The 72,089-nt window shown below is 33.7% G+C and overlaps 3 protein-coding genes across 4 annotated transcripts; 1 reads left to right on the top strand and 2 right to left on the bottom strand.

The window, feature by feature from the left end:
* Positions 1-22,186: 22,186 nt before the first annotated feature.
* LOC115695081 (uncharacterized mitochondrial protein AtMg00310-like) lies at positions 22,187-22,645 on the bottom strand. The gene has a single exon (XM_030622176.1). The coding sequence runs from the start codon at positions 22,643-22,645 to the stop codon at positions 22,187-22,189; it is 459 nt and encodes a 152-aa protein (XP_030478036.1).
* A 17,841-nt stretch (positions 22,646-40,486) lies between these two features.
* Positions 40,487-43,161, top strand: LOC115725737 (grpE protein homolog 2, mitochondrial). 2 transcript variants are annotated; one of them, XM_030655331.2, is made up of 6 exons: positions 40,487-40,893; positions 41,424-41,616; positions 41,701-41,888; positions 42,013-42,180; positions 42,514-42,642; positions 42,796-43,161. In XM_030655331.2, exons 1-6 carry the CDS (start codon positions 40,756-40,758, stop codon positions 42,868-42,870), a joined length of 891 nt encoding a protein of 296 aa, XP_030511191.1. In that variant the 5' UTR covers positions 40,487-40,755; the 3' UTR covers positions 42,871-43,161. The 2 variants fall into 2 exon arrangements, with proteins under 2 accessions (XP_030511191.1, XP_030511190.1); XM_030655330.2 differs by having other exon boundaries at positions 41,424-41,888.
* Positions 43,162-44,732: 1,571 nt separating this feature from the next.
* Positions 44,733-47,751, bottom strand: LOC115695622 (uncharacterized). Its single transcript, XM_030622677.2, has 3 exons — positions 46,859-47,751; positions 45,961-46,122; positions 44,733-45,280 (listed from the first exon to the last, which is right to left on the bottom strand). The coding sequence occupies exons 1-3, from the start codon at positions 47,156-47,158 to the stop codon at positions 45,119-45,121; spliced, it is 624 nt and encodes a 207-aa protein (XP_030478537.1). The 5' UTR covers positions 47,159-47,751; the 3' UTR covers positions 44,733-45,118.
* Positions 47,752-72,089: the final 24,338 nt, after the last annotated feature.

Here is a 72,089-nt window from a genome sequence, read left to right as displayed (position 1 = left end):
CTGCTGCTAGTTGTTGTTGTTGTTTCTATGTTTAAAATGTTGAATTAAATATGTTTAGTTAGGTTGAAATGCATGCTAGTTGTTCTTGCTCAAGTTGGATAATTTTCTTGTTCAAAAACTATGAGTTTTCAAAGTGAAATTGTGAGTTTTGTTGCTGTGTTTGTTGAAGTCGATTTCTTGTGTTTTCAAAGGCTTTTATATGCATGTTTAAGTAGGTTTGATCTGATTTGGATGCATGTTAGTTGGATTTAGCCAAGTTTGAGTTTGAAACTCAAAGCTTGGAGCTCTCATGGCACTTTTTGATTCTGTGAATTCTGGGTGGTTTTGTTGCTTTTGAAATGTTCTATAGGATGTTTAGAAGAGGTCTGGAAGGTTTTGTGTGATTTGGATTTGATTTGAAAGAGTTATGAATTTTTGAGTTCTGCCTGCGAGGAATCGGAATTCTGGTTGTGCATCCAGAATTCCGGATGGGTTTCGAAAATTTCAAGAACTGGAATTCCGGTTGGACAACCGGTCTGCCGGTTGGGTGATTTTCAGAAACCCTAGATTTCCTCGTTTTTATGTTATTTGGGGTATTGCCATGCTTTTTATCGATAGGGAAACTTTTAGTTCCTAGTTTAAGTCCCCGGGAAGTGATTTAGCGTATCACTTATAGTGTTGTGATTTTTATGATTTAGGAGACTGTAATCCGCCGCGCAGATAGTTCCAGTCAGGTTAACCGGCACACCTAACTTCGGAGTTGAGGTAAGATTAGTATAACAGTATGCATATGTAGATTACATGTTTAGCGTGCATGTTAGGAAGCCTGTAAGATTACATTAGATATGTATGTTGGCTTCGAACCATCCGACTGTGTCACATCGGTACAGGCTAGAGTATGACTAGCAGCTGGAGTATGACCAGTTCAACCGAGTATAGGCTTACACTGTATCACATCGGCACAGGCTAGAGTATGACTAGCAGTTGGAGTATGACCAGTGTGCCGAGTATAGGCTGATACTTAGGTTGGTGGTTCCGTACTATTTGACGTATCACATCGGTACAGGCTAGAGTATGACTAGCAGCTGGAGTATGACCAGTTCGACCGAGTATAGGCTGATACTGTAACACATCGCATGTGCTAGAGTATGACTAGCAGCTGGAGTATGACCAGTTCGACCGAGTATAGGCTGTTACTTGTCAATAGTACCGTCGCTATGAACGTTCAGGACTCAGTATCGTGTTGGACACGGCAGTTAGGGTTATGGTCACGGTATGGGCGTCTGATCATGACCGGGACTTATGTATGTTTATTATTATGCTTTTCTTACTGAGTCTGTCGACTCATAGTGCTATGTTTTATGTGTAGGTAAGGGCAAGGCTAAGGCTGATGGACCGTGAGCTAGCCGGTGAAGATTGTACATGTCGGGGCGGTTAGGCCTGGAGCGTACGATCATCGGGACAGCGAGGCTATTTTTGTAATTAGTCGCTAGGCGACAAGTATTTTGTACATACAGTAAACTTTTGTAAATGGTTTTGTAATCGGGATCCCGAGTATTTTGTATAAATATTTTATAAGTTTAAATAAAAGCAAAAATTTTAATTAATCACGTTTTCCATAAACCTCGTTGATTAGCAATGAGTTGCACAGTACGTTTAAAAATCACGTAATACACCTATGCTAGTTAGGGTGTTACAATTTGGTATCAGAGCCGCCAAGTTTTCTTCCGAAGATCGTCACGACATGTACAATCATCATCAGCAGTTAGCTCGTTCTACGGTTCAGTAAGCTTTTATTGCTTTAGTAGTTTATTTAATTTTTATGAAATAAGAAAAGCCTGATAGGAAGCATGTTATTAGCCTGATAGTAGAATAGGCGCATGTTTCGTTTTTAATTTCCAAATTAAGCGGCATTAGTAAGCTCTCCTTGAACATGACCTGATATGCCAACTCTTGGTTTCGCAGGCGGTTCCGACTAAATGGACGCCAGGCGGACTACCAGGAGCCAGGGCAATTCAGTGGGGTCACTTCAGGGACAGGAAGCTCAGTTTCCCCCGCAAGCTAGGGGCCGAGGTAGAGGTGATGAGAACCCGCCACAGGCTGCCCAGGCTGCCCAAGCTGATCAGGGAGCCCAGAATTGGGAAGTTAGGTTTGCTGAAATGCAAGCCAGAATAGAGGAACAAGACTTAGAGATTCAGAGATTGAGGCAGCAGGTTGCTCCTGCAGTGCTTGTGCCAGAAGTTCCAGTGGCACCCGCCTCTGCTGCTCAGGCCGAATTGGTAGTAGCGGCTAACAGAATGGAACCTTTGTATGAAAGGTTTCGGAAGCAAGCACCTGCGGTTTTTCTGGGAGGTCCAGATGTGATGAAGGTCGAACAGTGGCTAACGGTGATCACCAGAATTCTGAATTTTATGGGTGTCACCGGGAATGACAGAGTGATGTGTGCCACCTTCCAGTTCCAAGAAGATGCTTTGGTCTGGTGGGACATGGTGTCTCAGATCCATGACGTCACTACTATGACCTGGGAAAGGTTCCAGGAACGCTTCAACGCTAAGTATTATAACGAGGCGGTCAGAAGCACCAAGAGGAAAGAGTTCACCCACCTGACCCAGCGGGAGAATATGAGCGTGACAGAGTATACTACTCAGTTCGACCGGTTGGCGAGGTTAGCCTCGGGAATAGTGCCAACCGACTTCAGCAAAAAGGAGAACTATCTGGACGGGTTAAATGTGAAGATCAAACACGACTTGATGATCACCACTGACGACAAGACCACCTATGCTGAGATGGTGGAGAAGGCGCTGCGAGTTGAGGGCGCAGTTGGATGTATGTCGAAGTCTGCTAGTACGCCAGCGAGTGGCGGGGCTCCTACCCCTCCTGCATCAGGCTTTAGCAGGGGGAGCAGTGGTTCGGCCATGGACCAGAAGAGGAGAACATCCACTGCATCCGGTGGCTCGAGTCAGAACAAGAGGTTCTGGGGGAACCAGAGTACAGGTAGTCGTCATAGTGGTGCAGAGACCCGGTTTTCCTATCCTGAGTGCCCCAGTTGCAAAAGGCACCATCAGGGTGAGTGCAAAGGTCAGGGATGCTTTCACTGTGGCATGCCCGGACACTTCAAGAGGGATTGTCCCTAGCTCCGATCAGAGGTACCGAGAGCTCCGTCGAGACCCACTCCAGCTAGGGTGTTCGCCATCACTCAGGCTGATGCAGATGCCAGCCCTTCAGTTGTAACAGGTCAGCTTTCTGTTAATAACTCGTATTACTCAGTGCTGTTTGATTCTGGGGCCACACATTCTTATGTGGCAGCCAGAATCCTTAGTAAATTGGATAGACCGTATGATAGATATGAATCAGGGTTTGGAACCCTATTACCTGGCGGAGAGTTAGTTATCTCCAAAAGGTGGATTAGGTCTATGCCGATCAGAATAGATGGTAGAGAGTTAAGTGTTGACTTGATAGAGATGAGCCTAGTAGAGTTCGATATTATTTTAGGAATGGATTTCCTATCGAAATATTCAGCTAGTATTGATTGCAAAAGGAAGATGGTGATCTTCCAACCGGAAAGTGAGGAACCATTTGTGTTTGTTGGTTCAGTTCGGGGATCCCGGATCCCGGTGATTTCGGCCTTGTCAGCTAGAGAATTATTGCATGGTGGATGCTTAGGGTTTCTGGCTGTGGTGATGGACACCACTCGGCCAGAACCCATTCGGCCAGAAGATATCAGAGTGGTTTGGGAATTTCTAGATGTTTTTCCCGAAGAACTTCTAGGGTTACCACCTCAGCGGGAGATTGACTTCGTAATAGATTTGGCACCAGGGGTGGAACCGGTTTCCAAAGCCCCGTATAGAATGGCTCCAGCTGAACTTAAGGAATTAAAGATTCAGCTCTAGGGGTTGCTTGACATCGGATTTATTCGGCCTAGTGTGTCAACCTGGGGAGCCCCGGTTTTTTTCGTCAAGAAGAAAGATGGAACTATGAGGATGTGCTTCGATTACAGAGAATTGAACAAGCTAACAGTGAAGAATAAATATCCATTACCTAGGGTCGACGATCTGTTTGATCAGCTTTAGGGGAAGACGGTCTTTTCTAAGATTTATCTCCGCTCGGGTTATCATCAGTTGAAAATCCGAGAGGAGGACATTCTGAAGACGGCTTTCTGTACTAGGTATGGACATTATGAATTCTTGGTTATGTCGTTTTGACTAACCAATGCTCTTGCAGCATTTATGGATTTGATGAATAGAGTATTCAAGGATTTCCTCGATATCTGTGTGATTGTGTTTATCGACGACATCCTTGTGTACTCTCAGTCAGAAGAGGAGCATGAATTACATCTTCAGATGGTATTGCAAAGGCTTCAGGAACACAAGCTTTATGCAAAATTCAAGAAATGTAAATTTTGGCTATCTCAGGTGTCTTTCTTAGAGCACATTGTTAGCAAAGATGGGATCAAGGTGGATCCCGGGAAGATAGAATCTGTCAGGGATTGGCCGAGACCGAAGACAGTGACAGAGATTAGAAGCTTCCTGGGTTTAGCTGGGTATTATCGTAGGTTCGTGGAAGGGTTTTATAAAATTTCAACGCCCTTAACCGAACTTACAAAGAAGAATCAGCGGTTTGTCTGGTCAGACAAGTGCGAAGCTAGTTTTCAGGAGCTGAAGCAGAGGTTGATTACCGCTCCAGTGCTAGCTTTGCCCTCAGACAACGAGAAATTTGTAGTTTATTGTGATGCATCTAGACAGGGTCTGGGGTGTGTGCTAATGCAAGCTGATCGGGTCATCGCTTATGCCTCCCGTCAGTTAAAGGATTACGAACAGCGATACCCGACTCATGATCTAGAGTTAGTCGCGGTGGTTTTTGCTTTGAAGATCTGGCGGCATTACCTTTATGGAGAAAGGTGTGAAATCTATACCGACCATAAAAGTCTCAAGTATTTCTTTACTCAGAAAGATTTGAACATGAGACAGAGGCGTTGGTTGGAATTAGTGAAAGATTACAATTGTGAGATTCTCTATCACCCTGGGAAGGCCAATGTAGTGGCCGATGCTCTGAGCAGGAAGGGTCCCGGGCAGGTAGCTAGCATGGTTCAGATCTCACCTCAGCTAGCAGAGGATATGGTTAGATCCAGCATTGAGTTTGTGGTAGGTCAGCTTCACAACTTAACGCTGCAATCTGATCTGTTGGAAAGAATTAAAGCCGCTCAGATGACCAATCCAGAGTTAGTGAAAATCAGAGATGAGGTTTTGGCTGGTCAAGCCAGGGACTTCTCAGTGTCAGACAACGGGATGCTTCTGTATAAAGCTAGGGTTTGTGTTTCGAGTAGTGTGGAACTCAGGAATGAGATCTTTGAGGAGGCTCATTCTACCCCTTATTCTCTGCATCCCGGCACCACTAAGATGTACCAAAATCTTAAATCGTACTTCTAGTGGAGCGGTATGAAGAAGAATTTGGTAGAATTCGTATCGAGATGCCTCACTTGTCAGCAGATTAAGGCTGAACATCAGAGACCAGCAGGGTTATTGCAGCTTTTAACCCTACCTGAATGGAAGTGGGAAGATATCACGATGGATTTTGTGGTCAGGTTACCTACAACCACGAGTTTGTTTGATTCCATTTGGGTAGTGGTGGATCGATTCACGCAATCTGCTCATTTTCTGCCTGTTAGAACAACATTTACAGTGGATCAGTTGGCAGAATTGTATGTCAGAGAGATTGTAAGACTTCACGGGGTACCGAAGTCTATAGTTTCGGATAGGGATCCGAAGTTCACCACCAAGTTTTGGCAGAGTTTGCAACGAGCAATGGGTACAAAATTGAAATTTAGTACAGCATTCCATCCTCAGACAGATGGTCAGTCCGAAACGACAATTCAGATATTGGAGGATATGTTACGAGCCTGTGTTATGGACTTTGAAGGCTCTTGGAATAAATATCTACCGTTGATAGAATTTTCTTACAACAATAGTTATCAGAGTACGATAGGGATGGCTCCCTATGAACTGTTGTACGGTAGGAAGTGTAGATCTCCCATCCACTGGGATGAGACAGGGGAGAGAAGATACTTAGGTCCGGAATCAGTGCAGCGGACCAATGAGGCAATTGAGAAAATAAAAGCTAGAATGCTTGCCTCACAGAGTAGACAGAAAAGCTACGCAGATCCGAAACGCAGGGATGTTGAGTTCCAAGTAGGGGACCATGTATTTTTGCGAGTCTCTCCAATGAAGGGGATCAAACGTTTCGGGAAAAGAGGCAAGTTATGCCCTACATTTACAGGACCTTTCGAGATTCTCGAGAAGATAGGTCAAGTGGCATACTGGTTAGCATTGCCTCCAGCTTTATCAGCAGTTCACAACGTATTCCAAGTCTCGATGTTGAGAAAGTACGTTTTAGATCCCTCCCATATACTCAGTTATGAGAGCCTAGAACTGCAACCAGATATGTCTTACGAAGAACAGCCAGTGCAGATCCTGGATAGAAAGGATAAAGTCCTTCGGAATAAGACCATAGCATTGGTCAAAGTTCTCTGGAGAAACAGCAAGGTGGAGGAAGCCACCTGGGAGCTAGAGTCAGATATGAGAGCTCAATATCCAGAGTTATTCAGGTTAGATTTCGGGGACGAAATCCTTTTAAAGGGGGAATAGTGTTGGGTTTTATGCCCTAAATAAAACTCTTTACAATCTGATTAGTTATCAATATAAGAAATTTGAAGTGATTGAAGTTTGCATGAATTTTACATGCTAATGGTTTAATATGTTTAAATATGTTTATTACATTTACACACAAAATCATTTAAATCTAGATCATATGTTTATTCACAATTACAGTATCGTCAACACAGTGGAATGTGATTGTGATCATATGAATCAAAAGTATTGGTCCCTGTTTCATCAGTGTTATTGGATTTACACTAATGTGATAATCAGCGATGATGTGTACTTACACTTGGAGTAAGTGTTATGTTCTTTCCAGGACATTAGTAAAGTATACTAGTTTCGAATGTATGGAGTATACATTGGACTGGACCGATATTGCAACTCAGTTAAGATATTACAAACTTACCGTTATACATATCTTTCCAAGTCAATATCAGTAGTTGATCTTAAGATTAAAAGAATCTAAATCCTGATATGCTTAGGCTCAACTCAGGAGTGTTATTCATGTTCTTTGATTTATTAGTTAAGCCTACTTTTGGGTCAGGGTGATACGTATATTTTGGGAACATGATAGTATGATTGAGTGGGAGTGCTGAACATAAATATGGAATCTATAGCTTCTACTGGTGTATAGAAGTCAAGTGATGATTCCCTTCGAGCTTAGCAAATAGAAGTAAATGGATGAGCTCTTGTTTAACTGACTAATTATTAGATCATTAAACACCATTTACAGGTAGCTAAGTGTTTTAAGGGGCAAAATACATTGAGGGGTGAGAACGGTAAAGAAATCCCATCTCGATGTAGATCATCTATATAGAGGATCTTTAAATCACAATAAGATTATAACAATGGTTAAATGAGATAGCATATTGATATCGTGGAACATACAATATGCTCTATATAAGTCTGAGAGTGCAATTCTAAGTTCTAAGAGTGGATTCAACGAAGAATTAATAAGTAGAAATTTACTTGGTAAATTTGGTTCACTTATTGGAAGCTCAGCATATAGATCCATGGTCCCCATTCTAGTTGAGAATATTCTGCTTGTAAGACTCATTAATTGATTCGTGATTGATCAATTATAATTCTAAAGTTAGACTATGTCTAATTTTATGAATTTTCACTAAGCAGGGGTGAAATTGTAAAGAAAAGAGTTTCTAGGTTTATTTATTTATTAATGGACTTTATATGTCTCATTAATAATTAAATTAAATGACAATATTATTTAATAATCTATTTTAGTTATTAAATAATTAGTTTTGGCATTTAAAAGGTTAGAATTGGAAAATTGGCGTTTTTGAGAAAATAGAGATAAAATTTGATAAAACTGCAAAATCAAGTGAGGCCCAATACAACACCATGGCCGGCCACTTAATGTGGGATTTCAAATTAATATTTTCATTATTTTAATGCCAAATAATTCCTAACCTAAACCTAGTAGTTGCCTATAAATAGAAAGTGATGGCTCAGTCACAACACATGCTTTCATTAGTAATGTGACAGAAATTTCTCTCTTCAGAAAAACTGAGTCTTCCCCACTTTCTATACCTGGCCGAAACCCTCTCTCCTCTTTTCTCCTTCATCTATTTCGACCCTAGTGAAAGAGTAAGTGCCCACACACTGCAAGCAGTAACTCAATCATAGATTGGAAGACTGTGAAGGATCAAACTTGAAGAAGAAGGACATTCAGGCTCAGATCTTGATTATACTCTGCTACAGAAAGGATACAAGGGTTAGAGATCTGAGTGGAAGGAGACATTAATTCCGCTGCATCAATGTAAGGTTTTCTTAACTTTATATGTGTTTAAATTTATCGTTTTAGAAAGTTCATATTTAGGGTGTTTAAACAACATACTTGTGAGTAGATCTAAGATCCTGGTAAAATAAATTTCCAAAAATTGGCCTCAGAGCCATGATAATTGATTTACTTACATGAAATTTGGACTTTAAAACGATTGTTTGTTTGTTTTTGGATGGTATCATGTTGTATTGAGTGTTATTTGATGCTTGATTGATGTTTGTAAATTTTTCGTGAAAAATAATTGCGATTCTATTTCTGGAATTATTTTTATTGGATAGTATGGAAAAAATTAAGCAAGTTACTTTTTTACAGAACTCAATTTCGATTTAATTTGAATTAGTTATGATTTTTTGAAGATTCGACAAAATCGGAGTTGTGCTGAAATTTTCCTGCGATCGCGAAAACTGTCCGTACAACTCACAATTTTTTCGGTTTTCTTCGTTTTTTCATACTTTTTCATGGAATTAACTTCCGATTTTTTGTGTAGTTTTGTATTAATAGATTTACTATTCCTAATTCAATTCTAATTATCATTATGAATTAATTTAATATTTTTTAAATTTAATTTAAGATATTAGTGTAATTTGAATTTGAAATTAGTAAATATCTATTTTTTTGCTTAATAATCTATCTTATTTTTAAATTTGATTATATCTTATCTTATTTTTAAATTTAAGGTCAGATTTTAACTATTTTAAAATTAAATCTTTTTTAAATAATTTGACCTTATTTAAATTTAAAATAAGATAACTATAATCATGTAATTTTAAATAGATGTAAGATATTTTGCTAACTTTTAAATTTTGTTATTTTATTTATTCAAATTAAATTTAAAATCTGAAAAAGATTTTTAATTTATCTTTTCTAATTTTTTATTTAATTTTTATTTATAAAATAACATTTAAATTTTAAAAGTAGTTAGCAAATTTTGAAATGATATTTAGGTTGGTTGAAACCTAATTTTTCAAAATTGTAGGTTTAATTTTAAATATTTTTTTTAAATAATTTCAAAATTTAAATTTATATTTTTTTTTAATTTTGAAAATAATATTTATTTTATTTTTTTAATTTTCGAAAAAATTAAATTTTTTTTAATTAAATATTTTTTTATTAAATTATTAATTTCGAAATAAATAAATCCTACTTCCAACAATCCAGCTAACCTTGTTGCAGGAGTATGTGGTTTTAGCTTGTATGTAAGTTTTCAAAACCTATTATTACTTGATTGCAAATAGCCATGGTTACTTTTTGCCAGATCTAATGATCTGATGGCTCCCTTGGTCAAGTTAATAATTTGTAACAGGTAAATTTTACAATCTTCTTTCATCTGTGTATGACCTAGCAACATGATAGGATCCATCCAAAGTGTGCCTGTGTGAGCCTATATGTTTATTTTGTTTTAATATAGATGCATATAGGTTGTTGCTAAATAAAATGTCACACCATGATAGATTTTATTTAGGTCCATAATTAGCAACATAATTAACTTTTAAAATATATGAAAATTTATTTTCATTTTAATATTTTAAAGTTAATTTTAAGAAAAACACTTTTAGTTTAGATATTATTTCTAAACAAACTATTTGTATTTTTCTTGTATTTAATTAAATATAGAATTTTAACTAATTAGATTCATTCTGGAGCTTATTTAATTAAATATTCCTATTTAAGTTATAAATTAGTTATATCAACTGATTTTTCTTATCTAACTTAAATTTGAATATTTGATTTAAATTTTAAATCAAGCTGAGGAATCCTAGGCATTAGTTATTAAAGATTCTTAAGATATTTTCTAAGTTAATATCTTTTCGAATATTAACTTAAAATGGAATATTTTAGATATTTTTTAGGTTAATATCTTTTCGAATATTAACTTAAATAGATATCTCAAATTAAGTGGTTATAACTTAATTTTTGATATTTAATTAAATCTAAATTTGAAATTATTTAAGTTTTAGATTTTTTCTATATAACTTAAATTAGATATTTTTCAAATTTTTGAAAAGATATTTAGTCAAATAAGATATTTTCTAGATAGTAATTTCTAGACTACTTATTATTTCTAATATTTAAATAGAAAAATATTATACTTTGTGAAATTAATTATTTAAATAATTAATTTTGGTACAATTTTATTAAGTATATTTTTCCTAGTATTAAACTAGAAATAAATAATTAAGCCTTCTCTACACTTAATTATTATTTCTTGAATTTAATACATTTAATTAACTTGAAAAATCTAAATATCTAAGTTGATTTTCATCATGATACTTAAATATTTATTGATTTTTCATGACACTTAATTAAATAGAAAATTATTTTTAGGTTGAAATTTAATTTTTCAACTTAAATTTAAATAATTTTCAATATATATATTTTTCTTTATTTTCTTAATCAATTTCGAAAATTACATTTTATTTATGCAATATTTTCGAATTTTTTATTTTGAAAAATAGATTGAGTTGAAAATTAATTATTTATTTTTAATTAATTCTTGGACCAACTACAATCAATGATTTTTTTCATTTAATTGATTAATTTAAAATAAATGAATTTAAAATATATATATTAGAAATTGAATTAATTAGTCAAAAGAAAATCTAGATAGGTGATATTTTTGCTTGAAGTATTCTTTTTCTATTTTTATTATTATTTTCGAAAATTGTATATTTTTAATATATACTTAATTTTCGAAATTCAATAAATATATTCTCAAAGGAAATTTTTAAGTTGCTAATTATTTTATGTCATTTAGAGATTTTCATAAGTTTGCATTTCCGGTGCCCGGTAACATGGAACTCGGTGTTTGGCTCAGTAAAATCACAACTTAGTACGTTAGTAGTGTGGGACGGATTATTAGACATTGGGAATGTCGGGAAAGGCCGGGAATTTAGAATTTCCCAAAATACCCCCTTTAGTGTTGTTTATGTTCTTTTAGCATGGAGGGGCAAAATGGTCATTTTGCCCCATTATTAGTTTGTCCTTTAGTGGACTTTAATTGGTTAATTAAATGTTATTGGATAATATTTGTTGGCTGAAATGAATAAGTGGAACTCTTTACTATCATTTTACAAAGTTTCAAAAAAAAAATAGAAAATTAGAAAAAATTGGAAAACTCTCTCTCTTTTCCTCTCTCTATTCGGCCCTCTTGGAGCAGCAAGAACCAGCCAATTTTCTTGGTGATTCAAGCTCTCCTTAGCAAGATTTAGTGTTCATAAGTTGTTGGTATGTTTCCTCTAGTTTCTATTCCTTTGTTTTCTTGAAAAATGATGAAAAAATGAGTAATGCATGGATGATTTTAATGTTGTTGTTGCTGCTAGTTGTTGTTGTTGTTTCTATGTTTAAAATGTTGAATTAAATATGTTTAGTTAGGTTGAAATGCATGCTAGTTGTTCTTGCTCTAGTTGGATAATTTTCTTGTTCAAAAACTATGAGTTTTCAAAGTGAAATTGTGAGTTTTGTTGCTGTGTTTGTTGAGGTCGATTTCTTGTGTTTTCAAAGGCTTTTATATGCATGTTTAAGTAGGTTTGATCTGATTTGGATGCATGTTAGTTGGATTTAGCCAAGTTTGAGTTTGAAACTCAAAGCTTGGAGCTCTCATGGCACTTTTTTATTCTGTGAATTCTGGGTGGTTTTGTTGCTTTAGAAATGTTCTATAGGATGTTTAGAACAGATCTGGAAGGTTTTGTGTGATTTGGATTTGATTTGAAAGAGTTATGAATTTTTGAATTCTGCCCGCGAGGAACCAGAATTCCGGTTGTGCATCCGGAATTCCGGATGGGTTTTGAAAATTTCCAGAACCGAAATTCCGGTTGGACAACCGGTCTGCCGGTTGGGTGATTTTCAGAAACCCTAGATTTCCTCATTTTTATGTTATTTGGGGTATTGCCATGCTTTTTATCGATAGGGAAACTTTTAGTTCCTAGTTTAAGTCCCCGGGAAATGATTTAGCGTATCACTTATAGTGTTGTGATTTTTATGGTTTAGGAGCTTGTAATTCGCCGCGCAGATAGTTCCAGTCAGGTTGACCGGCACACCTGAATTCGGAGTTGAGGTAAGATTAGTATAACAGTATGCATATGTAGATTACATGTTTAGCGTGCATGTTAGGAAGCCTGTTAGATTACATTAGATATGTATGTTGGCTTCGAACCATCCGACTGTGTCACATCGGTACAGGCTAGAGTATGACTAGCAGCTGGAGTATGACCAGTTTGACCGAGTATAGGCTGACACTGTATCACATCGGCAAAGGCTAGAGTATGACTAGCAGCTGGAGTATGACCAGTGTGCCGAGTATAGGCTGATACTTAGGTTGGTGGTTCCGTACTATTTGACGTATCACATCGGTACAGGCTAGAGTATGACTAGCAGCTGGAGTATGACCAGTTCGACCGAGTATAGGCTGATACTGTAACACATCGGTACAGGCTAGAGTATGACTAGAAGCTGGACTATGACCAGTTCGACAGAGTATAGGTTGTTACTTGTCAATAGTATCGTCCCTATGAACGTTTAGGACTCAGTATCGTGTTGGACACGGCAGTTAGGGTTATGGTCAGGGGTGTGGGCGTCTGATCATGACCGGGATTTATGTATGTTTATTATTATGCTTTTCTTACTGACTCTGTCGACTCACAGTGCTATGTTTATGTGTAGGTAAGGGCAAGGCTAAGGCTGATGGACCGTGAGCGAGCCGGTGAAGATTGTATATGTCGGGGCGGTTAGGCCTGGAGCGTACGATCATCGGGACAGCGAGGCTATTTTTGTAATTAGTCGCTAGGCGACAAGTATTTTGTACAGACAGTAAACTTTTGTAAATAGTTTTGTAATCGGGATCCCGAGTATTTTGTATAAATATTTTATAAGTTTAAATAAAAAGCAAAAATTTTAATTAATCACGTTTTCCATAAACCTCGTTGATTAGCAACGAGCTGCACAGTACGTTGAAAAATCACGTAATACGCCTATGCTAGTTAGGGTATTACAATGGGATTGAGAAATGACAAAATGGTAAAATTGCAAAGTGAGGCCCATTATCCACTAATATTGCCGGCCACTATAGGGTTTACCATTTTATATTTTTCATTATTTTAATCCCATATAATTCTAACCTAAACCTAGATAGCATTCTATAAATAGAAAGTGATGGCTTCGGGAAACTAAGCAATGCATCTTATTCTTTTTCAGAGAAAAACCTGAGCCATAGCCGCCACCCTCTTCTTCTCTTTTCTTCGCTTCAATTTCGAAATACCCTAGTGATAGAGTAGTGCCCACACACATCAAGTGGTATCTCAATCATAGTGTGGAACATTGTGAAGAATCCAATCAATAATAAGGAGAATCAGCATCAAAGAAGGAGAGAAAGAGATCCAAGTTCAGATCTTGATTATGTTCTGCTACATAAAGGAATCAAGGGCTAGAGATTTGAACGGAAGGAGTCATTATATTCCGCTGCACCCAATGTAAGGTTTTCTTGAACCCTTATATGTTTATTTCATTGTTTTAGAATTCATATTAGGATGTTAATGAAACATACATGGTAGTAAATCTAGATCCTGGTAAAATATTTTCAACAACTTGTACCAGAGCCATGGTAATGATTTACTTTCATGAAATATGAATTAAAACGATGTTATGTGTTGATTTGGATGGTTTATGTGTTAGTTGATGAATGTATGTGTTGTACAGAACCTTTTTCCATGAAAAATATATATATTTTTTTTGAAAATATTTATTTTGGATTCCTTGTGAAAAATTAAGAAATTTTCTTTTTTACGGAACTCAATTCCGATAAAAATTAAAAAAGTTATGAATTTTGGAAATTTTGGATGCATGGTTGTCGAGTGGGTGCATCGAGTGCACCAGGCACTCGGACAAGCCAGGCACACGCGCGCGGACATCCTGGGACGCTGCCTGTCTGAAGGTGACACGCCCGTGTCTTCAGACACGGGATGCTGCACCTCGCCCGCACATTCCCCTGCCATCGCCGAGACGAGCCACACATGGGACCCTGCTGTCCCTCACCTCCGCGCGCGCAAATGGAGTTTTGCAGCCTCTGGAGGCTGCACGTGCAGCCTCCTGGGCAGCCAACACTCCAAACCCGATTTTGTGGGATTTTTTTTTCAAAATTCGATTCTTTCCAATTTTAAAACCCTAAATCTCAAATAAAATTATGGTCAGATTTAAAATTTGTTAATTTCTTTAATATTTATATATTATTTAATTATAAGATTAGATATTTTAATATTTAACATATTTTAAATTTAAAAGATAACTTTATCTTTTTTATTTGAAATATTATATTAAAATTATCTTATATGACAAATTAAATAATTAATAAATTTGAATTAACCTAGATATTTTTATAGATATTCCAACCATAATATTTTAAAATTCAAAAATTTGTTATTTTGTTAAATATTTAATTATTTATAAATTATAAGTTTAAAAATGATATTTTACTATTTTATATCATTTTACTTATTAGATATTTATAAATCATATCTTAAATATTTAAATAACTTAGATATTTTTGTAGAAATTTGAATATTGCTTAATTTGAGATATTTTGACATATAATTATAATAATTATTATTTATTTATTATTTTATTCTTAAAATAGTAACTATCTAACCATATCTATTTTAAAATTAGTTTATTTTATTATTTTAATTTTATTAAATTATAAGATTTGAAAGTGATATTGAAGATATTTTTTTTCAAATTGTTGATCTTATTTGATATTTAATTTAATTTGATAAAATAATTCAAATAAACCTAGATATTTTAAAATTGTTTTTCTTTTTTTTTTTTTTGAATTTAAATTTTGAGATTTTTAAGGTTTGTTTTAACAACCCTAAATTTTCTAAATTTATTTGGTTAGTTTAAGAATAATAATTTAATTATATTAATATCTTATTTCACATTTGTTACATGGATAATGTTTGTTTAATTTTATATTGTTTATTCAAAAAAATTTTAACAAACCTATTATTTATTTGGTCTAAATTGCTATGATTAACTTGTTGACAGATCCAATGATCTGATTTTAATCATAGTCCAATTGTCAATAGATCTTATAAATAATTTGTAACAGGTAAATTTTGTACTTCTTTCATCTGTGTAAACCTAGTAACATGACAGGGCTCATCCAAATCATTTGACCTGTGTGAGCCTAAATGCTTGCTATTGGGCTTAGATGCATATAAGAAGCCCATTTAAGTTTTTTACTAAGTAAATGGACTAGGTTGCTAAAATAAAATTTGACATAAGTAATTTTATTTAGGCTCAATTAGATTTGGGCTTATTCAATGAATAACAATTGTTTATTTAAAGGTGAAATTCCTCTCTTTTGGGCCTTGTGTGAGAGTTGGGGGCAAATAGAAGTGGGTACGACATAATAAACCCAGCTCCCCCTCACATGAACTACCCCAATTGTGAAGGCCCATTTGCCTTATTTAAATAATTGTATTAGGTTAATTATATTAGTCTAACCTAATTAAAATTGAATTAGCAACATAATTAACTTTTAAAATATATGAAATTTATTTTTCATTTAATATTTTAAAGTTAATTTTAGAAAAACACTTAGTTAATGATATATATTCTAGATAGTTATTTCTAGTACTAATTATATTTTCTAATATTTAATTAGGAAAATATCATAGATTGTGAAATTAATTGTTTAATAATTAAATTTGATACAATCTAAGTTAAGTATATTTTTCCTAGTATTAAACTAGAATTAATAATTAAGTCTCCTCTATACTTAATTATTTATTTCTTGAATTTAATACATTTAATTAAATTGAAAATTTCAATATCTAAGTTGATTTTCATCATGATACTTAAATATTGTTATTTTCATGATATTTAATTAAATAAAAAATTATTTTAAGTTGGAAATTTTTCTTTAAAATTTCAGAATAACTCAAATTTGAATAATTTTCAAAATATATTTTATTTTATTTTATTAATCTTTTTCCCACAATTTCGAAATTGTATTTCTTAAATGCAGAAATTTCGAATTTTATTTGAAAAATAGATTAAAGTTAAAAATTATTTATTTTAATTTTGGACCAACTTAAATCAATGATTTTTCATTTAATGATTAATTAAAATAAATGAACTAAAATATATTATTATTAGAAAATGAATTAATTAGTCAATGAAAGTCTAGATAGATATTATCTGTTTTGCTTGAAGTATTTTTCTAGTGTATTTAATTAAATAGAAAATTAATATTTAAGTTGATTTACATCATAATACTTAAATATTTGAAGTTTTTCTTAATATTTAATTAAATAGGAAAATTATATTTTTTGTTGAAAATTAATTAATTAATTTTGGGCCAACATAAAATTAGGATAATTTTTCCAAGATTTATTTTTATTTTATTTTAAAGCATTTTTTCGGAAATTGTATTCTTAAATACTTTAATTTTTTGAAATGCAATATATATTTATAGAAAATTAAATTTGAGTTGTAAATTAATTTAAGTTAATTTTGAAACAACTTAAATTATTTATTAAAAAATATTTATTGGAAATTATTACTAAGATGGAAATAATTCATGTTATTTTCATATCCATCTAAGTATAATTCATAAATATTAAATTAAAATTTATATTTAGAATTTTTCATTCTAAATTGGTAATTTTAATTAAATAAATATATATTTAAAATAAATTGATCAAAATAAATATTAGAAGAAAATACACTTTAAATAATGAGCTTTATTATTAGGATATTCGATCTCCATTGTTGGTTTTACATAGCTGTTATTTTAGTGAGTAATCCTCCCTAATGGAGGAACGTTCCTTAGCAAGTTAGCGTCGTTTAATCTCGAAAGATAAGTAATTTTGTAAGTGTTTTATATTAGTATTGATCACCCTAATGGTGGCGACTGTATTTGACTTACAAAAGTATGAAACAATGGTGGAAGCTCATAAGATAGAATAGCATTGACTCTCGCCTAAACGGGACAACGCTGGATTCTGATCTTGATCGAATAAAAGGTTGCTAGAATGTTTATCATTTTAGATGAGCTGACAACTCTATTCAATAGATGGTATCACTAACTCTTGCCTAAACGGGACACTGATATCAGTTTGTTGAAGACCTTGGAAATTATTTAGGTTTGTATGTTTTAGTATTTTCACTTGTCATTCCTACTTCCTATGTCTTTAATAATTTCTGAATTGTGTACGAATTTATATTGAACAATGTTATTTTCTGTTATTAAATTGTAGTTTAATTTTGAATCTTCATTGTTGGTCTAACTTGGTTTGTTGTTCTAATGAGATAAATCCCTAATGGATTGTCAACATTAGACAAACATAATAGTGTTAGATCTCGAAAGATAAATATTGTAAATGCAACATCTAGCTGTTCATCAAATGATGACACCTTAGACTAGTATTTACAATATGAAACAAGAAGATTATATAAATAAGATTACTTTGTCTCTCGCTAATCGAAGCATCGTTGGATTCTTATTTTAAACGAAATTATCCTAATTCCTCTTAGCTTATTCATTTCGAATTAGCTTCAAAACATATCATTGGATGAATGGTCTATAAATCATTTTATGTCATTCTATATTAAATGACGCATATGATTATATTCTTGAAATTCTATCCCAAAATAATATAAATCCTCAATCTTAAAAATCTCTTACTTGTATGGGCAAATCAGAGTAAGAGTTAAATTAGTAGTGGTGGTCCAAGAAAGAATTACTCATTATACAGTTACACTCTCACAAGTGTTTAATAACCATTTTCTATCAATGGATTCAAACTGTATGTTAGTATGGAATATGAGTTTAGTATTCTGTGACCAGAACCCACTTGCACTATTCTAAGAACTCTTTGATGTAACTAAACCTAAGTCATCAAAAGATACAACCACATATTTTATAAATCTATGGCATTTGTATCTTGTTCATAGTGGTTTTGACAAGATCAATCTCTGCAAAGAGTTAATATGCCTATATCCACTGAAAATAAGTTCATCTCATTTGCAGATGGATGTACATTCAGGGGTGGATATGAGTTTTTTGTTATATTCTTAAAACGATCACTCTAGATATTACCTTATGCAAATAAATTTGAAATGTTTGAAAAATTTCATGAATTTCTAGCAATGGTGAAAAACCATTAAGGTGAGTGATTAAAGATCTTGCGAACTGATAGGGGTGGAGAAATAGTTAGTAGATATGCAGTTCAAAAATCATTAAATTGATTTTTGAATTATATCCAAACTTACCTCCACAGAAATTCGATTTGCATATTGATGATTAGTTACTAGTAGTTGCCTAAATCCTTCTATGGTAATACAATTTCAGAATGATGCAATGGTTGGGTACTTAGTGTAAACCATTACTAGATTCATGGATGACCTAATCGAAATCTTAAGAAAAGCTAGAACTGTTAACCATGGTTTGCATGTTTGTTAGCTATTCTAAGTGATTAGGGGTGGAACATCCCATAGTCAATAGATAAGAAAGTGTTTGTTTAAACAAATACTAATTTTCTAAGAAAATGACTAAGTCTGAAAATAAAGTAGCAAATAAAGGAGATATTTTTTTTGATTCCAAAAGTGTTCTATCATCTTATTCTTTACATGATGATCCCACTGCCTCTGTTGTCTTGACACAACCGAAGAGGTTAATACCATTTAGTTTTCTTAGACATAATTCACGGTACCTTGTCGTAGTGGGAAGGTTTCAAGGAACTCACTCTTCTTATGACTTGGAAGACACTAGTGATTAAAATCCATTGCTAGTTTAAACAAATAATGGATTGTCAAAATAAGAAACTTAGAAGAAAAGCCAAGAGAACTATGGTTTAATCCATTTACATGGAGTAACCTAAAGTTTTCTATTACAAGGACAAGAAAGGAAATTTTTGTTTGTAGGTCTATTCTATGGACTTAACAAAACTTCCTGTTCCTAGTATTATAGGTTTGAGTTTATCTAAACCTATGGCTTATGGTATACATGGTTAATTACTTACTCTAGTGCAAGCAGCTTACTTTAGTAAGATGCTGAAGCATTTTCTTTTCTAATGGCAATCTATAGAAGCTTCTCGACTTCTAGGCATAGATTTTTTTTTATCTAAGGAAAAGTCTCAACTATTCTAGAAAAGATAAAGCCATGAAAGAATTCCTTCAATCAACAGTGAGAGGTCTCAGATATGCTTTAATATGCCTTAGACAAGACACCTGCTGTTGAGTGGGAGTAATGAGTAGGTATCAGATTAATCTAGGAAATGAACATTGGAAGACAATCAAGTAAATCTTAAGATTAAGAAAAGGAACTATATGTTAGTCGATAAGGGTGTGTTTAAAACTCTTAGACTACACCACATCATATTTCGAGACTTGCCTTTGTGCTAGAAAGTCTGCTGATAAGATGGTGATTACTCTGGGGGTGGAGTAGTGATTTTGGAGAAGTGTAAAAACCTATCTGAAGTCTCTAGGTCTACCAGAGAGAAACTAAATGTTAAAGATGCAGGAAGGTACTTATTCAGTCTAGGGAAAGTTATGTACATTTGTGGCACCATTCCAACATTTCTTTACTACTAGTGTTACTTCCTGATTAACCAAAAAGTAGTTGCCAAAAGTATAGAATCCAGTATCCCAAGAGAGTAGACATATAGAGAGGAATTTCGCAATATCAAGGATTATGTAATTAAGGAAGAGTAATGGTGGAGAAAAGGTTGTGTTTAATTCAACCTGTCAGATCCTATTATGAGGAGTATACTACTACTACACTTGATTTATTTGAGATTATTTGAAATTATTTGAAATGCACATTTTGTTTTATACTAGTGCAAGTGGGAGTTTGTTGGGTTTTGTGCCCTAAATAAAACCCATTTCAATATAATCAGATTTACTGAATAATAAAGATCAGAAATAACATTTTTATGTTGCATGGTTCACATGATTTATTTCATGATTATATGCATATAATGTATGAATATTTAAGTCCAGAACATATGAATTTGTTAATGATTATAGTGTTGTCAGCACAGTGGAATATAATCTTAATTATATGTTCGAAAGTTTATTCTCTGATTTGTCAGTTCACTGGATTTAGACTGGCATGATATAATTAGCGATAGGTATTCTTACACCTTGGATAAGTGTTATGTCCTTTCCAGGGTATTGGCAAAGTTTACCAGTATCGGATGTATGGAGTATACATCGGAAGGGACCGATATTGAACTTTGATTAGATATATTAAAATTTACCTAATATTTATTCAATTCAATATCACCTGTTGATCCTAGATCAAATGATCTTAATCCAGATATGGTTAGGTTCGATCTCAAGAGTATTATACATGTTCTTTAATTTGTTAGTTAAGCCTACTTTTGAACAGTCAGGGTGATACGTACATTTTGGGAACATGATAGTATAATTGAGTGGGAGCGCTAACATAAATATGGAGTCTATAACTTCTATAGGAATTTAGAAGTGAAACGATGATATCCTTCGAGCTTGGCTAAACAGAGATAAATGATTGAGATCTCATTTCACTTTGCTGAAATATCATTTATACGGAGCTAAGTGTTTTAAGGATAAAATACATTGAAGGTGTAACAGTAATTTAGTTCCTATTCAATGTAGATCATCTATTAGAGGGTCATTGATCAAATTAGGATTATAACAATGGATAATTAATAGCGTATCTATATCGTGAAACACATAGAGCGTTCTATATGACTGAGAGTGCAATTCCAAGTTCTAAGTGTGGATTCAATAAGGAATTAATAAGTTAGGGAATTTACTTGGTAAATTCGGTTCGACTTATTGGAAGCTCGGTTATATAGGCCCATGGTCCCCATACTAGTTGAGACCATACTGCTTGTAAGACTCAGTTAATTGATTTTAATTAATCAATTATAATTCTAAAGTTAGACTATGTCTAGTTTATGAATTTTCACTAAGCAAGGGCAAAATTGTAAAGAAAAGAGATTCTGGGTTTTATTTGTTAATTAAGAGACTTTATATGTCTAATTAATAAATATACTAAATGAAAATATTATTTAATAATTAATTTTTTGTTATTAAATAATTAGAATTGGCATTTAAATGGTTGAATTGGAAAATTGGCATTTTTGAGAAAATGGAATTGAGAAATGACAAAATGGCAAAATTGCAAAGTGAGGCCCATTATCCACTAATATGACCGGCCACTTTGTATAAGGTTTACCATTTTATATTTTTCATTATTTTAATGCCATACAATTCTAACCTAAACCTATATGGCATTCTGTAAATAGAAAGTGATGGCTTCAGGAAACTAAGCAATGCATCTTATTCTTTTTCAGAGAAAAACCTGAGCCATAGCCGCCACCCTCTTCTTCTATTTTCTTCTCTTCAATTTCGAAATACCCTAGTGATAGAGTAGTACCCACACACATCAAGTGGAATCTCAATCATAGTGTGGAAGATTGTAAAGAATCCAATCAACAAGAAGGAGAATCAGCATCAAAGAAGGAGAGAAAGAGATCTAGGTTCAGATCTTGATTATGTTCTGCTACAGAAAGGAATCAAGGGCTAGAGATCTGAACGGAAGGAGTCATTATATTCCGCTGCACCCAATGTAAGGTTTTCTTGAACCCTTATATGTTTATTTCATTGTTTTAGAATTCAGATTAGGATGTTAATGAAACATACATGGTAGTAAATCTAGATCCTGGTAAAATATTTCCAACATCATCATGGTGGAAACAATCTTTAATTAGTTTCTATTCCAGTCTCCATTCTCATCCTTTAGTGTATCCACCGTGGTTCCTTTAGGGACCTTTGCCGGAGTACGCAATGTAAAGGTTAAGGGACGGGGAAGCCATTTGTCTTCATTAATACGAATGTCTTTTCCTGAGAGAACCCTCCATCTTGTTCCTTTTTCTATGATTTTCCTACCCCATAATATGCTTCTCCAAACAAATGATCCGACTCCTCCTATTTTAGCCTCCAAGAAGCTAGAGTTGGTGAAGTAGCAAGCCTTTAACACCCGAGCCAGCATAGAATGGGGATTATGTAAAATTTTCCAACCTTGCTTAGCCAATAAGGATTGGTTAAATTTTTCCAAGTTTTTGAATCCCATGCCTCCTTTCTCCTTAGGCTTGCATAATTTGTGCCATTTCCCCCAATGGATTTTGTGTTTTGAGTCCGAGGAGCCCCACCAAAACCTGGCCATCATTGCGTGAATATCCTTTATTAATTCCTTAGGAAGACGGAAGCAGCTCATGATATAAGTAGGGATTGCTTGGATTATTGCTTTGAGAAGTATTTCCCTTCCCGCTTGAGAGAATAGACTGGCTTTCCATCCTTGTAGTTTGTCTCTAATCTTAGAACGAATGTCTTCAAATACTTCCTTTTTTTTCTTCCAATTGTTGTCGGCATCCCCGAGTACTTTGTGTGACATTCCACAAGTTTGACTCCAATCTCAGCCGCAAGATGCTCACCATCTTCCTTTTTAATCTTGCTGCCCACACATAATTCTGACTTAGTGAAATTAATTTTCTGACCCGAGAGCATGGAATATTCATCAAGGATAGCTTTCAAATTTCTACTCCCCGAAGACGTTGCATTTAGAAATATGAAACTATCATCTGCGAAGAAGAGATGGGATAATTTTATACCCTCTTTTCCAAACTTGAGCCCGTGAATCCTATCAGCCCTCTCCGCTTCTTGGATAAGGCAAGAAAGGCCTTCCGAACAAAGAAGGAAAATGTAAGGCGAGAGTGGGTCTCCTTGACGAATCCCGCAGTTAGGCTGAATTTGGCCGCAGACTTCACCATTAATAAGGACTGAGAAGGAGACCGAAGTGATGCAATTCATAACTTTGTTCACCCAATGTTGGTCATAACCCAAACAAATCATCATTGCTTCAAGGAACCACCAACCCACTCTATCATACGCTTTTGACATATCCAGTTTGAGGGCCATCTTTTTTCCAGTCCCAAATCTACCTTTTTTCATGCACTGGAGACTTTCAAAACCCAAGATAGCATTATCCTGAATTAGATGACCCCGGATAAATGCACTTTGGTTTTCAGATATGACTTCTTTTAGACTGTCCTTCATTCGATTGGCAAGGCACTTCGCAATTATTTTATAACTGACATTGCAAAGGGTTATTGGTCAAAAATCAGCAACTTGTTTTGGGCTCTTTACTTTCAGAATTAGGTAGAGAAGGGTTTTGTTGATGTGCCTGCAGTCGATGTGATTATTAAGAACATTCAAACACATCCTAGTGATATCCTTCCCACCACTTCCCAATGGTTTTCATAAAAAAGTCTAGGCATTCCGTCAATTCCAGGAGCCTTCATGGCATTAATTTGGGACAAAGCACATTGTATATCCGACTCTGTAAATTTAGAAATTAGGAAATCATTTTGACTTCTACTCACTTTAAGGGGAACAAATCGTTCAAGATAGGCAATCATATCTCCCTCATAGTCCTTTGCTGAGAAGAGCTCTTAGAAGTGGTCACAAACGGTCATCTCTATCTCTTCTTTTGTACTTTTCCAATTAAGATCTTTATCAAATATCCCTCAGATTCTATTCTTTTTTCGCCTCGAGGAAGCTTTTTGGTGGAAGTATTTAGTGTTTCTATCTCCATGGGCCAACCATATTGCTCTGCTGCGTTGTTTCCAAAAGATTTCCTCCTTAGCAAGATGCCCGTTAAGATCTCTTTCTTTCTCTTTGAGGCAAGAAAAGCCATGAGGTGTTTGGTCTCGAGATAACTTTTCTATATCTTTTTTCAACTCTTTTATTTTGGCTTGATTGTCCCTTCTCTGCTTATGATTCCATTGTTCCAGTAAGTTGCCACATAGATGAATCCTCTCCCCAAACTCTGTAGCCGACCCACTAGTAGTACCTCTTGGGTTTTATGCCCTAAATAAAACTCATTTCAATATAATCAGATTTACTTATTAATATAGATCAGAAATAACATTTAATGTTGCATGGTTCACATGATTTATTTCATGATTATATGTACATAATGTATAAATTCATCTGAAACCCTTTTCACATACTTGATCCTGTTTATTGTGTTGTCAACACATTGGAAAGTAAACATGACTATGTGAATAAAGTTTCCTAGATTTATCAGACACAAGGTTTTACTGATATGATAATCTACAACAAGAGTTTACTTGTATTTGGAGAAATACTATGTTCTTTCCAGAACATTGGTTAAAGTAAAGCTCAGGTTGGATGCATGGAGTATGCATCGGAAGGGACCGATATTGAACTTTGACTTAGATTTATTAAACTTACCGTAATATCTATTCAAGTCAATATCGCCTAGTTGATCCTAGATCAAATGATCTTAATCCTGATATGATTAGGCTCAATCTCGAGAGGCTATTCGTGTTCTTTGATTTGTTAGTTAAGCCTACTTTTAGGTTAGGGTGATACGTACATTTTGGGAACACGGTAGTGCAATTGAGTGGGAGCGCTATCATAAACATGGAATCCATAGCTTCTATCTGGCGAATAGTAAGCAAAGGATGATCTCCTTCGAGCTTGACCAAACGAAAATAAATGGTGGAGTACTCATTTCACATAAGCTGAAATATCATTTATACGGGGTCAAGTGTTTTAAGGAATAAATACATTGTAGGGTGTAACGGTAATTTAATCCCTTTACAGTGTAGATCATTCATATAGAGGATCATTGATCAAATTAGGATTATAACAATGGATAACTAATGATGTGTCTATATGGTGGAACATATAGAGCATTCTATATACTGAGAGTGCAATTCTAAGCTATATGCGTGGATTCAACGAAGAATTAATAAGTCAGTGAATTTTAGTGCTAAATTCTTGATCTACTTATTGGAAGCTCGGTTATATAGACCCATGGTCCCCCGACTAGTTGAGATAATATTGCTTGTAAGACTCATGTAATTGGTTTTGATTAATCAATTATAATTCTCAAATTAGACTATGTCTATTTGTGAATTCTTCACTAAGTAAGGGCGAAATTGTAAAGAAAGAGTTTTAGGGACATATTTGTTAATTATGATACTTTATATGGTTCAATTAATGAATATGATAAATGATAATATTATTTAATAATTATTTATAGTTATTAAATAGTTAGAATTGGCATTTAAATGGTTGAATTAGGAAATTGGCATTTTTGAGAAAATCAGATACAAAAGGTGGTAAAATTGCAAAATTGCAAAACCCAAGGCCCAATCCACTTATGTATGGCCGGCCACCTATATGTATATTTTAAGTTGATTTTTTCATTATTTTAATGCCATATAATTCAAATCTAACCCTAGTGGAATGCTATAAATAGATAGTGAAGGCTTCAGGAAATTTACACTTTTCTTCAGACTTTCTGATTCAGAAAAACTGAGCCTTCTCTCTCCCTATCTTTAGCTGACCACTCTCTCTCTTCTTCTTCAATATTTCAAAATCCTTAGTGATTAGAGTAGTGCCCACACACATCAAGTGATACCTCAATCATAGTGAGGAAGATCGTGAAGAAAGATCATCAGCAAAGGAGATTCAGCATCAAAGATTCAGAGAAAGAGATCCAGGTTCAGATATTGATAATGCTCTGCTACAGAAAGGAATCAAGGGCTAGATATCTGAACGGAAGGAGTCATTATATTCCGCTGCACCCAATGTAAGGTTTCTTAAACTTTATATGTGTTTAATTTATCGTTTTAGAAAGTTCATATTTAGGATGTTAATAAACATACTTGTGAGTAGATCTAAGATCCTGGTAAAATAATTTCCAATAGTACCTTGTTGCCAATTTTCTTTGATAATTTGGTGACATTCATCCTTATCCGCCCAAGCCTTTTCGTAGTGGAACCTAGATCCCCATCTTTGTTTACTCTCCTCCTCATTCGACATGGAATTAAAGGTGACAATAGCGGACAATGATCAGAACACCATCTACTTAAATGTTTCACTTTGGCTACTGCATATATCTTCCACCAATTGTTATTTACCATCACCCGGTCAAGACGTTTGAAAACCATATTCGCTGTCCTTCCATTGCACCAGGTCAATTTGCTGCCTTCCAATTCTAGTTCTCGAAGAGCACACTTGTCTATGGTGGTATTAAATTTCTTCATTAGGTACCCCGGTTTCCCTCCTCCTCCAAGTTTCTCATGATTGCCTCTAATTTCGTTGAAGTCACCACCACAAAGCCACGACCCAATGTAGTTTCTAGCAAGTCTTTTCATAAGTGTCCAAGAGTGTCTCCTTTGAGAAGGATTAGGATCCCCATAGAATCCTGTAAAACACCAATTAAGATCATCCTCCATATTGATCCAAGCATCAATATGGTAGTCATTGAATGACATTAATTGAACCGAAAAAGGAGCCTTCCAAAGGAGGGCCAACCCCCCACTTTTTCCTTTGGCATCCACACAAAAGCACCCCTCAAATCACAACCGAATACGGATCGACTCCATGTAATGGCATTTCGATCGAGTTTCGGAAAGGAAAACAGTACCAGGATTAAAGTCTTTCACATGAGTGGCTAGAGTAGTCACTGTCCAAGGGTTGCCAAGACCTTGGACATTCCAAATAAGGGAATTCATTGTTCTCGGCGACCCTGCCCCACAGAGTTTGCTACTTCATTAGTCTGCACAGAGGTTGAATCATTTGGCATAGAAACTTCCCCTGTTAGAGCATCAAATCTGGTTCCCCATCCTTTAGTCTCAGTTGCTTGAATCTTTGAACGAATCCTAGATTATGGAACAAATTTTCTTCGCTTTTCCCGCTGCCTTTTCTGTTGAATGTTGTTCCCTGCATCAAAGGTCACGAGGACATCAAAGAGGATTCCATTTGACCCCAAATCCGCAATTTCAATCTCACTAGTTCGGGCTTTGCAAGACATATTCCCGTTTGGACTCTTGGTTGACTCATTCACCATAGCTTCTCACATTCTTTTCTGGATGCCCATTTCATTCTGTTCCTGTCTGTTATTCATGGCTTCTTGGATACAATCCTCATCCCGATTATCATAAGAAGGAATAGAGTTAATGGTTAGATTAGTTCCATCTTTGTGTATAATAGGTTGTTGATAATTATTAATGTAAGGAGTATGAAGGGGGTTACCTTTCATTTGGTTTGCTTGCTGAAGTGAATCCTCTCCCTCTTTGGAAATTTGTTCTATCAACCGAGATGGGGGTAAGTTGTTGATTCCCTGTCTATCGGGTTGATTAATCAGGCATGTCTCTCGTTTGTTATTTGAGTCAATTCTCCCCGTCATATTTACCTTAAGCCACACACCATATGCCGGAGCCACTTCTCCATTTTCTTTAATCACATTAGCCCGAATTTTAGAACATTGGCACAATTCATGCCCAATCTTTCCACAATTGAAGCACATATATGGTAGCCAATCATATTGGAATTGAAGCCATCTACGCCGTCCTTCATGGGGAAACAAGTATCCTGGGAAAAGTTTGGATTGAATGGAGTTCCTTACTGTGAATTTAAAGAATCCGTTAATTGTAATGCGATTGATATCTGGTTCTTGGATGTCTATAACCTCTCCTGCCATACCAGCCGGTCGAAGCATATTTGTTTTCGTAATTGCTTTAATTGGCAGATTCAGTACTCGCCCAGTGATGGTGATGTTGGGTTTTATGCCCTAAATAAAACTCATTTCAATATAATCAGATTTCCTTATTAATATAGATCAGAAATAACATTTAATGTTGCATGGTTCACATGATTTATTTCATGATTATATGTACATAATGTATAAATTCATCTGAAACCCTTTTCACATACTTGATCCTGTTTATTGTGCCGTCAACACATTGGAAAGTAAACATGACTATGTGAATAAAGTTTCCTAGATTTATCAGACATAGGGTTTTACTGATATGATAATCTACAACAGAGTTTACTTGCATTTGGAGAAGTGCTATGTTCTTTCCAGAGCATTGGTTAAAGTAAAGCTCAGGTTGGATGCATGGAGTATGCATCGGAAGGGACCGATATTGAACTTTGACTTAGATTTATTAAACTTACCGTAATATCTATTCAAGTCAATATCGCCTAGTTGATCCTAGATCAAATGTTCTTAATCCTGTTATGATTAGGCTCAATCTTTAAAGGCTATTTGTGTTCTTTGATTTGTTAGTTAAGCCTACTTTTAGGTCAGGGTGATACGTACATTTTGGGAACACGGTAGTGCAATTGAGTGGGAGCGCTAGCATAAACATGGAATCTATAGCTTCTATCTGGCGAATAGTAAGCAAAGGATGATCTCCTTCGAGCTTGACCAAACGAACATAAATGGTGGATTACTCATTTCACATAAGCTGAAATATCATTTATACGGGGTCAAGTGTTTTAAGGAATAAATACATTGTAGGGTGTAACAGTAATCTAATCCCTTTACAGTGTAGATCATTCATATAGAGGATCATTGATCACATTAGGATTATAACAATGGATAACTAATGATGTGTCTATATGGTGGAACATATAGAGCATTCTATATACTGAGAGTGCAATTCTGAGTTCTATTCGTGGATTCAATGAAGAATTAATAAGTTAGTGAATTTTAGTGATAAATTCTTGATCTACTTATTGGAAGCTTGGTTATATAGACCCATGGTCCCCGCACTAGTTGAGATAATATTGCTTGTAAGACTCATGTAATTGGTTTTGATTAATCAATTATAATTCTCAAATTAGACTATGTCTATTTGTGAATTTTTCACTAAGTAAGGGCGAAATTGTAAAGAAAGAGTTTTAGGGGCATATTTGTTAATTATGATACTTTGTATGGTTCAATTAATAAATATGATAAATGACAATATTATTTAATAATTATATATAGTTATTAAATAATTAGAATTGGCATTTAAATGGTTGAATTAGAAAATTGGGGTTTTTGAGAAAATCAGATGCAGAAAAGATAAAACTGCAAAATTGCAAAAAGTGAGGCCCAAATCCACTAAGCATGGCTGGCCACTTTTGTAGGAAATTTAAACTGATATTTTCATTATTTTAATGCCAAATAATTCAAACCTAACCCTAGTGGAATGCTATAAATAGATAGTGAAGGCTTCAGGAAAATTACACTTTTCTTCTGACACTTCTGATCCAGAAAAAACTGATCCTTCTCTCTCCCTATCTCTGGCCGAACCCACTCTCTCTTTCTTCTTCCTTAAATTTCGAAATACTTAGTGTATGAGTAGTGCCCACACACAGCAAGTGATACCTCAATCATAGTGAGGAAGATCGTGAAGAAAGACTTTCAGCAAGAAGGAGTTTCAGCATCAAAGATTCAGAGAAAGAGATCCAGGTTCAGATATTGATAATGCGCTGATACAGAAAGGAATCAAGGGCTAGATATCTGAACGGAAGGAGTCATATTATTCCGCTGCACCCAATGTAAGGTTTCCTAACTTTATATGTGTTTATTTCATCGTTTTAGAAAGTTCATATTTAGGGTGTTAATAAACATACTTGTGAGTAGATCTAAGATCCTGGTAAAATAATTTCCAACAACTGGCCTCAGAGCCATGGGAATTGATTTACTTGCAAGAAATTTGGACTTTAAAACGATTGTTTGTTTGTTTTTGGATGGTATCATGTTGTATTGAGTGTTATTTGATAATTGATTGATGTTTGTGAATTTTTCGTGAAAAATAATTGCGATTCTGTTTTTGGAATTATTTTTATTGGATAGTATGGAAAACATTAAGCAAATTATTTTTTTGCAGAACTCAATTTCGATTTAATTTGAATTAGTTATGATTTTTTTGAAGATTCGAAAAAAACGGAGCTGTGCTGAAATTTTCCTGCGATCGCGAAAACTGTCCGTACATCTCACAATTTTTTCGTTTTTCTTCGATTTTTCATGCTTTTTCATGGAATTAAGTTCTGATTTTTTGTGTAGTTCTTTATTTATACTATTACTATTCCTAATTCAATTCTAATTATCATTTTGAATTAATTTAATATTTTTTAAATTTAATTCAAGATATTAGTGTAATTTGAATTTGAAAATAGTTAGTATCTATCTTTTTGCTTAATTATCTATCTTATTTTTAAATTTGATTATATCTTATCTTATTTTTAAATTTAAGGTCAGATTTTAAATTTTTTAAATTAAATTTTTTTTAAAATAATTTGACCTTATTTAAATTTAAAATAAGATAACTATAATCATGTAATTTTAAATAGATATAAGATATTTTGCTAACTTTTAAATTTGTTATTTTATTTATTTAAAGTACATTTAAAATCTGAAAAAGATATTCATTTATCTTTTCTAATTTTTTATTTAATTTTTATTTATAAAATAACATTTAAATTTTAAAAGTAGTTAGCAAATTTTGAAATGATATTTAGGTTGGTTGAAACCTAATTTTTCAAAATTGTAGGTTTAATTTTAATTTTAAATTTTTTTTAAAAAAAATTCGAAATATTTTTTATTTTATTTTAATTTTTCGAAAATAAATATTTTAATTAATTAATTATTTCGAAATTAATAATTTAATTTAAAATTAAATAAATCCTACATCCAACTATCCAGCTAACCTTGTTGCAGGAGTATGTGTTTTAGCTTGTGTGTAAGTTTTCAAAACCTATTATTACTTGATTGCGAATAGCCATGGTTTCCTTTTGCCAGATCTATTGATCTGATGGCTCCATTGGTCAAGATAATAATTTGTAACAGGTATATTTACAATCTTCTTTCATCTGTGTATGACCTAGCAACATGATAGGACCCATCCAAAGTGTGCCTGTGTGAGCCTATGTGTTTAATTTCATTATAGATGCATATAGGTTGTTGTTGCTAAATAAAATATCATAGTTCTTGATAGATTTTATTTAGGCCCATTTAGTTTTTGGGCCTATTCAATTAATAACAGTTATTCATTTTAAGGTTAAATTCCTCTCTTTTGGGCCTTGTGTGAGAGTTGGAAGTCATAGTAGTGGGTACGACATACTGAACCCAGCACCCCCTCACATGAACCACCCCAATTGTGAAGGCCCATTTGCCTGATTTGAATAACTGTACTAGGTTAATTAAACTAGTTTAACCTAATAAAATTGATTAGCAACATAATTAATTTCATTTATTTTGAAATTAATTTAAGAAAATTATAGTTTAAAGAATTTTTTATTCTAAGCTAAACTATATGTATTTTCTTGTATTTAATTAAATATAGAATTATAATCATCTAGATTCTTTCTGGAGCTTAATTTAAATTTTTCATTAAATATTCCTATTTAAGTTGATATTTAGTTATCTTCAACTAACCAACTTAAATTTGAATATCTTTTGGATTTAAAATTTCAAAATTAAGTTGAGGAATTTTAGGCATTGGTTATTAAGATTCTTTAGATATTTTTTAAGTTAATATCTTTTTGAATATTAACTTAAAATGGAATATTTTAGATATTTTTTAAGTTAATATCTTTTCGAATATTAACTTAAAATGGAATATTTTCAAATTAAGTGGTTACAACTTAAATTTTGATATTTAATTAAATTTAAATTTGAAAAATATTTAGGTTCGAGATTTTTTCTAATACAACCTAAATTAGATATTTTTTTCAAATTTTGTGGAAAAGATACTTAGTCAAATAAGATATTTTCTAGATAGTTATTTCTAGACTACTTGTTATTTCTAATATTTAAAAGGAAAATATTATACATTGTGAAATTAATTAATTATTTATATAATTAATTTTGGTACAATTTATTTTAAGTATATTTTTCCTAGTATTAAACTAGAGATTAATAATTAAGCCTTCTCTACACTTAATTATTTATTTCTTGAATTTAATTAACTTGAAAATTAAATATCTAAGTTGATTCTCATCATCATACTTAAATATTTCTTTTTCATGACACTTAATTAAATAGAAAATTATTTTTAGTTGAAATTTATTTTTACAACTAAATTTAAATGATTTTCAAAATATATTTTTTCTTTATTTTATTAATCAAATTTCGAAATTGCATTTTTTAAATGCTGGAATTTCGAATTTTATTTGAAAAGTAGATTCAAGTTGTAAATTATTTATTTTAATTTTGGACCAACTTAAATCAATAATTTTTTCATTTAATGATTAATTAAAATAAATTGAATTAAAGTATATTATTAGAAATTGAATTAATTAGTCAAAGAAAAATCTAGATAGATGATATTTTTGTTTGAAGTATTTTTCTATTGTATTTAATTAAATAGAAAATTAATATTTAAGTTGATTTTCATCACCATACTTAAATATTTGAAATTTTTCTTATATATTTAATTAAATAGGAAAATTATATTTTTTGTTGTAAATTAATTTTATTAATTAATTTTGGGCCAACATTAAATTAGAATAATTTTTCCAGGATTAATTTTTTATTTTAACTTGCATTTTCGAAAATTGTATCCTTGAATACTTTAATTTTTCGAAATGTAATATATATTTATAGAAAATTAAATTTGAGTTGTAAATTAATTTTGTAACAACTTAAATTGAATATTTTTCTAAATATTTATTGGAAATTATTACTAAGATGGAAATAATTCATGTTATTTTCATATCCATCTAAGTAAAATTTATAAATATTAAATAAAAATTTATATTTAGAATTTTTCATTCTAAATTGGAAATTTTAAATAAATATATATTTAAAATAAATAAATTAAATAAAGAGAATCAAAGAAAATACAACTCACTTTAAATAATGGGCTTGATTATTATTAAGATATTCGATCTTCATTGTTGCTCTTACAAAAGTTAAATGTTTTCAATATAACCTCGAGACGCTAGACTTCGTCCCCCTATGGATGGTTATTCGTTGAACGCATTTAACACCGTAAGATTTCATTTGATAAGTGTTTTGTGAGTTTTCGTCTCTATTTATACTCTCCCCTACGGTGACTACTTAGAGATAAACTCATAAAACATGAAACAATGGTGGAAGCTCATAAAATAAGAATAACCTTGACTCTCGCCTACCGGGACAACGTTGGATTCTTATTTTGATCGAATAAAAGGTTGCTAGAATGGTTTCTATTTTAGATGAGCTGACAACTCTATTCAATAAATGATACTTTGACTCTCGCCTACCGGGACACTATATCAGTTTGTTGAAAACCTTGGAAATTATTTAGGATTGTATGTTTTAGTATTTTCACTAGTCATTCCTACTTGCTATATGTTTATAATTTCTGAATTGTGTATGAATTTATATTGAACCATGTTATTTCTGTTATTAAGTTGTAGTTTAATTTCGAATCTTCATTATTGGTCTAACATGTTTGTTTTTCTAATGAGATAAATCCCTAGTGGATTTTCACCATTAGACATACATAATAGTGTAAGATCTCGAAAGATAAATATTGTATATGCAACATCTAGCTGTTCACCAATTGATGACACATTAGACTAGTATTTTTACAATATGAAACAAGAAGATTACATAAATAAGATTACTTTGTCTTTCGCTAATCGAAGCATCGTTGGATTCTTATTTATAAACGAAATTATCCTAATTCCTCTTAGCTTATTCATTTCGAATTAGCTCAATAATATATCATTGGATGAATGGTCTATAAATCATTTCATGTCATTATATTTTCACTTAAGAAATTAAATGACGCATATGATTAATGATTATAATCCCGAAATTCTATTCCCAATTGATATAAATCCTCAATCTTAGAAATCTCCTACTTGTATGGGCAAATCTGACTTAGAGTTTGTATTAGTAGTGCTGGTCCAAGATAGAATTACTCATTATATTTGGTATAAATTTAAGTCTTTGACTTTAATTTTAGATTCCAAATAGAAATTTTCTTATATTTCTAATTCCAGAATACAATACAGTTACACTTTCTCAAGTGTTTAATATCCATCTTCTATTAATGGATTAAAACTGTATGGAATATGAGTTAGGTATTCTGTGACCAGGATCCACTTGCAGTATTCTAAGAACTCTTTGATGTAACTAAACCTATGTCATCAATAGACACTACCACATTTTTTTTAATCTATGGCATTTGTATCTTGTTCATAGTGGATTTGACAAGATCAATCTCTGCAAAGAGTTAATATGCCTATATCCACTGAAAGTAGCTCATCTCATTCGCAGATGGATGTACATTCAGGGGTGGATATGAGTTTTTCGTTGTATTCTTAAAACGATAACTCTAGATTATACCTTTTAGCAAAGAAATTTGAAATGTTTGAAAAATTTCATTAATTTCTAGCAATGGTTAAAACCATTAAGGTAAATGGTTAAAGATCTTGCGAACTGATAGGGGTGGAGAAATAGTTAGTAGATATGCAGTTCAAAGATCATTAAATTGATTTTTGAATTATATCCAAACTTACCTCCCCAGAAATTTCGAGTTGCATATTGATGATTAGTTACTAGTCGTTGCCTAAATCCTTTTATGGTAATACAATTTCAGAATGATGTAATGGTTGTATACTTCATGGAAATAATTACTAGATTCATGGATGACCTAATCAAAATCTTAAGAAAAGCTAGAACTGTTAATTATGGTTTGTTAGCTATTCTAAGTGATTAGGGGTGGACCATCCCATGGTCAATAGATAAAAAAGTGTTTGTTCAAAAAAATACTACTTTTCTAAGAAAATGACTAAGTCTGAAAATCAAGTAGCAAATAAAGGAGATATTTATTTCTTGATTCCAAAAGTGTTCTATCATCTTATTTGACATATGATGATCTCACTGCCTCTGTTGTCTTGTCACAACCAAAGAGGTTAATACCATTTATTTTCTTAGACATAATTCACGGTACCTTGTCGTAGTGGGAGAGTTTCTTTGAACTCACCTTCTTATGACTTGGGAGACACTAGTGATTAAAATCCATTGTGAGTTTAAACAAGTAATGGATTGTCAAGATAAGAAACTAAGAAGAAAAGCCAATAGAACTATGGTTTAATCCATTCACATGGAATAACCTAAAGTTTTCTATTACAAGGACATAAAAGGAAATTTTAGTTAATAAGTCTATTCTATGGACTTAACAAACTTCCTGTTCCTAGTATTATAGGTTTGAGTTTATCTAAACCTATGGCTTGTGGTATACCTGGTAATTACTTACTCTAATGCAAGCAACTTACTTTAGTAAGATGCTGAAGCATTTCCTTTCTAATGGCAATCTATAGAAGCTTCACAACTTCTTAGACATAGATTTTATTTATCTAAGGAAAAGTCTCAACTATTCCAGAAAAGATAAAGCCATGAAAGAATTTCTTATATCAACAGTGAGAGGTCTTAGATATGCTTTTGTATGCCTTAGACCAGACACCTGCTGTTGAGTGGGAGTAATGAGTAGGTATCAGATTAATCCAGGAGAAGAACATTGGAAGACAATCAAGTAAATCTTAAGATTAAGAAGAGGAACTATATGTTAGTCTATAAGGGTGTGTTTAAAACTCTTAGACTACACCATATCAGATTTTGAAATTTGCCTTTGTGCTAGTAAATCTTTCTGATAAGATGGTGGTTACTCTGGGGGTGGAATAGTGATTTTGGAGAAGTGTAAAAAACTATCTGAAGTCTCTAGGTCTACCAGAGAGGACTGAATGTTAAAGCTACAGGAAAGGTACTTATTCAGTCTAAGGAAAGCTCTATACATTTTTGGCACCATTCCAAATTGCCTAAACTACTAGTGTTAATTTCCTGATTAACCAAAAGTAGTTGCCAAAGGTATAGAATCCAGTATCCCAAGAGAGTAAGACATATAGAGAGGAATTTCACATCATCAATGATTTTGTGATTAAAGGAAGAGTAATGGTGGAGAAAAGGTTGTGTTTAATTCAACCTTTCAGGTCCTATTACAAGGAGTTTACTACTACTACACTTGATTTGTATATCAAGGTGTTGAGATTATTTGAAACGCACTTTTTGTTTTATATTAGTGCAAGTGGGAGTTTGTTGGGTTTTATGCCCTAAATAAAACTCATTTCAATATAATCAGATTTACTTATTAATATAGATCAGAAATAACATTTAATGTTGCATGGTTCACATGATTTATTTCATGATTATATGTACATAATGTATAAATTCATCTGAAACCCTTTTCACATACTTGATCCTATTTATTGTGCCGTCAACACATTGGAAAGTAAACATGACTATGTGAATAAAGTTTCCTAGATTTATCAGACATAGGGTTTTACTGATATGATAATCTACAACAGAGTTTACTTGCATTTGGAGACAGAGTTTACTTGCATTTGGAGAAGTGCTATGTTCTTTCCAGAGCATTGGTTAAAGTAAAGCTCAGGTTGGATGCATGGAGTATGCATCGGAAGGGACCGATATTGAACTTTGACTTAGATTTATTAAACTTACCGTAATATCTATTCAAGTCAATATCGCCTAGTTGATCCTAGATCAAATGTTCTTAATCCTGTTATGATTAGGCTCAATCTTGAAAGGCTATTCCTGTTCTTTGATTTGTTAGTTAAGCCTACTTTTAGGTCAGGGTGATACGTACATTTTGGGAACACGGTAGTGCAATTGAGTGGGAGCGCTAACATAAACATGGAATCTATAGCTTCTATCTGGCGAATAGTAAGCAAAGGATGATCTCCTTCGAGCTTGACCAAACGAACATAAATGGTGGAGTACTCATTTCACATAAGCTGAAATATCATTTATACGGGGTCAAGTGTTTTAAGGAATAAATACATTGTAGGGTGTAGCGGTAATCTAATGCCTTTACAGTGTATATCATTCATATAGAGGATCATTGATCACATTAGGATTATAACAATGGATAACTAATGATGTGTCTATATGGTGGAACATATAGAGCATTCTATATACTGAGAGTGCAATTCTGAGTTCTATGCGTGGATTCAACGAAGAATTAATAAGTTAGTGAATTTTAGTGATAAATTCTTGATCTACTTATTGGAAGCTCGGTTATATAGACCCATGGTCCCCGCACTAGTTGAGATAATATTGCTTGTAAGATTCATGTAATTGGTTTTGATTAATCAATTATAATTCTCAAATTAGACTATGTCTATTTGTGAATTTTTCACTAAGTAAGGGCGAAATTGTAAAGAAAGAGTTTTAGGGGCATATTTGTTAATTATGATACTTTGTATGGTTCAATTAATAAATATGATAAATGACAATATTATTTAATAATTATATATAGTTATTAAATAATTAGAATTGGCATTTAAATGGTTGAATTAGAAAATTGGCGTTTTTGAGAAAATCAGATGCAGAAAAGATAAAACTGCAAAATTGCAAAAAGTGAGGCCCAAATCCACTAAGCATGGCTAGCCACTTTTGTAGGAAATTTAAACTGATATTTTCATTATTTTAATGCCAAATAATTCAAACCTAACCCTAGTGGAATGCTATAAATAGATAGTGAAGGCTTCAAGAAAATTACACTTTTCTTCTGACACTTCTGATCCAGAAAAAACTGATCCTTCTCTCTCCCTATCTCTGGCCGAACCCACTCTCTCTTTCTTCTTCCTTAAATTTTGAAATACTTAGTGTATGAGTAGTGCCCACACACAGCAAGTGATACCTCAATCATAGTGAGGAAGATCGTGAAGAAAGACTTTCAGCAAGAAGGAGTTTCAGCATCAAAGATTCAGAGAAAGAGATCCAGGTTCAGATATTGATAATGCTCTGCTACAGAAAGGAATCAAGGGCTAGATATCTGAATGGAAGGAGTCATATTATTCCGCTGCACCCAATGTAAGGTTTCCTAACTTTATATGTGTTTATTTCATCGTTTTAGAAAGTTCATATTTAGGGTGTTAATAAACATACTTGTGAGTAGATCTAAGATCCTGGTAAAATAATTTCCAACAGGTGAATGAAGTCAAAGTTTCCTCCTAATCCGTGGGTATTCCTCTCATTCTTTCTAAGATAAGAAACCCTGCATTCAATACCCATGGATTTCTTCCCAAAATCCTTTCTAACGTGTTGTTCTCTTTGAAAGAAAGAATCAAGAACAAAGCTTTGTCAGTTATTTTCTTGATTTTCAGGTCCCAATCGAGTTCCCCCAAATTCCATAGTCTGCATTCTTTAGTAAAGAACAGGTAAATGGTTTCAAAGTGCAGAGTCGCCCAATGAGACACGATTTGCCAATGTCCTCAGCCCCATCTTCATTGATTTCCCATCCTTCCTCATCTGTGACTGTTAGTTTTTGTTAATTCCATTTTTGGCATATTTAATTGACAAAAATACTTTATTATTTAATGTATATTTCAGCTGGAGTGTTTAATATGGTTTCCCTATTTGTGTATATCTAAACTTGGAAGGAAAGTTGTCAAGCTTTCCTATTTATGGAAATTGAGGTAAATATGGTAAGTTTTGATTACACATTTATTCTTTTCTAACCAGCTGTTAATCTGATCTTGTGTTGAGTTTCCCATTTTCTTAGATCAGGTTTCTTGAAGAGAAAGCCGGAGCTAAACTTTCCATTTCTATAAAAGGAAAGTTGTAGTTACTGCCCACGATTCTGTAGGTACAGAAACGGAAATTCCTGGACTGATTGAAGAATTATTTTAGGGAAGTTTCTAGTGGGTTGAGGTCTTGTTCAGACCAAATGTAAGATGTCAATAAGATGTATATTCAATATAAATACATCTTATAGCAGCTAGGTTTTGTATCTCTTTCATTCACTTTCATATCTTTAGAAAAGAGAGTCTTTGTTATGTAGAGAAGAGTTGTTCTACTCTTACTCTGTTTATTTGTTGTTTGTATTGTCTTGAGTCTGTATTCAAGTCTACAACAAAGAAGAACATCAATGCATCTTCGGGAGAAGGGTATTTACAAGCTTTCGGGAGATTGCTTTTGAAGTCTTGCATCGGGAGGATACAAGCACACCTTCGGGAGAAGGGTTTTACAAGCTTTCGGGAGATTGCTTTTGAAGTCTTGCATCGGGATGATACAAGCACACAACCTTCGGGAGATGGTTGTATAGGCTTTCGGGATATAGCCTTTAAGCCTTGAATCGGGAGGATTCAAGCACTCTTCAAGGTGATCGAAGGGAGTTCGAGCTCTTGGAGTTTTATCAAGATTCAGTTAGTAGGTGGAATACATCAAGTTTGCGGCATACAATAAGAGGGAGTCTGTTTATGCATAAGTCAATTACTTTGTATTTTTGATACCGATCTAATGAATCTTATCTCTGGGCGTGGCCTCGTGGACTAGTAACAATCTGAAAGGATTGTTGAAACCACGTACAAAAATCTTGTGTGTTTTTACTTTTATGCACTGTTTGTTTTTCTGGGTTTCTCTGGAGTTACAGAGTTGTATTCTGTAGCTACGGAAAAACTGTTTTCAGTACCAGTTTCATTATTCCGCATTTAATTAATCACTTAATTAAATAATTAAACTGGGAATATTAAAATACAGAATTTCAGTTTTCTTGTTCGGGATAGCAGATCCTCCATTTGAGCCATGCTTTCTGAGCACATCTTTTGAATAGGCTCTTCCGAAGAGAGCATAGGGGAATTGCCAATCGCCATACTAATTATTCTTTTTATAATTATAAAACTTTACAAGTATATTTTTATAGGTTAATTAGTAATTTTTTCCCCCCGAACTTTGACATGTACTAAATCATGCCCCCTGAACTTTTTTGGCGATTAAAAATTCCCCCTGAACTATTAAGATTGTTTGATTTAAGGACTTTTGTCTAATTTTAGTAAAAAATTTCTAACATGGATGAAAGTTCAGGAGATATGATTTAGTACATATCAAAGTTTGAGGGGCATGATTTGGTAGATATCAAAGTCTGGGGAGCATAGTTTAGTACATAAAAATTCACTGAAAAGTAAAATTGAATGAAATTAGATAAAAATCCTTAAATCTAACCATCTCAATAGTTGGGGAAATTTTTAATGCCAAAAAAAGTTCAAGAGATATAATTTGGTATATGTCTAAATTCAAAGGGAAAAATTGTTAATTAACCATTTTTATAAATAATTTTTTTAAATAAAAGCAAAAATCCTAATTAACTTAAACAATGTTGCAGAAAATCAAGCTCATTTGGTCATGGGGTGTTTACGATTTTAAGAGAAAAGGGCAATTTCGTCAATTACGAAAATAACAGCCAAAACCTCTCAACTTTCTCTCTGACTTAATTTTCTTCTTCCCCAAGCACTCCTTCCCTCTCTCTCCCTCTAAATATTTTCTCACGCTTTCCTTGTTCTCCTTCTCAATCTTTCCTTCTCTACAATCTCACAATCCAATTCTCGCTCCTTATTAAATAATTTCAATTTTTCATTCCCATTTCCATCTTTCCATCAATTATTTTAGGGATGTTCGTTTCTAGGGTTTTAGCTCGCGTCTCCAGGACCATCCCCAGGAGCTCCTTGCTCCTTTCTTCTCCACAAAATCACCACTTTCCGAATCTCTCCAATCAGTTTCATTCCCTTGTCAATGAATCCTCCATCAAGGTACGTAAAAAGCTACTTAAGTTTACTATTTTTTTTTTTTCTGTAGGGTTTTGCTAGGGTTTTAGGTTGATAGTGGATTTTTCAATCAGAATGAAATGTTTATTTTCTTTTTCGATACTCAATTTTAATTAAATAAATACGGTTGTATGTTGCTTCAAGAAAAACAATGGTTCACTTCGCATAAATCAGAGCCCTGTGTCAATAACAGATTTTGATGAGAACACTTGGTTGGATTTCTGAGTTTCTTATTACATTATATTTAAACGTGCAGGCTTCTTCACTACTACAGCGTCTGAAGTATAGAGTTCTATTTGCTAATGTATATATATATGTGTGTGTGTGTGTGTGAAATATGGATTTATGGTTTTGTTTGCAACTTTAGCTTATACGACTAAGGTTCTTATCAACTTTAATCTTACTTTATGTATCTAACTTATGTGCTTGCTGAAGTTTAACGGCTTGTGTTTTCAAAAGTTATATTTAATTCCATTTTTTACCTCTAACTCGTTTTTTTTTTTCCTATTCTTTAGATGGCTCATGGCCAGGTGTCTCTATTCCATCTGAGTTCTTCTCCCTTTCAAAGATTTGGTTTTGCTTCTTCTGCGTCCCCTGAGACTTCTGAAAAAGAGCAGGGGAATAATTCAGAGAATAATGGAGATGCTAAAGTCTCCAGTGAAGCTGCCTCTGGGCAGAGTGATGTCGATGATCAGACAAAAGATTCAGGTTCTATATCTGATTCTCAGTCTTCTATGTCTAATAATGTCAAAACAAGGAGAAGAACTAAACGAACAGCATTTTCTGATTCAGATTCCGACGAGGATTTGAGCATAGATGATCTGGTGAAACTTGTGGCTGAGAAGGAAGAGCTTTTGAAGCAAAAGCATAAAGAGATTGAGAAAATGCAAGACAAAGTCCTGAGAAGCTATGCCGAAATGGAGAATGTCATGGACAGGACTCGGCGTGAAGCAGAGAACTCAAAGAAATTTGCCATTCAGGTTTGGTACCAAATCCTTTTTGCATTTACATATTGTTTTCACATTATAGTTTCCTTGTTAAAAATAATAGTTTGGTTCACCTGTTTTAAGTCAGCCTGACAAATTGCTTAAAATCTTGTTGCAGAATTTTGCAAAGAGTCTACTTGATGTTGCAGACAATTTGGAACGAGCTTCTTCAGTTGTCAAAGAAAGTTTTTCAAAGATTGACACATCTAAGGATTCATCTGGGGCTACTCCACTTTTAAAAACACTTCTAGAGGGTGTTGAAATGACAGAAAAACAACTTCTAGAGGTAACTGATATCATCTAAGCACAATACATCTCCCTTTATCAAATTATTTATTGAAGAAGTCTCTTGTTTTTTTATTTTTAAGTTCAGGGGACCTACTGTTAAATGTTAGAATATGTTGTGTTTTCATTAAATGAAAATGAAAATTTGGGACCTTACACTCTGAAAATGAAAATGGTAATTGACATCACATTTCTTATAGTTATCAAGTCCATATTGTTGGTATGTACACAAGTTCCGTGAATTAAACTCATCTTCAAGTAAAGTGCCTGAATGCTAAACTTAGTTATATCATTGATGGTTGCAGGATAACTAACAAGTTCCTTTTGCTTTCAGGTATTTAGGAAGTATGGACTAGAAAAATATGACCCTACTAATGAGCCATTTGATCCACATAGACATAATGCGGTCTTCCAACTTCAAGATGCTTCTAAGCCTCCAGGAACTGTAGCTGTGGTTCTGAAGGTAATATCTCCATTTCAAATTGTTATGGGCTATTAGTACTGTTACTACTGTTATTTCTAATTTTCGGGATGACGGGGTTTGTATTAAATTCTGTCAGATAGTTAAAAGTGGGATTTGTAAGTGACGATTTGGTTGAATGTTTTTGTATTGCAGTCGGGTTACATGCTTTATGATAGAGTTATTCGGCCAGCTGAAGTTGGTGTAACTCAAGAAGCAGAGAATGAATGATTATGCAAAGATAGAGCTTTGCCGAAGAGGATTCTCATCTCAAGCTTCACTTGGCTTACGGGTGTCAACAAGAAAATTTTGCAATGTTTCGAGAATTGTATCAAGTACAATAAACAATAAATTTTTCTAGTTAGAATTTCTATCACAGTATAGAACCATTTATTTCTTCCCTGGCTGCCCTGTTATTTATTGTTTCGTTGTAAAAACAGTGAGACACTTTTTATTTTCACTAACACACCTTCGAGGGTTGTAAACACCTAAAACAATGAAGCGCTGTTTGTTGCTTAAAAATGTATATTTGATGGGATTGGTTATATATGCCAAGTTGGGTAAGTAAGATTGTATTTAATTGGAAGGAATGAAAATATAAGAACAGAAATTGAATGAAATAAAATTTAAAATGAAAAAGAAACAGAAAATTCTGTTGTTTTATGCTTAAAATTAGCCAAAATTAAAAAATAATTCAAAGTTGGTTATCCTATCAAATTAATGTTTGTCTTTTATCTTTCGCTAGGTACTCATAATACTTTTGTCATTTAAATAGTCTCTCCTCTTATCTCTCTCTCTTCTTGTTTTCTCGAGTAGTAGTCACCGAGAGAAACCCAATCGCTGAAGACCCATTGATTGACTTTCCATCACAGTTCCACGCCCTCCTACCTCACTCACCACCACACTGTTGTTGCTGTTTCCCCTCGCCACCATACGAAACCCACGACAAGACTCAAACGAAACCCACACATTTGCATAATCTTAGTTAAGAATTGTTTTCTATTGTGGAATGTAGGTTTATATTAGTTTTAGTGAAAAAATTATTCAAAATCCAATTTAGTGAATATTGGTTATCATCATTAAACATGGAATTTTAGATTTTTTTTTTAGTACACGATATAGGTTTGATAGTTGCTCGATAGTTCATTGGTTAGAAACTTGCCTAAGTTTGAAGATGATAGTTTGATAAGGGTTCGATGGTTATGTTTTTTTCCGTTATTTTATATTATGCTCGATCTGGTTCCATAGTTGCTCAATTGTTTGCAAGGAACAAATATTGTATTGTTTTATTGATATTGCTCGATTAAAGTAATGTAAAACTATCGAGCATATACCAAGTATGTATCGAGTAGCATTGAAACTTCATCCTTAACCTTAAGACACTACTTTTATTGAGCACATATCGAGCGTTCATGAAGAAATAACAAAAAACTCAAAAAAATTCAAATCTCACCAGAACTTGATTTATACAAAAAAAAATCAACAAAAAATCAAAGATCAACCAACTAAACACCAACCTACACCATCAAAACGAATAATAACAACAAATAACCAAGATGCTCTAAAAATCTTGTACAGTGGCAATTTTGATGAGAAACAAAGAGAAAATTGATGGCGAGGAGAGAAAGAGAAAAGTAAAAGGGATCATGGATGTGAAGATGAAAATTTGTTATGTGAGAAGTATTTTGGTTACCTAATGAAAGATGATACAATTTGAGAGGATAACCAATTTTAGGTTATTTTTAATTTTTGCTCCATTTAAAGCATAAAAAATCAAATTCCCAAAAGAATTGATAAGAAAATATTCATCTTGCATTTAGAACGGTATTTCCTTTTATTTCAAAATAAAATAATTATTCAGCCAATATAGATAAATCATTCTATTAGAATAACATGCTAAATTGCCAATATTTTAAAATACAATTAAATAAAGAAATGAAATAAAATTATTGATTCTTTTCCTTTTCATTTCATTTTATTACTTCTAACTAAATGCAACCTAAGTGTATCTGATACTAGAAAGAATCGGATTGAGGAAAATTCAAGTAAATTATACATTCGAAACAAGAGTTTAATAAAGGAAATCTTAACAGTTGAGCAGAGGAAAGTAGTTGCCATTTATTTTTGTCAGATACAGTTTTGATGATCATTCCTTCACACTGCTAGTGTCGAGTCTAGAAACTAGAACTTAGACTGCGTTGAAGATAAACATAAACAGGATTTACTGTACTACTTCCGAAATTACAGGAGTTAAACAGACTCCAAGGTATTTACAGAGAATTGAGTTTTTAATTATTAAGTGCCTTTCATTATGTACTACTAACTAACATCAATGTACAATGAAAAGCTAGAAACTACGCCTACAGCTTAATCACAATACGAGGATTATCACACTAGATTTATGATATGCAGTTGGCTTGAGTGAGATTAAGGCCAACTTCCTATTACCAAATGAAGCAACTTCAGTGAAAGAGATGCTCTACGCTGCCTCATCCATTGACAGAAGCGTGCTAGAGCTCGTTTTCTCAGTCTGAGACTCCTTGGTCTCAATGTCATCCAAGTTGTCATTGGGGCTGTTCAAGCCCAATCCCAAATCCAAAATGCTCAGGTCTGAATCCTGCACTCCATTCATCTCTGTTACCTGTGTACAATACATAAAACGAATACATTACCACACATTCATAAATTTAATAAAAAAATCCCTGATAAGAAAGGGAAAAATAGACATTAACACTAACGTTTAGCACCAACCACATCTTGCTGCTATTAAGAAAACAATGTGTACAGCAATGTGAAGTGATGTTGCAGTGTACGACTTAAAAGAAAGTATGACATAAACAGCCAGAGCCATAAAAGTTGTTGAGTACAACATAACAAGAATACCTACACAGATTAAAGGGAGTGATTTTATGCTATTTTACTTCTAATTACTGATTCAATTGTATACTTAAGGCCGTGTTTGAAAAGACACAGTAATTATGTAATTAAAAGTAATTGAGATCTATAAGTGGAAGATCCGAAAATGTTTCCCCCATGAGAATTGGGTGTAAACTGTGTAAATACAAAATCATACTATTTTTAGGCAATTAATGTTATTTTTCTATATAAATTACTTAACTGCCAAACAAAAATAAGAATTCATATCTAATTACTACTTGACATCCAAACACATATTTTAATTACTATGTGTAATAACTAGGGAAGAGATATTTTAATTTTGAAAAAAAAAGTCTAAGGGAAGAAACTTCAAACTTGATAGAGATATGCATGAGAGCTCCAAAACAAGAGATTAATTAAGAGTTTTAAGTTCAGAGTTATCACATTGTTTTCTTCCTTCAAAACATCATCAATGTTTGGCTTTTCATGCTTCTCGTCACTCATGGTTGTTGGCCCAGTTGTCAATTGGTCCACCATCTCATTTGTTTTCTCTTCATCTTCCACCTTTTTCTCAGCAATCCTCTTCTGTTCCTCCAGCACAGCAATCTGCAACAAAGAATTTGATTAATTATTTTTTCTTTAGAAGTCAAAATAAGATATCAAATTTCATTTGCTCTACAAATAAAGGTGACCCAAAATCCATCTTTCTCTTTCCTAAGAAAACACCGTTTATTCCATAAATTTCATAAATCAGGTTCTCTGTTGAGCGAAGAATCTAGCAATAGGGCACTCTAATGATCTCTTCAGTATAAACAAACAACAAAATTATTTCCGAAATACCTATTTCGAGGAAAGTCAAAATATGAATTATGAAATTATAGCAAACAAATACAGCAGTAACATTACCGAATCACCCAACTTTTAATTTATATGCGAATAATCCAACACCAAGAAGAAACGCACTTAATTGTAAGTAATAGTCTCACACATTATTCATGCTTAAAATGGAAGGGAAAAAACTCATATCTTGGATTATTGAACTTTATTTTATTTAATTTTATTTTGTAAAGATAAGTATTGGAACTTGGAAGTCAACTTTCCCTATGCACACCCAATTGTCCTAAACTGAAAATTAAGGTCTCAGTCGAACATGCAAAGCATAAGATTTTACAGCAACAGAGTACCGTAACTTATTCTTTATAAAGAAAAGAAAACAAATCCATATTTCATATTCATATGCATAATCTAACCAAACACAGACACGCCAACAAACCCATATATGTAACAGCAGAACCAATAATACCCATAAACCCTAAAGCATAATCAAGTGATTTTCACTTACAGGAGTATACCGGAACTTCCTCCTCGGTGGCTCTTCCAACTGCGTTCCGCCGGAGCCGTCGGAAGCGGCGGCTGAAGTAGCGGTGGCGGGAGTCCATCGGCAGAGGAGGAGGCGGGGGGTTGGGGTGCCGTTGGATTGTGATTGAGGGTTGTGGTTGTAGGCGTTGAGGGTTGAAGAAGAAGAGGAGGAGGAAACATGGACCCATTTCTTCTTCCACTTCCTAACTGGGCCGTTGAAGACGGTGGCTGCTGGGCCGTAACGGGAGGATGCTCGGCCCAATCGTGACCCAACTCCCTCCATTAGAATACCCTCCGATAATTTTCTCTTCTACTCTTCCTTTCCGGTCGTTAATGGAGATGAGTGACTTTTGGTTATAGTAGTACGAGGTTAAGTAGGTTGAGACCTCAGACAAAAAAAAAAAAAGCAGATAGTTTCTGCTGCTACTACTACGTAAAACGACGCCGTTATTTATTTATTTATTTATTTTTTTATGTAAAGTAACCAATAAAGAAAGAGCAATAAGAAAAGGTTACAATTACAAATGCTGATTTGGAAAAGAACCATTCCAAACGATTTCTCTATCTGAGTCTAATGATTTCCTAGCATAATTATACACACGAACAATATTGTTCCTTGAAATGTGATAAACAGAAATATTAGGAAATAAAGATAAAGAGTTTTGAACCAATTGTACAAGATCCGAGAGGGATGATCTATCTCTCCATTTGTGGGGCGGGAGTGGGAGTTGATCATTATGCAGAGTATCAAAAGCTCTTAGCAAGAAGTCCTGGATGTCATAGTGATTGTTTGTTGAGTAGGAGTGGAGACTAGTATGTTTTCATATGGACTTAGCTCTGGTCCACCCTAGAATGGCATAAGTAACAGTTTCTTTCTAGTCATTGCAAAGAAAGCAAAAGGGGTGAGGTAACTTTTTTTTTTTTTTTTTGAAAAGATTGGTATTACAGGGGAAGCACATATTGGTAAGCTTCCAAATAAAATGCTTAATTTTGGAAGGTGTTTTCATAGTCTTAACAAACTTTCACCAGGTTTTATAAGCTGCAAGGTTAAAGGAAGAGGGAGAGGGTGAAGAGACCAGAGATTTAGCTAGATGATAGACTAACTTAACAGTAAAGTTCCCCGAGTGACAATCTCAAATGAGAGTGTCCTCCATAGAAGGGCAAGTAGGGATCGACCTTGAGGATATCTTCTACAATTTTAGTATCGAAGTGATCTTTAAGGCGACCAGTGTTCTAAGATCCATTATCCAGAATGAAGTGTGAGACCAAAGGGTTATGAGGTGGGGTGCCTGTTGGGTTTTATGCCCTAAATAAAACTCTATTTCAATGTAATCCAGATTATTCAATATCAATAAAGTAACAGAAGTATTTTTCATTCATTTGTGTATGTTTTGGTTCACTTAATCAATTGTTTGTCTATTTGATTTATAAATTCATCCAAACCCCTTTCACATACTTGATCATGTTTATTGTGTTGTAAACACAGTGGAAAGTAAACATGACTATGTGAATAAAGTATTCCTAGATTTATCAGAACACTAGGTTTTACTGATATAACAATCTACAACAGAGTTTACTTGCATTTGGAGAAATGTTATGTTCTTTCCAGAACATAGGTTAAAGTAAAGCTCAGGTTGGATGCATGGAGTATGCATTGGAATGGACCGATATTGAACTTTGAAATAGATTTGTGAAACTTACCGTAAATATCTATTCAATTCAATATCATAAGTTGATCCTAGATCACATGATCGAAATCTTGATATGGTTAGGCTCAATTTCAAGAGTGTTATTCGTGTTCTTTGATTTGTTAGTTAAGCCTAATTTTTGGTCAGGGCAATACATACATTTTGGGAACACGGTAGTACGATTGAGTGGGAGCGCTAACATAAATATGGAATCTATAGCTTCTATTTGGCGAATAGTAAGCAAAGGGTGATTTCCTTCGAGCTTAACCAAACGAGATAAATGATTGAGTACTCATTTCACTTAGTTGAAATATCATTTATACAGGGTTAAGTGTTTTAAGGATAAAATACATTGTAGGGTGTTACGGTAATTTAGTCCCTTTACAGTGTAAATCATCCATATAGAGGATCATTGATCACATTAGGATTATAACAATGGATAACTAATGATGTGTCTATATGGTGGAACATATAGAGCATTCTATATACTGAGAGTGCAATTCTGAGTTCTATGTGTGGATTCAACGAAGAATTAATAAGTCAGTGAATTTAAGTGGTAAATTCTAGATCTGCTTATTGGAAGCTCGAATATATAGACCCAGGGTCCCCCCACTAGTTGAGATAATATTACTTGTAAGACTCATTTAATTGATTTTAATTAATCAATTAAAATTCTCAAGATAGACTGTGTCTATTTGAGAATTTATCACTTATTAAGGGCAAAACAGTAAATAGAGATTTTGAAGGGCATATTTATTAATTAGGAAACTTTAATTAGTTTCATTATTAATAAAATAAATGACAATATATTATTTGATAATTAATTTTAATTATTAAATAATTAGATTTGACATTTATGTGGTTGAACAAAGGAATTGGCAGTTTTTGACAAAACAGGAAACTATCAGTGTAGGAAAAGGAAAGTTGGAAAAGTGGCAAGCCTTGTTTCCACAAATGCCTAGGCCGGCCACTTAAGTTCCCTTTTCCCTTTGATTTTTTCAATATTAAATGTCAATTAATTCAATCATAGCCCTGGGTCGTCTTCTATAAATAGAAGGCAAAGGCTTCAGTTTTCAACACAACTGATACACAACATTATTCTGACAGAATTTTCTCTCTGAAAATTCTCTCTGAGCCGCCACCCTCTCTCTCTCTATTCCTTCACTGTTTCGAAATCTATAAGTGCTAGAGTAGTGCCCACACACATCAAGTAATACCTCAATCATAGTGAGGGAGGTTGTGTAGAATTCAGAAACAACAAAGAAGGACTATCAGGCTCAGATCTTGATTATACTCTGCTACAGAAAGGAATCAAGGGTTAGAGATCTGAGTGGGAATAGACATATATTCCGCTGCACCCAATGTAAGATTTCTGATACTTTTATGTGTTTAATTTTCCATCATTTTAGAAGTTCATATTTAGGTTGTTAAATCAACATACTTGTGAGTAGATCTAAGTTCCTGGTAAAATAACTTCCAACAGTGCCATCTTTGAATTGGAGAGACCTAGCATTGGGAACCCAGGAAGAATCAATAGCTAGAATGGAATTGCCATTTCCCACTTTCTAGATGAGGCCTTTGAGGAGTAGATCTCTGTTGGAAATTATTTTACCAGGATCTATTTACTATCATGTATGTTGGATTAACAACCTAATATGAATTCTAAAACAATGAAAATAAACACATATAAAGTTTAGAAAACCTTACAGTGGGTGCAGTGGAATAATATGACTCCTTCCGTTCAGATCTCTAGCCCTTGATTCCTTTCTGTAGCAGAGCATCACCAAGATCTGAACCTGGATCTTCTTTTCTCCTTCTTTGATGCAGAATTTCCATAGTCTTACATACTATGATTGAGATACCACTTGATGTGTGTGGGCACTACTCATCACTCAAGAGAATTCAAAAAACAGAGAAGAAAGAAATAGACAGAGTGGCGGTTTCATAGTGTTTGAGAGAATAAACTGTAAAGTGTGTGTCAAACCTGAAGCCTTTACCTTCTATTTATAGAATACCACATAGGGTTAAAGGTGAATTATTTGGCATTTAAAAATAAAAAATAGAATGAGAAATAGAAGCATTAAGTGGCCGGCCATACATTGAGGAAAACAAATCCTTCCACTTTTCCAACTTTCCTATTTCATCATTTCTAGTTTCCATTTTCTCAAAATTGCCAATTCTCTCTTTCAACTTCATAAATGTCAAATCTAATTATTTAATAACTATAATTAATTATTTAAATAATATATTGTCATTTATTTTATTTATTAATAAAAACTAATCAAATTTTTCCAATTAATAAATATACCCTTTAAACTCTCTATTTACTGTTTTACCCTTGCTTAGTGAAAATTCATAAAGTAGACATAGTCTAACTTTTAGAATTATAATTGATTAATCAAAATAAATTAACTGAGTCTTACAAGCAGTATGGTCTCAACTAGTATGGGGACCATGGGTCTATATAACCGAGCTTCCAATAAGTCGAACCGAATTTACCAAGTAAATTCCCTAACTTATTAATTCCAATCCACACTTAGAACTTGGAATTGCACTCTCAGTCATATAGAACGCTCTATATGTTCCACGATATAGACACGTCATTAGTTATCCATTGTTATAACCCTAATGTGATCAATGATCCTCTATATAGATGATCTACATTGAAAAGGCACTACTGTTACCGCTACACCTTCAATGTATTTTATCCTTAAAACACTTAACCCTGTATAAATGATATTTCAGCTAAGTGAAATGAGATCTCCACCATTTATCTTCGTTTGGTTAAGCTCGAAGGAAATCATCCTTTACTTCTATTTGCCAGATAGAAGCTATAGATTCCATATTTATGTTATCGCTCCCACTCAATTGCATTACCGTGTTCCCAAAATGTACGTATCACCCTGACTCAAAAGTAGGCTTAACTAACAAATCAAAGAACACGAGTAACACTCTTGAGATTGAACCTAACCATATCAGGATTAAGATCATTTGATCTAGGATCAACAGGTGATATTGAATTGAATAGATATTACGGTAAATTTTAATATATCTAATCAAAGTTCAATATCGGTCCCTTCCGATGTATACTCCATACATCCGATACTGGTAAACTTTGCCAATGTCCTGGAAAGGACATAACACTTTTCCAAGGTGTAAGAATACCTATCGCTGATTATACCATGTCAGTCTAAATCCAGTGTTTTGACAAATCAGGGAATAAACTTTTGAACATATAATTAAGATTATATTCCACTGTGCTGACAACACTATAATCTTAAACAAACTCATATGTTCTGGACTTAAAAAGAATTCATACATTATATACTTATAATCATGAAATAAATCATGTGAACCATGCAACATAAAATGTTATTTTTGATCTTTATTAATAAGTAAATCTGATTATATTGAAATGAGATTTATTTAGGGCATAAAACCCAACAATCTCTTCCCCACAAAATACTTCTCTAGGTGGCTGAAGTACAATGACCTTTTGAGGCATGAAGGAAGTCATTATTTTTGAAATACCTTGCCTTGAGCAGTTTGGACAAAAGGGATGAGGGGTTGAGGAAGATCCTCCAACCTTGCTTTACGAGCATGGCCTGGTTATGATGAATAATAGATTTGAAACCCAAGCTTCCAAAAAATTTAGAGACACAAAGAGAGGACCAATTTTTCTAATGTATTTAATTCTTTATGGCATTCAAGCCTCACCAAAATTTAGCCATGAGCTTCTCGAGGTGTCTGCAGGTAGTGAGAGGGAGACAAAAACACGACATGGCATAGGAGGGGATAGCTTGGACAACAACTTTTATAAGGATTTCTTTACCAGCCCTAGAGCAAAATTACCATCCTAACAATTGATCTTAGTACTAACTTTTGGGTTTTATGCCCTAAATAAAACTCATTTCAATATAATCAGATTTACTTATTACTATAGATCAGAAATAACATTTAATGTTGCATGGTTCACATGATTTATTTCATGATTATATGTACATAATGTATGAATTCATCTCAAACCCTTTTCACATACTTGATCCTGTTTATTGTGTTGTCAACATATTGGAAAGTAAACATGACTATGTGAATAAAGTTTCCTAGATTTATCAGACACAGGGTTTTACTGATATGATAATCTACAACAGAGTTTACTTACATTTGGAGAAATGCTATGTTCTTTCCAGAGCATTGGTTAAAGTAAAGCTCATGTTGGATGCATGGAGTGTGCATCGGAAGGGACCGATATTGAACTTTGACTTAGATTTATTAAACTTACCGTAATATCTATTCAAGTCAATATCGCCTAGTTGATCCTAGATCAAATGATCTTAATCGTGTTATGATTAGGTTCAATCTCAAGAGGTTATTCGTGTTCTTTGATTTGTTAGTTAAGCCTACTTTTGGGTCAGGATGATACGTACATTTTGGGAACACGGTAATGCAATTGAGTGGGAGCGCTAACATAAACATGGAATCTATAGCTTCTATCTGGCGAATAGTAAGCAAAGGATGATCTCCTTCGAGCTTGACCAAACGAAAATAAATGGTGGAGTACTCATTTCACATAAGCTGAAATATCATTTATACGGGGTTAAGTGTTTTAAGGATAAAATACATTGTAGGGTGTAACGGTAATCTAATCCCGTTACAGTGTAGATCATTCATATAGAGGATCATTGATCAAATTAGGATTATAACAATGGATAACTAATGATGTGTCTATATGGTGGAACATATAGAGCATTCTATATACTGAGAGTGCAATTCTAAGTTCTATGCGTGGATTCAACGAAGAATTAATAAGTCAGTGAATTTAGGTTATAAATTCTTGATCTGCTTATTGGAAGCTCGGTTATATAGACGCATGGTCCCCCCACTAGTTGAGATAATATTGCTTGTAAGACTCATATAATTGGTTTTGATTAATCAATTATAATTCTCAATTTAGACTATTTCTATTTGTGAATTTTTCACTAAGTAAGGGCGAAATTGTAAAGAAAGAGTTTTTAGGGCATATTTGTTAATTATGATACTTTGTATGGTTCAATTAATAAATATGATAAATGATCTTTGAACTGCATATCCATATATTCTCCACCCCTATCAGTTCGCAAGATCTTTAATGATTTACCTAATTGGTTTTGGGCCAAAGCATGGAATTCTTGAAACTTTTCAAACGTTTCAGATTTCTTTTGCATTAGGTAAAGAAAACTATATCTAGAGAAATCGTCAATGAAAGTGACAAAATACTCATAACCACCTCGGACTTTGACATTCAAAGGTCCGCAGACATCGGAATGCACTAACCCTAGATGGATTTTGGCACGCTCTCCCTTTGCAGAGAAAGAACGTTTAGTCATTTTTCCTTCTAGGCAGGACTCGCATACTGGCAGTTCACCTAAGACGACATTTTTCAATGGACCGTCTTTGGTGAGCCTATTGAGTCTATCAAAGCCTATATGACCTAAACGTAAATGCCATAGATAAGTTTGATCATCATTATCAATCTCTTTTCTTTTTAGGTTTCTAGGTCTAGCTACACTGAAAAGTTCACTATTTAGTGAGATTTGAGTACTCGGTCTTAAAACATAAAGCCCTTGTTCCATTATAGCAACACATATTTGAAATCCATTACGAGAAATTGAACAATTTGTACTCGAAAAATTCAATATATAAGATTGTGTTTGCAAACATGAGACACTAATCAAGTTTCTACTAAAGTTTGGAATAAATAAAACATTTTCTAAAATAAAAAATCTTTGTTGAAACTTGATGCGGGCTTTTCCTCTAGCTTTGACCGATACTAATTCGCCATTGCCAACTTTAAGCTGTAACTCTCCTGGAAGCAGATTTTCCCAAGTTTCAAGCAACTGCCGTGAAGAACATACATGGTTAGTAGACCCAGAATCAACAATCCAGATGGATTTGTCGTTCTCTAAAACACATGATTCAAAGACAAAAGCATTACCTTCATTTGAATTGTTTAGAAGCCTGGGACATCGTTCTTCATGATGACCCTTTCCATTACAATTCGAACATAGAAGATTATGTCTGATAATTGTAATTGAAGAAGCAGTTTTGCTAGATCCTTCATACCTAGTCCTTTTCCTTCGATTATTGATTGCAAACCCAGGGGGACCCATTGCAATCAAGTTCCGTTCATGGGCTCGTAATTCTGCTTCGAGCTTGTCCATGTCGGAGGAGTTAGAATTGTTGATCATGTAAGAGATAACAAATTCATTATACTCCGGAGGAAGACTATTGAGGATAAGTTGGACCCATTGTTCTCTTGATAAATCAATTCCTAGTAGATTTGCCTTTTGGAACTTCAGATTCATCATCAACAGGTGCGAGTTTATGCAACTACCAGGATGCATTTTCACACTATAGAGTTCTTTTGCTAAGATAGTAACTAAGAGAGGATCGGGGTGTGGGTTATTCATAATGACACTACAACACATCAATAAAACAGAAGTAAGGTTTTGGCTCATAAATTCATACACAATTCAGAAAATAACAAGTAATGACATATGTTATAGAAATACTAAATCTAACATAGTTTATTTTCCAAGGTATTTCAACAAACTGATACAGTGTCCCGTTTAGGCGAGAGTCAAAGCATCATCCATTGAATAGAGTTGTCAGCTCATATAAAATGATAACCATTCTAGCAACCTTTTATTCGATCAAGATTGGAATTCAGCGTTGTCCCGTTTAGGCGAGAGTCAAGGCAATTCTATCTTATGAGCTTCCACCACTGTTTCATAACTTGCAAGTCAAGTATGGTCGCCACCATTAGGGTGATCTATACCATACAAAACACTTACAAACTACTTATCATGCGAGGTTAAACGGTGCGAAATTGCTAATGAACGTTCCTCCATTAGGGAGGATTACTCACTAAAACAAACGCGGTGTAAAACCCACAATGGAGATCGAATGTCTCTTGATTAAAAGCTCATTATTTAAAAAAAATATTTGTATTTTGTATAATCATTTAAATTCGATATTATAATAATGAAAAATTACAAATTAAAGTTGGTTTAAATAAAATCAACTTTAATTAATTTTCAATTATTATTTAAATTTGAAAAATAAATTCAAATAAATATCGAATAAGTTCCATAATATAATAATGAAAAATTAAAAAATCAAAATTGATTTAAAAAAAATCAACTTTAATTAATTTTCATATATTAATTAAATTCAAAAAAATTTGAATAATAATGGAACAAATTTGAAAATATCTTGTTTAAGTTGTTTTAGAAGAATCTAAAAAATCAACTTAAATATCTTTCAAATCAGATTTAATTAAATTCAAAATTAAGTTGTAACCACTTAATTTTGTAGATATTTTAAGTTAATATTCAAAAAGATATTAACCTAAAAATATCTAAAATATTCCATTTTAAGTTAATATTTGAAAAAATATCAATTTAAAAAATATCTAAAGAATCTTAATAACCAATGCCTAAAATTCCTCAACTTAATTTTAAAATTTTGAATTCAAAAGATATTCAGATTTAAGTTGGTTAGTTTTAGATAACTAAATATCAACTTAAATAGGAATATTTAATGAAAAATTTAAAATAAGTTCCAGAAAGAATCTAGATGGTTATAATTCTATATTTAATTAAATACAAGAAAATACATATAGTTTAGCTTAGAATATAAAATTCTTTAAACTATGATTTTCTAAATTAATTTCAAAATAAATGAAATTAATTATGTTGCTAATTCAATTTTAATTAGGTTAAACTAGTGTAATTAACCTAGTACAGTCATTCAAATCAGGCAAATGGGCCTTCACAATTGGGGTGGTTTGTGTGAGGGGGTGCTGGGTTCAGTATGTCGTACCCACTTCTATGGCTCCCAACTCTCACACAAGGCCCAAAAGAGAGGAATTTAACCTTAATAAGAACAACTGTTATTAATTGAATAGGCCCAAAAACTAAATGGACCTAAATAAATCCTATCAAGAACTATGATAATTTATTTTAGCAACATTAACCTATATGCATCTATAATAAAATTAAACACATAGGCTCACACAGGCACACTTTGGATGGGTCCTATCATGTTGCTAGGTCATAAACAGATGAAAGAAGATTGTAAATTATACATGTTACAAATTATTATCTTGACCAAGGGAGCCATCAGATCATTAGATCTGGCAAAAAGTAACCATGGCTATTTGCAATCATGTAATAATAGGTTTTGAAAACTTACACATAAGTTAAAATACATACTCCTGCAACAGGGTTAGCTGGATAGTTGGAAGTAGGATTTATTTAATTTTAAATAAATAATTTCGAATAAATAAATAATTAAATTAAAAAAATATTTTAATATTCGAAAAATAATTTAAAAAAAAATTAATTTTGGAAATTAAATTTAAATTTCGAAAATAAAAAAAAAATTAAAATTAAACCTACTTTTATCTTATATCTATTTAAAATTACATGATTATAAATATCTTATTTTAAATTTAAATAAGGTCAAAATATCTAAAAAGATTTAAAAAAAATCTTAAAAGATAAGATATTATTAAAAAAATATCTTAAGAGATAAGATATTTTAAAATATCTAAAAGATTTTATAAATATCTTATAAAATCTGACCTTAAATTTTAAAAAAATATAATCAAATTTAAAAATAAGATAGATATTTAAGCAAGAAGATAGATACTAATTCTATTCATATTCAAATTACACTAATATCTTGAATTAAATTTAAAAAATATTAAATTAATTCAAAATGATAATTAGAATTGAATTAGGAATAGTAATAGTATAAATACAAAACTATACAAAAAATTGGAAGTTAATTCCATGAAAAAGCATGAAAAATTGAAGAAAAACAAAAAAATTCGAAACTGTACGGACAGATCTGCGATCGCAGGAAAATATCAAAGACAAATTTCCGATTTTTTCAAAACTTCAAAAAATCATAACTAATTCAATAAAATCCAAATTAAGTTCTGTAAAAGGCTAACTTGCTTAATTTTTTCCATACTATCCAATAAAAATAATTCCAGAGATAAAATTGCAATTATTTTTCACGAAAATTTCACAAACATTAATCAATCATCAAATAACACTCAATACAACATGATACCATCCAAAAAACATACAAATAATCGTTTTAAAGTCCAAATTTCTTGCAAGTAAATCAATTACCATGGCTCTGAGGCCAGTTGTTGGAAATTATTTTACCAGGATCTTAGATCTACTCACAAATATGTTTATTAACATCCTAAATAAGAACTTTCTAAAACGATAAATTAAACACATATAAAGTTCAAGAAACCTTACATTGGGTGCAGCGGAATATAATGACTCCTTCCGTTCAGATCTTTAACCCTTGATTCCTTTCTGTAGCAGAGTATTATCAAGATCTGAACCTGGATCTTCTTCTCTGAATCCTTGATGCTGTATCTCCTTTGCTGATGATCTTTCTTCACGATCTTCCTCACTATGATTGAGGTATTGCTTGATGTGTGTGGGCACTACTCTAATCACTAAGAGAGGTTCGAAATATGAAGGAAGAATAGAGAGAGAGAGAGTGGCGGCTAGAGAAGAGAGTGGAGGCTCAGTTTTTTCTGATTCAGAAAGTGTGTTTTTCCTGAAGCCTTCACTATCTATTTATAGCATTCCACTAGGGTTAGATTTGAATTATATGGCATTAAAATAATGAAAAAATCAATTTAAAAAGATACAATAGGTGGCCGGCCATGGCTTAGGTGGACTGGGCCTTGATTTTTGCAATTTTGCAATTTTAACACCTTTGGTATCTGATTTTCTCAAAAATGCCAATTTCCTAATTCAATCATTTAAATGCCAATTCTAACTATTTAATAACTATAAATAATTATTAAATAATATTTTCATTTATCATATTTATTAATTGAACCATACAAAGTATCATAATTAACAAATATGCCCCTATTAACTCTTTCTTTACAATTTCGCCCTTACTTAGTGAAAATTTCACAAATAGACATAGTCTAATTCGTGAATTATAATTGATTAATCAAAACCAATTACAAGAGTCTTACAAACAATATTATCTCAACTAGTGGGGGGACCATGGGTCTATATAACCGAGCTTCCAATAAGTAGATCAAGAATTTAGTACTAAAATTCACTAACTTATTAATTCTTCGTTGAATCCACGCATAGAACTTAGAATTGCACTCTCAGTATATAGAATGCTCTATATGTTCCACCATATAGACACATCATTAGTTATCCATTGTTATAATCCTAATGTGATCAATGATCCTCTATATGAATGATCTACACAGTAAAGGGATTAAATTACCGTAACACCCTACTATGTATTTTATCCTTAAAACACTTGACCCCGTATAAATGATATTTCAGCTTATGTGAAATGAGATCTCCACCATTTATTTTCGTTTGGTCAAGCTCGAAGGAAATCATCCTTTGCTTACTATTCGCCAGGTAGAAGCTATAGATTCCATGTTTATGCTAGCGCTCCGACTCAATTGCACTACCGTGTTCCCAAAATGTACGTATCACCCTGACCTAAAAGTAGACTTAACTAACAAATCAAAGAACACGAATAGCCTTTCAAGATTGAGCCTAATCATAACAGGATTAAGATCATTTGATCTAGGATCAACTTGGCGATATTGACTTGAATAGATTTTACGGTAAGTTTAATTAAATCTAAGTCAAAGTTCAATATCGGTCCCTTCCGATGCATACTCCATGCATCCAACCTGAGCTTTACTTTAACCAATGTTGGAAAGAACATAGTATTTCTCCAAATACAAGTAAACTCTTGTTGTAGATTATCATATCAGTAAAACCCTGTGTCTGATAAATCTAGGAAACTTTATTCACATAGTCATGTTTACTTTCCAATGTGATGACAGCACAATAAACATGATCAAGTATGTGAAAAGGGTTTAAGATGAATTTATAAATCAATTAGACAAGCAATTGATAAAGTGAACCAAAACATACACAAATGAATGAAAAATACTTCTGTTTCTTTATTGATGTTGAATAAAATGGATTACATTGAAATGGAGTTTTATTTAGGGCATAAAACCTAACAAACTCCCACTTGCACTAATATAAAACTAATTAGTACATATCAATTAATCCTAAATTCTGACGGTGCTTTTCAAAGGCTGTCACGGCCAAGACTTTGGTGAATGGATCAGCTAGGTTGTCCTCTGTGTCAACTTTCTCAACTAGTACATCCCCTCTTGCCACGTATTCTCTGATAATGTGATACTTCCTTTCAATGTGTTTGCTTCTCTTGTGGCTTCGAGGTTCTTTGTTGTTTGCTATTGCTCCATTGTTATCACAGAGTAGTACCAGAGGCTTTTCCATTCCAGGAACAACTCCTATGCTGGTGAAGAACTTTCTTAGCCAGACAAGTTCTTTAGCAGCTTCGGCCGTCGCTATGTATTCGGCTTCCATAGTTGAGTCCGATATTGCGGTTTGTTTAGCACTTCTCCAAACCACTGCTCCACCCCCAAGAGTAAACACCATCCCGTATGTTGATTTCCGTCTTCAAGACTTGCCCGGAAATGCCGAATCAGTGTAGCCTATGGGATTTAAAGCACCACCCTTGTAGACTAACACAAGATTTCTTGTACTCTTTAAGTATTTCAGAATATACTTAACTGCATTCCAATGTTCTTGTCCTGGATTAGACTGATACCTGCTCACAATTCCAACAGCATAACAGATGTCAGGTCTAGTGCATAACATTGCATACATAAGACTTCCAACTGCAGAGGCATAGGGAATATTTGCCATGTCTTCTATCTCTTGAGGATCAGTCAGAGACTGTTCCTTAGATAGACGAATACCATATCTAGAAGGCATGTTTGCCCCATTGGTGTTGCTCATGGAGAATCTCTCTAAGACTTTGTCTATGTAGGTTGTTTGAGAGAGAGCAAGAGATCTGTTCTTCCGGTTTCTTATAATCTGAATACCAAGAACATAGGCTGCTTCACCTAAATCTTTCATATCAAATTGAGTGTCGAGCCATTCCTTGATGTGAGTCATTTTCTTGACATTGTTTCCAATGATCAAAATGTCATCAACATAAAGGACCAGGAATACTACTATTTGGTCTTCCTTGAGTTGGTAAACACAAGGTTCATCTTCATTCTGAAGAAAGTCGTAGGTCTTGATGATTTCATCAAACCTCTTGTTCCATGAGCGAGAAGCTTGCTTAAGTCCATAGATAGACTTGTTTAACTTGCAAACTTTCTTTTCCTGCCCAGGAAGAACATAACCTTCTGGTTGCTCCATATAGATGGTTTCTTCAAGTACCCCATTAAGGAAGGCAGTCTTGACATCCATTTGCCAAATTTCATAATCGAAAGCAGCAGCTATGGAGAGAAGAATTCAGATGGATTTGAGCATGGCAACAAGACTAAAAGTTTCCTCATAGTCCACGCCTTCTCTTTGGGTATAACCCTTGGCTACAAGTCTAGCTTTAAAAGTTTCGACTTCGCCTCCAGCTCCTCTTTTCTTCTTGTAAACCCACTTGCATCCTATCGGATGATAGTCGTCAGGTGCGTCTACATATTCCCAGACTTTGTTCTTTTTCATGGAATCCATTTCTGAATCCATGCGTGACCATCGTTTCCGTTGCGGACTAGCCATTGCCTGTTTATAGGTTAATGGATCGTCATCAATACCGTCACCTACGACCATATTGATTTCACCATCCAAGCCATAACGAGCAGGTTTTGTTGAAACCCTCCCACTACGACGAGGTACGGTTGTCTTCTGAACAGAAACCTTAGTAGTAGATTTCTCAGTTTGTTCAACTGAGGGAGTGGGATCGTCTTCTTCACGAGTGGAAGAGGACGAAACATTGGAAGGACTTATATCTGATAGCAATTCCTCTAGAACAACTTTACTTTTCGGTTTGTAGTCTTTAATATAGTTCTCTTCAAGGAAAGTAGCATTTGTAGAAACAAACACTTTGTTATCCTTGTGACTATAAAATAGTACACCCCTAGTCTCTTTAGAATTTCCGACAAACATGCATACTTCGGTACGTGATTCAAGTTTGCCTTCTTTCTTTCTTAAGACATGAGCAGGGCACCCCCAAATTCTGTAATGGCGTAAACTAGGTGTTCGACCATTCCAAAGTTCGACGGGTGTCTTAGGGACTGTTTTAGATGGAACAACATTTAGAATGTCATTTGCCATCTGTATAGCATATCCCCAGAAGGACGTAGACAGACTTGAATAACTCAGCATAGACCTAACCATTTCCAAAAGAGTGCGATTTCTTCTTTCTGCAACTCCATTTTGTTGTGGAGTAGCTGTGGCAGTGTATTGGGATTCAATTCCAAGTTCAATTAAATGATCTTTGAACTGCATATCCATATATTCTCCACCCCTATCAGTTCGCAAGATCTTTAATGATTTACCTAATTGGTTTTGGGCCAAAGCATGAAATTCTTGAAACTTTTCAAACGTTTCAGATTTCTTTTGCATTAGGTAAAGAAAACTATATCTAGAGAAATCGTCAATGAAAGTGACAAAATACTCATAACCACCTCAGACTTTGACATTCAAAGGTCCGCAGACATCGGAATGCACTAACCCTAGATGGATTTTGGCACGCTCTCCCTTTGCAGAGAAAGAACGTTTAGTCATTTTTCCTTCTAGGCAGGACTCGCATACTGGCAGTTCACCTAAGACGACATTTTTCAATGGACCGTCTTTGGTGAGCCTATTGAGTCTATCAAAGCCTATATGACTTAAACGTAAATGCCATAGATAAGTTTGATCATCATTATCAATCTCTTTTCTTTTTAGGTTTCTAGGTCTAGCTACACTGAAAAGTTCACTATTTAGTGAGATTTGAGTACTCGGTCTTAAAACATAAAGCCCTTGTTCCATTATAGCAACACATATTTGAAATCCATTACGAGAAATTGAACAATTTGTACTCGAAAAATTCAATATATAAGATTGTGTTTGCAAACATGAGACACTAATCAAGTTTCTACTAAAGTTTGGAATAAATAAAACATTTTCTAAAATAAAAAATCTTTGTTGAAACTTGATGCGGGCTTTTCCTCTAGCTTTGACCGATACTAATTCGCCATTGCCAACTTTAAGCTGTAACTCTCCTGGAAGCAGATTTTCCCAAGTTTCAAGCAACTGCAGTGAAGAACATACATGGTTAGTAGACCCAGAATCAACAATCCAGATGGATTTGTCATTCTCTAAACCACATGATTCAAAGACAAAAGCATTACCTTCGTTTGAATTGTTTAGAAGCCTGGGACATCGTTCTTCATGATGACCCTTTCCATTACAATTCGAACATAGAAGATTATGTCTGATAATTGTAATTGAAGAAGCAGTTTTGCTAGATCCTTCATACCTAGTCCTTTTCCTTCGATTATTGATTGCAAACCCAGGGGGACCCATTGCAATCAAGTTCCGTTCATGGGCTCGTAATTCTGCTTCGAGCTTGTCCATGTCGGAGGAGTTAGAATTGTTGATCATGTAAGAGATAACAAATTCATTATACTCCGGAGGAAAACTATTGAGGATAAGTTGGACCCATTGTTCTCTTGATAAATCAATTCCTAGTAGATTTGCCTTTTGGAACTTCAGATTCATCATCAACAGGTGCGAGTTTATGCAACTACCAGGATGCATTTTCACACTATAGAGTTCTTTTGCTAAGATAGTAACTAAGAGAGGATCGGGGTGTGGGTTATTCATAATGACACTACAACACATCAATAAAACAGAAGTAAGGTTTTGGCTCATAAATTCATACACAATTCAGAAAATAACAAGTAATGACATATGTTATAGAAATACTAAATCTAACATAGTTTATTTTCCAAGGTATTTCAACAAACTGATACAGTGTCCCGTTTAGGCGAGAGTCAAAGCATCATCCATTGAATAGAGTTGTCAGCTCATCTAAAATGATAACCATTCTAGCAACCTTTTATTCGATCAAGATTGGAATTCAGCGTTGTCCCGTTTAGGCGAGAGTCAAGACAATTCTATCTTATGAGCTTCCACCATTGTTTCATAACTTGCAAGTCAAGTATGGTCGCCACCATTAGGGTGATCTATACCATACAAAACACTTACAAACTACTTATCATGCGAGGTTAAACGGTGCGAAATTGCTAATGAACGTTCCTCCATTAGGGAGGATTACTCACTAAAACAAACGCGGTGTAAAACCCACAATGGAGATCGAATGTCTCTTGATTAAAAGCTCATTATTTAAAAAAAATATTTGTATTTTGTATAATCATTTAAATTCGATATTATAATAATGAAAAATTACAAATTAAAGTTGGTTTAAATAAAATCAACTTTAATTAATTTTCAATTATTATTTAAATTTGAAAAATAAATTCAAATAAATATCGAATAAGTTCCATAATATAATAATGAAAAATTAAAAAATCAAAATTGATTTAAAAAAAATCAACTTTAATTAATTTTCATATATTAATTAAATTCAAAAAAATTTGAATAATAATGGAACAAATTTGAAAATATCTTGTTTAAGTTGTTTTAGAAGAATCTAAAAAATCAACTTAAATATCTTTCAAATCAGATTTAATTAAATTCAAAATTAAGTTGTAACCACTTAATTTTGTAGATATTTTAAGTTAATATTCAAAAAGATATTAACCTAAAAATATCTAAAATATTCCATTTTAAGTTAATATTTGAAAAAATATCAACTTAAAAAATATCTAAAGAATCTTAATAACCAATGCCTAAAATTCCTCAACTTAATTTTAAAATTTTGAATTCAAAAGATATTCAGATTTAAGTTGGTTAGTTTTAGATAACTAAATATCAACTTAAATAGGAATATTTAATGAAAAATTTAAAATAAGTTCCAGAAAGAATCTAGATGGTTATAATTCTATATTTAATTAAATACAAGAAAATACATATAGTTTAGCTTAGAATATAAAATTCTTTAAACTATGATTTTCTAAATTAATTTCAAAATAAATGAAATTAATTATGTTGCTAATTCAATTTTAATTAGGTTAAACTAGTGTAATTAACCTAGTACAGTCATTCAAATCAGGCAAATGGGCCTTCACAATTGGGGTGGTTTGTGTGAGGGGGTGCTGGGTTCAGTATGTCGTACCCACTTCTATGGCTCCCAACTCTCACACAAGGCCCAAAAGAGAGGAATTTAACCTTAATAAGAACAACTGTTATTAATTGAATAGGCCCAAAAACTAAATGGACCTAAATAAATCCTATCAAGAACTATGATAATTTATTTTAGCAACATTAACCTATATGCATCTATAATAAAATTAAACACAGAGGCTCACACAGGCACACTTTGGATGGGTCCTATCATGTTGCTAGGTCATAAACAGATGAAAGAAGATTGTAAATTATACATGTTACAAATTATTATCTTGACCAAGGGAGCCATCAGATCATTAGATCTGGCAAAAAGTAACCATGGCTATTTGCAATCATGTAATAATAGGTTTTGAAAACTTACACATAAGTTAAAATACATACTCCTGCAACAGGGTTAGCTGGATAGTTGGAAGTAGGATTTATTTAATTTTAAATAAATAATTTCGAATAAATAAATAATTAAATTAAAAAATATTTTAATATTCGAAAAATAATTTAAAAAAAAATTAATTTTGGAAATTAAATTTAAATTTCGAAAATAAAAAAAAAATTAAAATTAAACCTACTTTTATCTTATATCTATTTAAAATTACATGATTATAAATATCTTATTTTAAATTTAAATAAGGTCAAAATATCTAAAAAGATTTAAAAAAAATCTTAAAAGATAAGATATTATTAAAAAAATATCTTAAGAGATAAGATATTTTAAAATATCTAAAAGATTTTATAAATATCTTTTAAAATCTGACCTTAAATTTAAAAAAAATATAATCAAATTTAAAAATAAGATAGATATTTAAGCAAGAAGATAGATACTAATTCTATTCATATTCAAATTACACTAATATCTTGAATTAAATTTAAAAAATATTAAATTAATTCAAAATGATAATTAGAATTGAATTAGGAATAGTAATAGTATAAATACAAAACTATACAAAAAATTGGAAGTTAATTCCATGAAAAAGCATGAAAAATTGAAGAAAAACAAAAAAATTCGAAAGCGTACGGACGGATACGCGATCGCGAGAAAATATCGACACGGCCGATTTTTTCAAAACTTCAAAAAATCATAACTAATTCAATAAAATCCAAATTAAGTTCTGTAAAAGGCTAACTTGCTTAATTTTTTCCATACTATCCAATAAAAATAATTCCAGAGATAAAATTGCAATTATTTTTCACGAAAATTTCACAAACATTAATCAATCATCAAATAACACTCAATACAACATGATACCATCCAAAAAACATACAAATAATCGTTTTAAAGTCCAAATTTCTTGCAAGTAAATCAATTACCATGGCTCTGAGGCCAGTTGTTGGAAATTATTTTACCAGGATCTTAGATCTACTCACAAATATGTTTATTAACATCCTAAATAAGAACTTTCTAAAACGATAAATTAAACACATATAAAGTTCAAGAAACCTTACATTGGGTGCAGCGGAATATAATGACTCCTTCCGTTCAGATCTTTAACCCTTGATTCCTTTCTGTAGCAGAGTATTATCAAGATCTGAACCTGGATCTTCTTCTCTGAATCCTTGATGTTGTATCTCCTTTGCTGATGATCTTTCTTCACGATCTTCCTCACTATGATTGAGGTATTGCTTGATGTGTGTGGGCACTACTCTAATCACTAAGAGAGGTTCGAAATATGAAGGAAGAATAGAGAGAGAGAGAGTGGCGGCTAGAGAAGAGAGTGGAGGCTCAGTTTTTTCTGATTCAGAAAGTGTGTTTTTCCTGAAGCCTTCACTATCTATTTATAGCATTCCACTAGGGTTAGATTTGAATTATATGGCATTAAAATAATGAAAAAATCAATTTAAAAAGATACAATAGGTGGCCGGCCATGGCTTAGGTGGACTGGGCCTTGATTTTTTCAATTTTGCAATTTTAACACCTTTGGTATCTGATTTTCTCAAAAATGCCAATTTCCTAATTCAATCATTTAAATGCCAATTCTAACTATTTAATAACTATAAATAATTATTAAATAATATTTTCATTTATCATATTTATTAATTGAACCATACAAAGTATCATAATTAACAAATATGCCCCTATTAACTCTTTCTTTACAATTTCGCCCTTACTTAGTGAAAATTTCACAAATAGACATAGTCTAATTCGTGAATTATAATTGATTAATCAAAACCAATTACAAGAGTCTTACAAACAATATTATCTCAACTAGTGGGGGGACCATGGGTCTATATAACCGAGCTTCCAATAAGTAGATCAAGAATTTAGTACTAAAATTCACTAACTTATTAATTCTTCGTTGAATCCACGCATATAACTTAGAATTGCACTCTCAGTATATAGAATGCTCTATATGTTCCACCATATAGACACATCATTAGTTATCCATTGTTATAATCCTAATGTGATCAATGATCCTCTATATGAATGATCTACACAGTAAAGGGATTAAATTACCGTAACACCCTACTATGTATTTTATCCTTAAAACACTTGACCCCGTATAAATGATATTTCAGCTTATGTGAAATGAGATCTCCACCATTTATTTTCGTTTGGTCAAGCTCGAAGGAAATCATCCTTTGCTTACTATTCGCCAGGTAGAAGCTATAGATTCCATGTTTATGCTAGCGCTCCGACTCAATTGCACTACCGTGTTCCCAAAATGTACGTATCACCCTGACCTAAAAGTAGACTTAACTAACAAATCAAAGAACACGAATAGCCTTTCAAGATTGAGCCTAATCATAACGATTAAGATCATTTGATCTAGGATCAACTTGGCGATATTGACTTGAATAGATTTTACGGTAAGTTTAATTAAATCTAAGTCAAAGTTCAATATCGGTCCCTTCCGATGCATACTCCATGCATCCAACCTGAGCTTTACTTTAACCAATGTTCTGGAAAGAACATAGTATTTCTCCAAATACAAGTAAACTCTTGTTGTAGATTATCATATCAGTAAAACCCTGTGTCTGATAAATCTAGGAAACTTTATTCACATAGTCATGTTTACTTTCCAATGTGATGACAGCACAATAAACATGATCAAGTATGTGAAAAGGGTTTAAGATGAATTTATAAATCAATTAGACAAGCAATTGATAAAGTGAACCAAAACATACACAAATGAATGAAAAATACTTCTGTTTCTTTATTGATGTTGAATAAAATGGATTACATTGAAATGGAGTTTTATTTAGGGCATAAAACCTAACAAACTCCCACTTGCACTAATATAAAACTAATTAGTACATATCAATTAATCCTAAATTCTGACGGTGCTTTTCAAAGGCTGTCACGGCCAAGACTTTGGTGAATGGATCAGCTAGGTTGTCCTCTGTGTCAACTTTCTCAACTAGTACATCCCCTCTTGCCACGTATTCTCTGATAATGTGATACTTCCTTTCAATGTGTTTGCTTCTCTTGTGGCTTCGAGGTTCTTTGTTGTTTGCTATTGCTCCATTGTTATCACAGAGTAGTACCAGAGGCTTTTCCATTCCAGGAACAACTCCTATGCTGGTGAAGAACTTTCTTAGCCAGACAAGTTCTTTAGCGACTTCTTTCGCTATGTATTCGGCTTCCATAGTTGAGTCCGATATTGCGGTTTGTTTAGCACTTCTCCAAACCACTGCTCCACCCCCAAGAGTAAACACCATCCCAGATGTTGATTTCCTGTCTTCAAGACTTGCCTGGAAATCTGAATCAGTGTAGCCTATGGGATTTAAAGCACCACCCTTGTAGACTAACACAAGATTTCTTGTACTCTTTAAGTATTTCAGAATATACTTAACTGCATTCCAATGTTCTTGTCCTGGATTAGACTGATACCTGCTCACAATTCCAACAGCATAACAGATGTCAGGTCTAGTGCATAACATTGCATACATAAGACTTCCAACTGCAGAGGCATAGGGAATATTCGCCATGTCTTCTATCTCTTGAGGATCAGTCGGAGATACATCAAGAAAATCTTTCACCACCCGGACTACCTCAGGCCCAAATGTTTCAGGTCTGCTGGAGTCAAATACCACCACTAGAAATCCTACACAACCATTGCATAGTAAATCCCTAGCCCTCAGTACAAAAATAACCGGGATTCGAGACCCCTGAACTGATCCAACATAAATAAATGGATCTTCACCTTCCGGCTGAAAAGTCACCATTTTACGCCTACAATCTATACTGGCCGAATACTTGGATAAGAAATCCATTCCCAGTATAATATCAAACTCTGTTAATTTCAATTCTATAAGGTCAGTACTCAATTCCCTATCTTCGATCCTAATTGGCATAGACCTAATGCGCCTATTAGAGATAACCAATTCTCCGCTAGGCATTAGGGTTCCAAACCCTCTTTCTAAAATATCACAAGGCCTTCCCAAAAGATCAATTACCCTTGTAGCCACATATGAACGTGTAGCTCCCGAGTCAAATAATACTGTAAATAACAAGTTGTTGACGGGAAGCTGACCTGTCACAACAGAAGGACTGGCTGCAGCATCAGCTTGGGTAATGGCAAACACACGAGCAGGAACCGGTTTCACCTCAGCTTTCGGCTCCTCTTTCTTTGCCTGGGGGCAATCTTTCTTGAAATGCCCCACCATGCCACACAGAAAGCATGTCTTCCGGTTACACTCTCCCGGATGATGTTTCTTGCACCGTGGACACTCAGGGTAAGAGTAACCCTGGCGTCCTCCTCTACCTTGGTTCCCACGGAACCGCTTACTTTGCCCCGAACCACCAGAAGCCGGAACAATTTTTCTTTTCTGCTCAGTGGTGGAGTCACCACCATCCCTACCATAAACAGGAGTAGGAACAGTGGGGGTTCCACCAACACTCGGAGTCACCCAGGGCTCTTGAAGGAATTTCACTGCCCCCTCGGCTCTCAAAGCCTTTTCAACCATCTCCGCATATGTGGTTGCTTCAGTGGTAGTAATCACTAAGTCATGTCGAATCTTTGCACTCAAACCCGCCAAATATTTTTCTTTCTTGCTAAAATCGGTTGGCACAATTCCCGCTGCCAACTTTGCCAGACGGTCAAACTTGGTCGTATATTCTGTAACCGACATTCCTTCAGTTTGAACTAGATCAGTGAACTCTTTTCGCTTTGCACTGCGGACTACTTCATTGTAATACTTGGAGTTAAATAACTCCTTGAATTCTTCCCAGGTCATCAGCGTGACGTCCCGAGTGAGGGTTATCAACTCCCACCACACGAGAGCATCTTCCTGAAACTGGAAAGTGGCGCAGGTCACCCGGTCATTTCCAACCACTCCCATAAAATTGAGGATGCATTCAATCACTGAAAGCCACTGCTCGACCTTCATCACATCAGGGCCTCTCAAAAACACTGGAGGTGCCTATTTCCGGAATCTTTCGTACAACGGCTCCATACGGTTGCCAACAACAGGTTGCTCTGCTGGCACCGCAGGAACTGCAACGGCCTGAACCACTTAAGGAGGCACGGCAGGAGGACCCTGCTGCCTCAATCTTTGAATCTCTTCATCTTGCTGGCGGATTCTATCTTGCATTTCAGCAAATCTTTGCTCCCAATCAGGAGGAGCTTGAGGTGCATTTACAGGGCGACCACCCTGAGCTCTGCCACGGCCACGGCCGCGACCACGAGGATTTTGAGGATTCCCCTGACCGCCTCCGGTCTCAACCATGCCACCCTAACTTCTTGTATTTCGCGGGGCATCCATGTAATAGGACTTAGCCTGCGAATCCATAAGCCAGGCAAGTTAGACAGCGATCAAAACTTAACACCGCTCTTAAAGACTTAAAGGCAACACACTTTTATAATTAATTAAAATCTAATATGCTTCCTATAATGCTTTCACATTCACATTTATTTAAAATACTAAACAAGTACAGGCTTACTGAACCGTGAACCGAGCTTTCTCTGATGAAGATTGTACATGTCATAGCAAGCTTCTGTAGACAAACCTGGCGGCTCTGATACCATTCATTTGTAATGTCCTCGCTTCAAGCCTCCATTGGGCCCTTACACTCACGGAATGAATGGCTCTTATACACGAGTATGTCACTTTGGCTGCTTCATGAACTGATGACTGGCCCTACAGACCAACACGAGTGCTTCCAGCGTGCTTTGTCCTCACTCGCACGCTTCCTGGGAAAACTTCCCAGGAGGTCACCCATCCTAAAATTGCCCCAGGTCAAGCACGCTTAACTCTGGAGTTCTTTCGAGATGGGCTACCGAAAAACAAGATGCACCTTGTTGATATAGGTAGTACCAATCAATCCATTTAAGCCCTCTTCAACTGTGTAGTCCCATACCTACACAGTCTCAGAATCATCCCACTTGACCTTCCCCATGCGGTGTGGGATTGCACAGCTTACCCGGTGTTTCCCCTTACGGATCACGGGACTACTGACTGTCACAATCACCCCCCCTTACGGGGTCTGACGTCCTCGTCGACCACACTTCCGGTTGGGTCAAGGCTCTGATACCAAAATTGTAACGCCCTAATGCTAAGGCACGCTACAGTACTTTTTGTAATATCCCGAAAAATGTATTGATATTTTAATCAGACATATTTTATTAAATATGTGATTAAGTGGGTATTAGAGTTGGATTATAATCCTACTTAAACTAATTACGAGTTGATTAGGAAAATATGAGTAAATGAATAATAAAGCGTAATTTATTAATTACGGAGATTGTATTGAAATATGTGGGTATCGTAGATACCATAATTCGAATAAAATATTTTCGGGCCTGACAATTGTGGAACTCGACAGAATGGTCAGAAATGTCACGATGGTTGAAATTGTGTTATATTGGAATTATACCGGACTAGGTTAAAATATTGAGAAGTAGGTTAAATCGGGAAAGTTAGAAAATGACCAAAATACCCTTAGGTTAAGTTATAACTCAAGCTTTAAGGGAGGGGTAAAATAGTCATTTTACCAAGTATTATTTTAGTTTTGTCTTATATGGATTTTGAATTTTTGTTGGCTGAATTAGAATTATAATTTAGGTTTTTTTTTTCTTTTTATTTAAATTAAAGATAGGAAATGTTAGATAAAAAGGAAAAAAAAAATTAGAATACATATATGTTGCTCTCTCTTTCTCTCTCTCTCGAAAATCCTAAGAAGCCATTTGAAGCTGAGTTTTTCTTCTTCAATCAACCAAGTTTAGATTGGTTTAAGCTAACCCAAGGTTCTGCCCAAGATTAAAGGTGAGTCTCATGCTCTTTTCCTTGAAATTTCATGATTTGAATTGAGTTTTTGCTTAGGGTTTAGTTCAATTTCAAGGCTGTTATGCTAAGGAGAGTTGAGGATGTGTTTGTAGGCTGGATTTAAAGTTTATTTAAGTTTAAATCA

Source organism: Cannabis sativa, chromosome 6, assembly GCF_029168945.1.
Source record: "Cannabis sativa cultivar Pink pepper isolate KNU-18-1 chromosome 6, ASM2916894v1, whole genome shotgun sequence".
Classification (NCBI taxonomy): domain Eukaryota; kingdom Viridiplantae; phylum Streptophyta; class Magnoliopsida; order Rosales; family Cannabaceae; genus Cannabis; species Cannabis sativa.
This window is presented reverse-complemented; position numbering and strand designations above follow the sequence as displayed.

Bases quoted from the DNA above. Each gene is read 5' to 3' on its own strand.
- LOC115695622 (XM_030622677.2), bottom strand. From the start codon at position 47,158: ATGGAGGGAGTTGGGTCACGATTGGGCCGAGCATCCTCCCGTTACGGC. The intron at 46,123-46,858 runs GTAAGTGAAAAT...TCTTTGTTGCAG, and splicing joins GGAAGTTCCGGTATACTCCT to ATTGCTGTGCTGGAGGAACA. The intron at 45,281-45,960 runs GTGATAACTCTG...TATTGTACACAG, and splicing joins TTTTGAAGGAAGAAAACAAT to GTAACAGAGATGAATGGAGT.
- LOC115695081 (XM_030622176.1), bottom strand. From the start codon at position 22,645: ATGGCCAGGTTTTGGTGGGGCTCCTCGGACTCAAAACACAAAATCCAT.
- LOC115725737 (XM_030655330.2), top strand. From the start codon at position 40,756: ATGTTCGTTTCTAGGGTTTTAGCTCGCGTCTCCAGGACCATCCCCAGG. The intron at 41,889-42,012 runs GTTTGGTACCAA...ATCTTGTTGCAG, and splicing joins CAAAGAAATTTGCCATTCAG to AATTTTGCAAAGAGTCTACT. The intron at 42,181-42,513 runs GTAACTGATATC...TTTTGCTTTCAG, and splicing joins CAGAAAAACAACTTCTAGAG to GTATTTAGGAAGTATGGACT.